The sequence below is a fragment of the Vipera berus genome (assembly GCF_964194415.1).
Source record: "Vipera berus genome assembly, chromosome: 15".
Taxonomy (NCBI): domain Eukaryota; kingdom Metazoa; phylum Chordata; class Lepidosauria; order Squamata; family Viperidae; genus Vipera; species Vipera berus.
This window is the reverse complement of record NC_138218.1, coordinates 8,744,072-8,814,168: the sequence shown is the minus strand read 5'-3', so window position 1 is coordinate 8,814,168 and position 70,097 is coordinate 8,744,072. Positions and strand designations below refer to the sequence as shown.

The following is a 70,097-nucleotide window of genomic DNA, read 5'->3' as shown; positions in this document are numbered from 1 at the left end:
CTAGAACTAAAGAGAAATTTCCTGACAGTGAGAACAATTAAGCTGTGGAACAACCTGCCTCCAGAAGTGGTGAATGCTCCAACACTGGAGGTTTTTAAGAAGAGACTGGACAGCCATTTGCCTGAAATGGTATAAGGTTTCCTGCCTGAGCAGAGGGTTGGACTAGATGACCTCCAAGGTCCCTTCCAACTCTGTTATTCTGTATGGTTATGTCTCCTTTGCTCCATGGTTCGTGTTCCATCTTTCAATATTTCATAAAATGGGACTCTGGTGAAGTTTAGACTAAGGCAGAATGACCCTCGCGATGCCCTCTGATGACCGGCTATTTTTGGGAATTGTGAGGAATACAGAAGGGACCGGGTGGGGGGAAAGTTGGATGAAATATCTTCCATGGGCCCGGTGCCCCTAAATTCAATATCTTTCCCCCCTGCAGGGCTGTTTTTTGTCTTGCCTTGTACGGACAACATCATCAAAGTGGACATGAGGACCATCTCCTTTGATATTCCACCACAGGAAGTAAGTCTTCCCTTCACTTGATCGCTTGGCTTCTCTTCCTCAGTCCCCTCACCACCACCCCTCGCGACCCCATGGACGACGTTCCTCCAGGCCTTCCCGTCCTCCACCATCTTCTGGAGTCCATTTAAGCTCACGCCTCCTGCTTCAGGGACTCCATCCAGCCACCTCATTCTCTGTCGTCCCCTTCTTCTCTTGCCCTCAATCTTTCCCAGCATGAGGCTCTTCTCCAGTGAGTCCTTCCTTCTCATTAGGTGGCCAAAGTATTTTGAGTTTTAGCTTCAGGATCTGGCCTTCTAAAGAGCAGTCAGGGTTGATCTCCTCTAGGACTGACCGGTTTGATCGCCTTGCAGTCCAAGGGACTCGCAGGAGTCTTCTCCAGCACCATAGTTCAAAGGCCTCAATTCCACTCTGTTGTTGTTAACTGCAAAGTCGTGTCTGACCCATCGCGACCCCATGGACAACGTTCCTCCAGGCCTTCCTGTCCTCTACCATCTTCTGGAGTCCATTTAAGCTCATGCCTCATGCTTCAGGGACTCCATCCAGCCACCTCCTTCTCTGTCGTCCCCTTCTTCTCTTGCCCTCAACCTTTCCCAGCATGAGGCTCTTCTCCAGTGAGTCCTTCCTTCTCATTAGGTGGCCAAAGTATATCTGAGTTTCCGCTTCAGGATCTGGCCTTCTAAAGGGCAGTCAGGGTTGATCTCCTCTAGGACCGACCGGTTTGATCTCCTTGCAGTCCAAGAGACTCACAGTCCAAGGGACCCCGAGCATACTGGATAGAAATAGTCTCTACTTCCCATCTCCCACCGGATTCTCCAGCCCACACTGCAGGGGCAAATTTTGCTGTTGAGATGCCAGTTCGATGCACAGCTGCACACGGTGGGGGTTTTCCTGCAGAGTTTCACTTCTTGATCTGCTGGGTGGCTGAGAAAATTGGGGCACTGCAGGAGGAGCTGAGCAGGTTACTGAAATGCAAAGCAACCTCTTTTACCGGTCTACTATAGAGAGCGTCCTCTCGTATGGTATTGTGGTTTGGTATGCTGGTCTGACAGCCGCGGATAGGAAAGTATTACAGAGGGTGGTGAGCACAGCACAAGACATTGTGGGCTGTCCCCTGACACCACTGGATGACCTCGCCAGGGCTCGTTGCCTTGGAAGAGTGAGGAAAATTCTCAGGGATGACTCACACCCTGGACGGTATCTCTTTACTCTCCTACCATCCGGTAGGAGATATAGGAATATAGCCAGCCGTACCAACAGGCTGAAAAATAGCTTTTATCCGTGGGCTGTTAGGCTTTTAAATGGGACATAATCTTATGCAGAATTGACTTGGGAGGCTGGTGTGTGGTGTAGTTGGTTCACATGGTGTGGTAGGATGGAGGGTTTGTTGTCACTGTGTGTTGGGGGGAGAGAGCACAGGGGGAGGCTCAGCTAATCTCAATGTACACATGTTGTACTTTGACAATAAAGGTTTATTATTATTTATTATTAAATGCTTGTGTATTCCTGGTTTATGGAGACCCTTCTTATTTGCTTGCCTCTGAGAAGATTCGGAAGGCCTTCCTCCTCTTCTTTCTTTTCTTCCTCCTCGTCTTCCTCTTCCCCCGACTCCTCCTGGATCAGGTCGAAGGCCGTAGCTGTGAAAAAATGGCCAAATGCCGCTTCCCCTCCCCCAGTGCTGTTGTCTCTTGGAACGGTCGCTAAATGAACGGTTGTAAGTTGAGGGCTCTCTGTATATTGCAAACTGTTTTAGCCTTCGAGGTGAGTTGAGATGCAGGCTCCGAAGGGTGGAAAAAACCCAGCCGAGGGAACTCCTTGCCACTTAAGGGTTAACTTGTGTTTTGCAATGTCATGCCAACCATGTGCCAGGTACACACTAACCCCTGGGAACTCATTCCCCCACAGATACCAGGCACACCCTTGTGACTGCTCCAAACTTCATCAGGAACTTTTTTTTTAATATAAATGTAAAGTGTGGCACGGCACGGGTGCAAATTAGGCAGGTGGCTTTCCTAAGCGGCCCAGGAAACTCTGTAGTTAACTTCTGTGGGTATCGAATCAAACTTTGGGGGCATCTCTGCAATTCGGAAGGCCAAAGGAGAATAAAGGAGAATATTTATTTATTTATTGAACTTATATACCGCCCTTCTCCCATAGGACTCAGGGCGGTTCACAAGGCAATTAAAAATAACACTACAATACAGAAAAGTTAATAACAATTAAAATAATTAAATTATCCTTGAGTAAAATATAAAACCCCTGTAACTCTAATTAAAACCCAATTACAATAAGTTAAAAATTAAAATTCTCAGTCCTGGCCGGAAAGCTCAAAGAGCCAGGTCTTCAGGTCCTGGTGGAACGAATGAAAATCAGGGGCTCAGGGTTGAAATGAGGGGGTCCTTAGTGCTCCTTGAGCTTGGCTGATTTTCTTGCAGACGTTTCATGACCCAACTATCATCAGTGCTAGAGGGGAGTGGGGTTTGGGAGGAGGAGGAGGAGGAGGAGGAGGAGGAGGAGGAGGAGGAGGAGGAGGAGGAGGAGGACTGTGAGGTCCTTGGTGCTCTCTGAGCTTGTTTTCTTGCAAATGTTTTATGACCCAACTAGGGAACATCATCAGTGCTAGAAGGGAGTGGGGTTTGGGAGGAGGAGGAGGAGGAGGAGGAGGAGGAGGAGGAGGAGGAGGAGGAGGAGGAGGAGGAGGAGGACTGTGAGGTCCTTGGTGCTCTCTGAGCTTGTTTTCTTGCAAATGTTTTATGACCCAACTAGGGAACATCATCAGTGCTAGAAGGGAGTGGGGTTTGGGAGGAGGAGGAGGAGGAGGAGGAGGAGGAGGAGGAGGAGGAGGAGGAGGAGGAGGACTGTGAGGTCCTTGGTGCTCTCTGAGCTTGTTTTCTTGCAGATGTTTTATGACCCAACTAGGGAACATCATCAGTGCTAGAAGGGAGTGGGGTTTGGGAGGAGGAGGAGGAGGAGGAGGAGGAGGAGGAGGAGGAGGAGGAGGAGGAGGAGGAGGAGGAGTGTGAGGTCCTTGGTGCTCTCTGAGCTTGTTTTCTTGCAGATGTTTTATGACCCAACTAGGGAACATCATCAGTGCTAGAAGGGAGTGGGGTTTGGGAGGAGGAGGAGGAGGAGGAGGAGGAGGAGGAGGAGGAGGAGGAGGAGGAGGAGGAGGAGGAGGAGGAGGAGGAGGAGGAGGAGGACTGTGAGGTCCTTGGTGCTCTCTGAGCTTGTTTTCTTGCAGATGTTTTATGACCCAACTAGGGAACATCATCAGTGCTAGAAGGGAGTGGGGTTTGCTCTGATTTTATTCACTAGTGGCTTGCTCTAATTGTTGATGGGAATGTGTTTTTTCCCCTCTTGGTATTTCCTTGATTAAGGTATTGTTTTCTGCTTGGTGGTTTGTCTGGTGCTAATCCCTGCTTCTCTGTGTTTCTCTTTCTATGACATCCGTGGTGCTCCTTGAGCTTGGTTGTTTTCTTGTAGACGTTTCTTTACCCATCTAGGTAACGTCTTCTGTGCTAGAAGGCAGTGGGGGTTCAGGGGTTCCCCAAACTCTTGACAAGTGATGGCCCCCAGCTGAAAAGCTCTCAACGAAGAATTATGTAATAGTCTGGAACTCCTTTGATTAATTAGCTGATTTCCCCAAAGCAAGCTCTCCTGTTTGTTTGGAAATAAGCTGCGGTGTCAGCCTTACTAACAGTTTGTAAACAAGCGCTGACTCTCCTGGCCTCCTTCTCTCTCTCGCTCAGATTCTCACCAAGGATTCCGTGACGGTGAACGTGGATGGGGTGGTCTACTACCGGGTGCAGAATGCCACCCTGGCCGTCGCCAACATCACCAACGCAGACTCAGCTACTCGGCTGCTGGCTCAGACGACGCTCAGGAATGTGTTGGGGACCAAAAACCTTTCTCAGATCCTCTCCGACCGGGAGGAAATTGCACACAGCATGCAAGTAAGCAAATTTTGGAGCTCAGACGGAAAGATTTGGCCCACCTAAAAAAACAGGACCGTTGGAAGATGTGGGGATGCCCACATATTGAGATGATATGGGGCTGCTACAGGTAGTTCTCGACTTACGACCACAACGGAGCCCAAAATTTCCCATTGCTAAGCGAGTCTTGCTCCATTTGTATGGCCTTTCTGGCCACAGTGGTTAAGTGGTTCTTAAGTGAGTAACACAGCCGTTCAGTCGATCCGGTTTCCCCACGGGCTGCGGTTTTCAGAAGGCCTCAAAAGGGGAATCCCATGAAACGGAAACCGTCGCAAATACGAGCGAGTTGCCAAGCACCCGGATTTTGATTGTATGGCCACGGGGACGCTGCTGTGGGCATCAGTGTGGAAAAGGTCGTAAGTCAGTTTTGTCAGAGCCGTTGTAACTTTGAGCGGTCACTAAATGAAAGGGAATGAGTTGGAGGACTTACCATCTCCCATCTCCTTCCTTCCCTCCCTCCCTCCGTCCCTCCTGGCTTCCTTCCTTCCTTCCTTCCTTCCTTCCTTCCTTCCTTCCTTCCTTCCTTCCTTCCTTCCTTCCTTCCTCCCTCCCTCCCTCCCTCCCTCCTTCCAACCATTCTTCCTTCCTTCCTTCCTCCCAACCTTCCTTTCTCCCTCCCTCCCTCCCTTCCTTCCTCCCTTCCTCCTTCCAACCATCCTTCCTTCCTTCCTCCTTCCAACCTTCCTTCCTACCTTCCTTCCTTCCAACCATCCTTCCTTCCTTTCTCCCTCCCTCCCTCCCTTCCTTTCCTCCCTCCCTCCCTCCCTCCCTTCCTCCCTCCCTCTTCCTACCTTCCTTCCTTCCAACCATCCTTCCTTCCTTTCTCCCTCCCTTCCTTTCCTCCCTCCCTCCCTCCCTTCCTTCCTCCCTCCCTCCTTCCAACCATTCTTCCTTCCTTCCTTCCTTCCTTCCTTCCTTCCTCCTTCCAACCTTCCTACCTTCCTTCCAACCATCCTTCCTTCCTTTCTCCCTCCCTCCCTCCCTTCCTTTTCTCCCTCCCTCCCTCCCTTCCTTCCCCCCTTCCTCCTTCCAACCATCCTTCCTTCCTTCCTCCTTCCAACCATCCTTCCTTCCTTCCTTCCTTCCTCCCTCCCTCCCTCCCTCCCAGGCCACTTTGGACGACGCCACGGATGACTGGGGCATAAAAGTGGAGCGAGTGGAGATCAAGGACGTCAAGTTACCTGTCCAGCTTCAAAGAGCCATGGCGGCTGAAGCCGAAGCCACTCGGGAAGCCAGGGCCAAGGTGGGTAGTGGTGGATATTGATTGGATTGGATCTGTATCCTTTCAGGGGGAGATGGAACAACTGAAGTTTCACTAGAAGGGATCATGTATATAATGTGTTAATTCATTATTCCGGCCAGCCTTTTCATTCAACTTGAGTAGGATTTTTTTTCCCCTCCTATCCTTCCCCCCCCCCCCCGATTGGTAAACAGGTGCATAATTGAGCGGGGCCGTTGATTACAGGTCTGGAAATGCTATTTTAATAGGACTGGAGCTTCATTTAAATGAGATCCCGTGTCTTAGGACCATCAAAGACTTTCTGTTCCTCATCGGTTGGAACATGCAACGGTTTAGGTTTACTTAATATGTGTGACTGCAGGTGCACAGGAAAACCACAAGGTTAAGCGCCTTAGTGTGCTTGTTGTCGCCACCGCAAAAAAGAGGAAGACAGGAAGCACAAGTGGTGTCCCGCGAGAAAAACAAGCATACTAGCAAGAAAGAGAGTCCTGAAAGCTAAATCTGATCTAGAGGGCCGAAACTTTGGGAAGACAACATGTGAGCACCCCAGACCTACTCTCCCCATACGTGCTATTTTCCTCCATGACATATCCTTCTAAACCTTTAAACCCACCCTTTGCTAATAGGCTAATTGGGGAAAGTAGTCTGGATAGTCAAGAGGAAAAGCCACAAGAATGTAGAGGTTTCTTCATCAAAAGCGTGGAATGTGGGTAGGTGCATTCCACCTTCAATAACAATAACGATAAAGTTGGAAGGGACCTTGGAGGTCACCTAGCCCAACCCCCTGCTCAGGCAGGAAGCTCTATACCATTTCAGACAAGTGGCCAGTCTGTTCTTAAAAACCACTAGTGATGGAACTTCTGGAGGCAAGTCGTTCCACCGATTAATTTTTCCCACTGTCAGGAAATTCCTCCTTAGTTCCAGGTTGCTTCTCTCCTTGATTAGTTTCCATCCGTTGCTTCTCGTTCTGCCTTCAGGAAATGCTTTGGAGAACAGCTTGACTCCCTCTTCTTTGGGGCAGCCCCTCAAATATTGGAAGGCTGCTATCATGTCCCCCCTCGTCCTTCTCTTCATTAGACTAGACCAGGGGTCTTCAAACTCGGCCCTTTTATGACTCATGGACTTCAACTCCCAGAATTCCTCAGCCAGTCTGCCTGGCTGAGGAATTCTGGGAGTTGAAGTCCATGAGTCATAAAAGGGCCGAGTTTGAAGACCTCTGGACTAGACACACCCAATGCCAGCAACCGTTCTTTGTATGTTTTTTTTGGGGGGGGGTTTACCTTCCATGGAGTTAGCGGCCCTGATGTTTTTATTTCCCCCTGCAATTTTCATTTCAGCAGGGAAAGGTACCTGAGGTCCTAAATGTCCATTTGTTGAGGTCGCCAGGTCCCTTTTGCCGAGTCCACCGGCAAGGTTGAGTAAGGTTGATTTTAGACTCCCACTCCATCAATCTCAAACGTGAAGGCTCAATTTCGTTGGGGAGGGCTGAAGCCTCCTTCTGAATGGTTCGTGTGCCACAAGATTCCCCCCCTGTCATTTTTACAGCCCAAGAAACTAGGGGGAGTTCCTACTGAGATGTTTGCCACCCCTCTTGTCCTTCCCTGGGCTCGACTGCCTCTTCTCTGACTGTTGCCCTGGCTGTCTCTCTTCCTCCGTCTCCCAAGGTCTTTTCCGCAAACATCATTCTATCTTGAATCCATTTGTCTTCCGGACACTTTGTTGGATATGGGACTTTTTACTTCATTTTTTTTCCCCTTCCAGGTGATCGCTGCGGAGGGCGAAATGAACGCTTCCCGGGCACTGAAGGAAGCCTCAATTGTCATCATGGAGTCTCCCGCCGCCCTCCAACTTCGTTATCTTCAGACCCTCACCACCATTGCGGCCGAGAAGAATTCCACCATCGTCTTCCCCCTGCCCATAGACATTCTGCAAGGGATTATGACAACGAGGCACTAACGAAGGCAGCCACGTTGGTGAAGGAGAGGACGGGCCTCTCGGTGGGAAGCTAGATTAAAAGCAAAAGTCAGCCTCTGGCTAGGAGAGAAATTGCATCCTTTGTAGAGTTCATAAGTATTTTGCATCAGCTGGATCTTCTCTGTTGTCCGGCCTGGATAAATATAGGCTCCCCATTTTGCTTCTTCCCGTTCTCTTCTTTAAAAGAGAGATTTCTTTTTATTATAAATACCTATATAATTTTTAGTAAAGCTTTTTCCGAAAGGAGGACAAAAATGGATGCGAACTAATATCAAGGAAGAACAGGCAAGAAAGGAGAATAGAAAAAAAAGAAAGAAAAAAAGTTCCCAGTCTTCCTTTACAGCATTTAGGAGTACAATTATAAATTTATCTCTTAGTTGCAAGATAATTCTCTTCTTTCTATATAATCTGGCCTGTCTAATCCTCAAAGCCATCAATTATGTTTCCCCCCCCCCCCCCGCCGGCTTCATGCAAAAAAATCTATATGTAAGAAGTTTAAAGACAGATTTTTGAGTGCCTTGCACCTCTTTGTAGGGAGAGTCATTTTTTTAACAAAAATATTTTCTTTGTTTTCTCTCATGGGAGACAGCTTCCATAGCGGCCTTGTTGCCAGAGATTGTAACAACGCACAGATTGTAGTTATGGAGAGAATATGCTTGTTAGCTACGTATTATGTTACACACAAGGGACTCCTTGCCTTAGTGATCCATGTAACCCAATGCCTCTCTCTTATCAGGTTTTGCTATCTACATTTTTTACATATAGAAAACGGAGAGTTGTTTTTTTTTAAACCATTTTTTTTAAAAAAGATGATGGTATTTCATTTCCTGGTTTTGATTTATTTTATTTTCCCAGAAAAATAAAAACCCGTAAAGATGGGTATCTCGTTCCCAGAAATGACGCTGGCGCCTTTGCATCTTTAGCTGAGCTTAAGTGTATTACTTCCTAAAAGCTAAGAGGCTTGACATTTATTTTAAGACGTCTGTGATCAGCTGCATGGTGATACTGCTAAGCTTGTAAGCCGCCCTGAGTCTTCGGAGAAGGGTGGGATATAAATGGAATTAAAATAAAAAAATAAAAATAAAAAATACAGCTACCTGAAGGGAAGCTTAATTTAACATTTGGGCCTTCCCCATAGACCTGTCTCTCCTACCACGTTCTCGGCAAGTTTAGAATAGTTCATCTGAAAGACCAATAAATAAATGCCAGAGGCTTCCTTTCAAGTACAAGGTTTGTGCTAAATCTTAAGCTTTTTGCTAATATGCCACGTGGATGTTTTAGCCCCTTGTATGTTTGCATTGTGTATTTTGTAAAGTTGGTATCTGGTTGAAATCAGGACTATAGGTAATTGTCACTGAATAGCATTGTGGTTAACTGTAATTATTGTACTGTATTCCGCACTGTGTGTTAAGTTTTAATCACAGGGAAAGAGAACTGTGGTCCGGTAGTTAGAAACATCATAAGCCTGTCCGATGAAAACTTCAGTTGTCTGAACAAATGAGCCTCTGTTGAAATATTGTACCATCTTTCACGTTCTCAGAAATTACAAGTGGGATCCGGCCACTTTAATTTCATGGTCATTTTAACTCAGCTCGCAATTCTAGGATCCAAATGAAGGTATCCTCCCCGCTCCAAATAAAAACCAAAGGCCATTTTCTTTAAGCCCGTTTACCAAAAGTGCTCTTAATAAAATGTACAAAAAAAAAAGAGTCAGTGAAAAACGTGTCTGAATTCTAAAGTGTCCTTGTTTATCAGCTGACGTTCCAATAAATTTTTCTTTTATCATGTTCCTGTGTCTGGAGTCCTTGGCAAACCTTTTGTTGGAAAGAAGACATTTTAAGGCCTTGGCGCTCTCTGAGCTTGGTTGTTTCCTTGCGGAGGTTTCATTCCCCAGATCCTGAAGCCGGGAAGCAAAAGCTTTGATGGCGGGTTTAACTCAGCTTCGTCGCCCACCTCCAGGCTGCAGAAAACATCTGCAGAACATCTGCTAGCCTCGCCCATCGCTGTTCTGCCCTGAGAGACAGCAGAGTCCTTTCCTCCTCCGCTTTCCCTGCCTAGAGATTTCCAAACCTTGTTTTAGGTTTTATCTCCTCCTCGTTATGTCAGGCCAGCCTGGAGATAATTGAATCTCAAGGATGTTTTCAAGTAATTGAATAGAGCTGGGGATATCGGAGCTGCTTTACAGAGGAAAGAAACACTAGAGTGGGGGACCAAGCTTCAGTTTATATTCATTAGATACATGGTTTTGTGTGTGTGTGTGTGTGTGTGTGTGTGTGTGTGTGTGTGTGTGTGTGTTTTGTGAGAAGCTCTGTGGAAGAGTTCTCTCTTGCCCAAAATGTGCAAGCCTTTGGGGTACATTTTGCTCTACAGATCTGCAGGAGGGAGGAAGGGAGGGAGGGAGGAAGGGAGGAAGGAAGGAAGGAAGGAAGGAAGGAAGGAAGGAAGGAAGGAAGATGGGAAGAGAGAGTGAGGAAGAAAGGAAGGAAGACAGGAGAGGAGGGAGGGAAGGAAGGAAGATGGGAAGAGAGAGGGAGGATGGAAAGAAGACAGGAGAGGAGGGAGGGAAGGAAGGAAGGAGATGGGAAGAGAGAGGGAGGAAAGGAAGGAAGGAAGGAAGGAAGGAAGGAAGGAAGGAAGGAAGGAAGGAAGGGAGGGAGGAAGGGAGGATAGGAAGGAAGGAAGGAAGGAAGGGAGGAAGGGAGGAAGGGAGGAAGGGAGGAAGGGAGGAAGGGAGGATAGGAAGGAAGGAAGGAAGGGAGGGAGGGAGGGAGGGAGGGAGGAAGGGAGGGAGGGAGGGAGGGAGATGGGAAGAGAGAGGGAGGATGGAAGGAAGGAAGGGAGGAAGGAAGGGAGGGAGATGGGAAGAGAGAGGGAGGATGGAAGGAAGGAAGGGAGGAAGGAAGGAAGGAAGGAAGGAAGGAAGGAAGGAAGGAAGGAAGGAAGGAAGGAAGGAAGGAAGGAAGGGAGGGAGGGAGATGGGAAGAAAGAGGGAGGGGGGCGGGAGCACATGGAGGCTACTGTCATCCCTGAAGTTGCCAAAGAAGCCCGAGCGAGCCAAGTGCCAGGTGTCGGGAAGGGTCGTGGGGATGCCCCCAGAGGCTTGGCCGAGAGAGCGGAGCGCCCCAGAGGTTGGAATCCGCGCCGCGCGAGCCACGGAGCCGCAGCCGGCAACGGCCGGGGTCCCCGCGCGGGGGGGGGGGGCTCGTTTCGGTTGCTGCCCGTCCCGCCCGCCAACCTGGGAAACGGCGCCCTGGGGCTGACGGGCGGCATGGAAAGGGGCACCCGGAGGAATCCAGACGCTCTGAAACTGGACGGTGAGACCCACCGACCCGCCTCGGGGCTTGGCTGTGCCCCGCGGCCCTTGACTAGCCGGCTCGGTTTCCAAATGGCAGCTGCCCTACCCTGCGGATTGGCGCGGCGAGCTCCTGAGCCAGTGCAGAGCGCCGCCACTCGAGGGGAATCTAAAAGGATAGGGCAATTCTTGAGGGGTAATGAGGAGTGGGCTTTGTCTGCCTTGCAGGCCAGCTCGGCGTGGCCGATTCCATTGGGACCCGGGGTACTGCTGCTAAGCAGACCCTCTGAGCATGCACAGAGGGCACCTGGGAATATAAAAATACATCCAACTTCTTCTTCGCCATCCTTGATGACTTTCTTTCCACCCTTCCTACAGCGGCAGGCACAACGATACTTCTTTAGCTGGTTCTTAGGAATAATCCATCAAGCCTATTTGTTTGATTATGTACTAGCGAGTTAATCAAACTGTTAACTATTTGGTTTCGCCGATTAGGTGCCACCAAGTTTGATGAGTTGGCTATGGGCCAATCACTTTTGATTGATTGATTTCGTACTGTCAAGTCAATCTACCAGTTTTGATTAATGATGGGTCATCAAAGCAATCAAAGTCATTTGTTTGTTTGTTTGATGATTTTTAAGAAGAGACTGGACAGCCATTTGCCTGAAATGGTACAAGGTTTCCTGCCTGAGCAGGGTGTTGGACTAGATGACCCCCAAGATGCCTTCCAACTACTTCTTCTTCTTCTTCTTCTTCTTCTTCTTCTTCTTCTTCTTCTTCTTCTTCTTCTTCTTCTTCTTCTTCTTCTTCTTCTTCTTCTTATTATTATTATTATTATTATTATTATTATTATTATTATTATTATTATTATTATTATTATTATTATACCATTTGATTGATGCTTTGTGTGCTATGCAATCCTATGAGTTTGATTGATCATAAGCTATCAGATCATACTCATTTGATTGATTGTTTAAGGGTTATCATGTCAATCCTATGAGTCTGATTGATTGTGTGCTATCAAATCAATCCTATGAGTTGGATTATGGGCTATCAAATTAATCAAACCATTTGATTGAAGCTTTGGGTGCTATGCAATCAATCACCTGAGTTTGGCTGATAACATGCTATTAAATCAAACTCATTTGATTGATTGTTTGTGGGCTATCAAATCAAACAATTTTGATCAGTTGATTAGCTGCCATCGAGTTGAACAATTTTGGTCAATTATGCGCTATCGAGTGAGGCTCAAATCTTAGTGACAGAATGGGACAATTCAATGGGACAATTCAACAATTTGATTTAATTCTTTTTAAAAAAATACTTTAAAAAAATATTTTATTTTCTCTCATTCACATTTTATTTTTGCCCCTCCTTTCCTTAATTAGTCTTTTCCACCTTTACTTCAGTGCAGTGAGTTGACCAAAAAGAAGTAATAATAATAATAATAATAATAATAATAATAATAATAATAATAATAATAATAATAATAATAATAATAATAATAATAATAAAAGTTGGAAGGGGCCTTGGAGGTCATCTAGTCCAACCCCCTGCTTAGGCAGGAAACCATATACCATTTCAGGCAAATGGCTGTCCAGTCTCTTCTTAGAAACTTCCAGTGGTGGAGCGTTCACCGCTTCTGGAGGCAGGTTGTTCCACTGGTTAATTGTTCTAACTGTCAGGAATTCCTCCTTAGTTCCAGGTTGCTTCTCTCCTTGGTTAGTTTCCATCCGTTGCTTCTTGTCCTGCCTTCAGGAGCTTTGGAGAATAGCTTGACTCCCTCTTCTTTGGGGCAGCCCCTGAGATATTGGAAGACTGCTATCATGTCCCCCCTCGTCCTTCTTTTCATTAAACTAGACATACCCAATTGCTGCAACCGTTCCCTATATGTTTTAGCCTCCAGTCCCCTGATCCTCTTTGTTGCTCTTCTCTGCACTCTTTTTGGAGTCTCAACTTCTTTTTTACAACGTGGTTTATCCTGGAAAGCTGGTGCCCCCCCCTCCACCACTGTAACTGGGAGCTGCTGCAATCCGAATTTGACGCCTCTGTTATCACCCTCTGAAAATAGGTGGCAGGTTGCGATTCTATATTTAAAAAAAAAAACGAGGACTGACATGCACAAGAAGTCACAGCCGACAAAGCCAGGAAGCTGCACAATTCGAGGAGGGGACATTTCAATCAGGGTGTTTCCTGCCCTTGCTGATAAACTCTAGAGGGTGGGGGAAACCCAACAACAATCAGGTTGCTGGGTTTAGCGTGTTGCACAAAACGTAGCCACGGCTAAGGCTATGTTAGCGTGTCACAAGAGCTCAGTGGATTGTGGCTTTTTCCATGAAACGGGATGAAGCAACGCTTGGCATGGAGAGTGGAATGGTGGTGGTGGGGGGGGAGAAACTTTGAAAGCTTGCCAGAACTTTGTAGGCAGGAAATGAATAGTTTTATTTGAGACAGCAAAGGTGAAGAACTGGTTTTCAGTCTCCCTGGGTTAGAAACCAGGAGGACGGGAGTTCTAGTCTTGCCTTTGGGCCAGCCACTTTCTCTCTGCCCTAGGAAGCAGGCAACGGCAAACCACGTCGGAGATCTTGCCGAGTAAACTGCAAGGTCTTGCCTGCGGGAGACAAGGATGGCTCAAAAGCACACACACACACACACACACACACACACACACACACACACAGGGAAGAAAACATGGACGCCTCCATTGCCTTAGCAGCCTGAAGACCAGTAGGACATTGATGTCACAATTCTTTATTTTTCTTTTTAAAATAATATCGCTTCTAATGCGCGTGAGGGACATGCCGTTCTGCCCACCGACTCTTCTCCTTTTTCTTTCAGCTTCCGAGCTAATTCGGGACAGGAAATTCGGCCTCGTTGTTTAAAGAGGCGAAACATGTTTTATGTTCCCAGTGGAGTGGAATTTTCTTTCAAACTGGCCCCGCCTGGCTCAAGAGCAAGCATCTCATTCCTTAGTCTGGTTGAATCTCAGCTGGGGCTGCCTTGCGAGGGTGTTTGAGAGGTCATTTTCTTCATCCTTCTATTTCTCCCGCGTCCAGCTTCGTGTGGCCCGGCCCGTTGGCTCCTGACCGGGGCTTTAAACATGGTGGAAAGCCAGGAATGAACGCTGAGACCTTGCCATCAGGGCGGGCACGTAGATGTTGTTCAAAGCAAAACACAATAGGGATGGTGTTCACGGTTTTAGGTTCGTTTTTTTCTTTCTTTCAGAGAACTTTGAGGAAAACTACGGACCGTGTGAATGGATCCTCATTATCCTAATGTATATTTTTGTAATTTTAACCTTCCCCATAACCATCTGGATGTGCATAGAGGTAATGGCAGAGCCTTGGAATCCTAAGGTTTGATCTATTTTCCTTCCTTCCTTCCTTCCTTCCTTCCTTCCTTCCTTCCTTCCTTCCTTCCTTCCTTCCTTCCTTCCCTCCCTCCCTCCCTCCCTCCCTCCCTCTCTCCCTAACTCTTCCTTCCTTCCTTCCTTCCTTCCTTCCTTCCTTCCTTCCTTCCTTCCTTCCTTCCTTCCTCCCTTCCTTCCTTCTCTGTCTCTCCTTCCTTCCCTCCCTCTCTCCCTAACTCTCCTTCCTTCCTTCCTTCCTTCCTTCCTTCCTTCCTTCCTTCCTTCCTTCCTTCTCTCTCTTTCTTCTTCCTTCCTTCTCCCTCCCTGAGTGAAACTTACAACTTACACAGCAGGCAGGGTCGAACATTATAAAAGCTGCACTAAGAGGGCCAGAAAAGCAGGGAGTGAAACTGTGTATCTTTCCATTGTAGGTTGTTATGCAATATGAACGAGTGGTCATTTTTAGGCTGGGCCATATACGAAAAGGAGGGTCCAAAGGTCCTGGTAAGATACTTCTTCCCCCTCCCCCCCACCCCCCCACCCCCCAAAAAAGAAGTCCTTTAGGTCTGTGATTGTTTGGAAGGAACGTGTTGGATAACAAACTGCAGGGCTTGGCAACTGCCTAGGTTCCAAGTGCGAACAGGATAAGCAAGAAAGTGAAGTGAAAATACCCAGTTTTTTTTTTTTACTGACATGTGGGTGGATGGATAGAGGAATTGACGGATGAATGAATGAGAGAGATGGATGGACGGATGGAAAATTGACGGATGAATGAATGAGAGATGAATGGGAGAGAGAGAGAGAGAGAGATGGATGGAGAGAGATGGATGGATGATAAAGAGAAGTTGATGATGGATGAACGGATGAGATGGAAAGATGGATGAGAGAGATGGATGATAGATGGAGAAAGTGATGGATGAATGGATGAATGGATAATGGATGGATGAGAGGATGGATGGATGGATGGAGAAAGTGATGGATGAATGGGATGAATGGATGGATGAGAGAGATGGATGATGGATGGATGGATAAGAGAGGTGGATGGATGGATGGAGAGAGAAACTAATGGATGAATGAACGCGACACATGGTTGGGTGGAAGGAAGGAAAGAAAGGGATGGGATGCATTTCCCCTGAGGATGAAGATGATTTTGGTCATCGGCGGAGAGAGACTGAGAGAGAGGGCTAATGGCCAGATGACTGCAAAGAAACCTAATTCTCCCCCCCCCCCCCGCACTCCAAACATCCTATCAGAACCGATGAAGCTTTTTGGATGAGAAGCAAAAGATCTTTTTCCTCCTCAAGGGGAACGGGGGGGAAAAAAACATAGACCGGTTGCCTTTTGAAAAAGCCCCTTTGAGGCTTTCTACGTTGTTGCATTGTTGCTGCCATCCCTGCTGCTGCATTATGCCCTGCTCACTTCCCCTGTCTTGTTCTTCCAAACTTCTCTAAAAGATCCCAACTTTTGTTTTCCTGCAGGAGTCTACTTCATTTTGCCTCTCCTGGATTCTGCGGTCAAAGTGGATATGCGGACGATATCGTTCGATATAGCTCCTCAAGAAGTAAGCGCTCTACCGGCAGTCCCCAACGTATGACCACAACAGCCCAAAATTTCTGTTGCTAAGCGAGATGCTTGTCAAGGGAGTTTGCCCCCATTCCCACCGTCGTTAAGTGGAGCAATGCAGCCGTTAAGTTAGCCACACGGCGGTTAAGTGAGCCTGGCTAACCCCATTGACTTTGGCTGTCAGGCGGTTGCAAAAGGGGATATCACGTGACTCCGGGACCCTGCGACCGTCATAAGTGTGAGTCAGTTGCCAAGCTTCTGAATTTCAATCGCGTGATCCCCGGGGATTGTGCAACCATCATAAATAGGAACCAAGAGGCCAAGTTTCCAATTTGGGTCAGGTGGGGATGCTGCAATGGTCGTAAATGTGAAAACCAGTCATATATATACATATTTTTGCTGCTGTTGGAATTTTGGTCGCTAAATGAGTTGCAAGTCGAGGATTGCCTGTACTTTTTTTTAAAAAAGTGCAATTTTCACAGATTTGGGGAAGGCTAGGTTCTTGCTGGCAAAGCAGCACGGGCCTTGCCTTTTGGTGCAAATATGCGTTTGCTTTTGGCTCGCTTTCCGTCGCTCTCCTCTTCTAGATTCTTACCAAAGATTCGGTGACGATCATGGTGGACGGCGTCGTTTATTACCGGGTTTGGAATGCTATTCTTTCCGTCGCCAACGTGCTTTACACGGACCCGGCCACTCGGCTCCTGGCTCAAACCACCTTGAGGAACATCTTGGGGACCAAAGACCTGGCTCAGATTCTCTCCGACCGAGAGGAGATCGCCCAGAGCATGCAGGTTTGAGAAAGCCCCCACTGCGCGGCAGATCAATCCTTTGACTTACTTGCTGAGACAGGTTGGTGGCAGGAATGCAACAGCTGCAAGTCTCAGCTTGCGGGGATCAAACCATGCAAAACGTTTCCCCTGACGCCATGCGTGTCATCACGGGCAAGGGAAGCTATGCTCATAACATGTAACGCCAATCCCCAGTTAAGAAATCCTCTAAAGGTTCTGGCTGGATGTTTTGGGGTTGTTGTTTTTTTTTGTAAAAAATTACTTATTCATTTTCTATGGCCGCTATCCTTCTCAATCAATGACTTTCAGCGGCCGGCTAATTCCCAAATTACCAGGGGTCCTTGACAAAAGATCGCAGCTGAACCCAAAATTGATGCTGTTAATCGAGACGGTTGCTCAGCGAGCTTCGCCCTCACTTTACGACCTTTCTTGTGAATCGCTGCAGCCATTCAGTTAGTCACATGGCTGTTAAGAGAATCTGGCTTCCTCATTGGCCAAGGTCCGGATGGTCAATTGCCAAGTGGCTGAATTTCGGCCACATGTCCACAGGGATGCTGTCATGGTCGTAAGTGTGTGAAAAACACAGGGAACTATCTTCTCTTTCTTTCTTTCTTTCTTTCTTTCTTTCTTTCTTTCTTTCTTTCTTTCTTTCTTTCTTTCTTTCTTTCTTTCTTCTTTCTTTCTTTCTTTCTTTCTTTCTTTCTTTTTTCTTTCAGATCACTCTGGACAAGGCCACAGATGACTGGGGCATAAAAGTGGAGCTTGTGGAGATCAAGGATGTCAAGTTACCCTACCAGCTTCAAAGAGCCATGGCGGCTGAAGCCGAAGCTGCTCGGGAAGCCAGGGCCAAGGTGGGATACGATGCTTATTTGCTTTTTTGGGGTGGGTCTAGAAATGGGGGCCAGCTGGGTGACTTTGGGCCCATCACTAGGAGATGGTGAGTTCTAGTCCCCTCTTAGACGTGAAAGCCGGCTGGGTGACTTTAGGCCAATCACCAGAAGATGGTGAGTTCTAGTCCCACCGTAGGCATGAAAGCCAGCTGGGTGACTCTGGGCCAATCACCAGGAGATGGTGAGTTCTAGTCCTGCCTTAGGCATGAAAGCCAGCTGGGTGACTTTGTGCCGTGGGCTCTTTTTCCGCTCAACCACAAGTTTGTTCTCATGTGGGGGGGGAAAAAAGACAGGAAGAAGGATTTAAGACACGTTTGCCACCTTACTTCTTATAAGCAGTAATAAAAGTGGGATAAAAATCAAATAAACAAATGCCTCCTAGGGGATCCAGATGTTGATCTCTCCCACCTGCAAAGCGGTGCTCAGATTTGGGAGAACAGAAGGAAGAGGGGGCAAGAATTCAGATTCAAAATTTGGGCTGAATAAGGGGGTGGGTTTTCGCTCAACCACCCATCGGGACTCAGGCATCCGGGCTGGGTGGTGGCGGCGAACCCAGCCAACTGTGGCTGGTTCAACAAAGCGGTTAGGGCAGGGGTAGGCAACCTGGGCTCTTTTATGACTCATGGACTTCAACTCCCAGAATTCCTGAGTCAGCTGACTCAGGAATTCTGGGAGTTGAAGTCCATGAGTCATAAAAGAGCCCAGGTTGCCTACCCCTGGGTTCGGGAAACCAGGGCCACAAACCTCACCCAACCTGCTTTTTCATTTGGCCTCCTGCCTTCCAGGTGATCGCGGCGGAGGGTGAAATGAACGCCTCGCGGGCTCTGCAGAGGGCCGCAGCCATCATCTGCGAGAACCCAGCGGCGCTGCAGCTTCGCTACCTGCAAACTCTGACCACCATTGCCGCGGAGAAGAACTCCACCATCATCTTCCCTCTTCCTTTGGATATATTGCACAGTTTTACCCCTCTGAAGCAGTAGTTGGGATGAGGAGGAAAAAAGAGAGAGAAAGAGGCCACTGCGTTGCTTTCCTTCTCCGAGCCCTTGGAATAAAAGCGTGTGTGCGTGTTACACAGAGGTGCCTGTGCCACAGCAGTCCCCGGCTTTGCGGCTCGGTGGCCTGGCTGGGGTTGGGGGAGAGAGGGGAAGCAAGCCGCATGAGTCACGGGGTGGTGCGCCCGGGCTCAGCTCCACTTGCACAAGCCTTGGGAGGCTCGCGCACGTATGCACGCACAACTCAACTTTGGTAAATCAAGCTACTCATGGGTACGCCGGCCCACCATTGTGCGGCCTGGTTCAGAATAAGCCACGGTGCAGAGATTGGGGACCCCTGTCGTACAAGATCTATTTATTTTCCACTCTTGCCCGAAGGCGACTCAACTTTCCACGCAGAGAAGCACTTGACTCAACAACAGAAAAAGCCACCACTTTGGACACCCAGCTTTTCTTCCTTCCCTGCCTCCGTTCGGTTGGTGCTTGCATCAAATGCAGCTGTAGTCCTCAACGGACGACCACAATTGACCCCGGAATTTAGGTTGCTAAGTGAGACATTTGCTAAGCGATGTTTGCCCCATTTTACGACTTCCCTCGCTACGTTTGCTAAGGGAATCGCTGCGGTTGTTAAATTGGTAAGTCGATCCGGCTTTCCCGCTTTGACACCGCTTGTCCGAAGGTCGCAAAAATATGATCACCTGAAGGCAGGAGAAGAAGCCACGGATGGCAACTAACCAAGGAGAGAAGCAACCTGGAACTAAGGAGAAACTTCCTGACAGTGAGAACAACTAACCAGTGGAACAACCTGCCTCCAGAAGTGGTGAATGCTCCAACACTGGAGGTTTTTAAGAAGAGACTGGACAGCCATTTGCCTGAAATAGTATAGGGTTTCCTGCCTGAGCAGGGGGTTGGACTAGATGACCTCCAAGGCCCCTTCCAACTCTGTTATTATTCTGTTAAAAAGAGGTCCTTCACAGTACCTCAACCCCCGGGTCACCACAGAAGTCTCAATCAACAATGTTGATGCCACGACTTAAGCGATGGGAAGCCACCGTTCCTGGATTCCCATGCTAAGCCTAAATAACGAACCGGAGACTGGCTTAGCGCCAGCACCGCCCTATTCCTAATCCCGGTTTGTGACACTCTTCCATAAAGACATATACTGGTTTTTCCAGAATGGCACCCTTGGCGTGCAATTTACCAGTTGCTCACTTGTGCCAGGGCACCACTGGGGACTCCTGAGTCTGCTGCCAAACACCACGGGGTTGAGCAATCCTTGGTGCTCTCTCTGAACTTGGTTGCTTTCTTGCAGATGTTTCATGACCCAGCTAGGTAACGTCATCAGTGCTGGAAGGGAAATGCGGTTGGCTTCCAGCACTGACGAGGTGACCTAGTTGGGTCATGAAATAGCTGCAAGAAAACCATCAAGCTCAGAGAGCACTAGGGACCCCACAATCCTCCTCATCCTCCTCCTCCTCCTCCTCCTCCTCCTCCTCCTCCTCCTCCTCCTCCTCCTCCATCATTCCACAAACTCCCTTCTAGCACTGATGATGTTACCTAGTTTGGGTCATGGAACATCTGCAAGAAAACCCCCAAACTCAGAGGGCACCAAGGACCCCACAATCCTCCTCCTCCTCCTCCTCCTCCTCCTCCTCTCCACAAATCCCTTTCCCTTTCGAACACTGAAGAGGTTCCCTAGCTGGCTAATGAAACGTCTGCAAGAAAACAAGCCAGCTCAGCCACAGCCAAGGATCCCGCAGTTCAACCCCGAGCTACAATTATTCTCTCCGCCGCGGGGTTTCACCTCACTTCGGCCGCTCGCCAAAGCGGGGAATGGGATATGGGCGTCGGGCGCGCTTGGAGAGCCCTCCGCGCGTAAAGGCGCAGGCTGAAGCCGGCTGGGGGAAGAGAGAGGCGAGGAACGCCAAGACCTCGAGCGTTGGCGACCCAGCAACCGCCGCCCACGGCGCCTCCACAGCCGGGGAGGGGCTGCCAGAAGGGACGGGCCACGGGTGGGCTTTCCTTGAGCGCCTCCGGAGCGACCCGAGCGAGGCCAAGCATGTCGGTGCCTCTGAAGAAGCCAGAGGAATCGCTGGGCTCCGACACGTTGCAAGGCAAGGACCAAGGAGAGCGGCGGGGCAGAAACTCATTCCGAGGGCGGGGTGGGGGTGGGGAAAGATCTATTACTTTTGCACAAAGGCGGCGGCGGAGGGGGGAACAGCAACCCAACTCAGGGAGCACCAAGGACACCCACCCTCCCCAGTCCTCCGCCTTTTCCTCTATTCCACAAATCTAATTCCCTTCCAGCGCTGATCATGTGACCTAGTTGGGTCGTGAAACGTCTGCAAGAAACCCACCCGAGATTTTTTGTAAGGTAAGGTCTGAGGGGTTTTTGGTGCTCTCTGAGCTTGGTTGTTTCCTTACAGATGTTTCATTACCCAACTGGGTGACATCATCACTACTAGAAGGGAGTGGGTTGTGTGGTGAGGAGGAGGAGGAGGAGGAGGAGGAGGAGGAGGAGGAGGACTACGGGTCCCTCTCGTACTCTCTGAGCTTAGTTATTTACTTACAGACGTTTTATTAACCAACTAGGTAACACCATCAGTGCTGGAAGAGAATGCAACAACGCCACTCCCTCCCAGCATTGGTGATGTTTATTTTATTTATTTTTTATTTATTTTAATTCCATTTATATCCCGCCCTTCTCCGAAGACTCAGGGCGGCTTACAAGCTTAGCAGTAGCCTTCATTCTATGTATATGCCTGCTTATTAGGGCTTTCACACACACCCCAAGCGGCATTATTACAAAGTCAGCTTAATTGCCCCCCAACAATCTGGGTCCTCATTTTACCTACCTCGGAAGGATGGAAGGCTGAGTCAACCTTGAGCCTGGTGGGACTCGAACCTGCACTAATTGCAGGCAGCTGGTGTTACTTAAGGAGGCATTAGCCCACTGCTCCACCAAGGCTCTTGTTACCTAGTTGGGTCATGAAACGTCTGCAAGAAACCCACCCAACTCAGAAAGCACCAAAGACCCTACAGTCCTCTTCCTCTTCCACTCAATAAACCCCACTCCCTTCTAAGCACTGATGATGTTACCAAGTTTGGGCCACGAAACGTCTGCAAGGAAACAAGCCAGCTCAGAGAGCACCAAGCGCCCTTCAGGGTTTTGCCAAGGTGACGGTTGCATCCAGATTGCAAAAAACGACCGTTTTCTTTTCTCTTCCCCCTTTCTTCCACCCCCCCACCCCCACCCCCCCCATCTCCGCAAAGATCCAGAAGATAATTTGGCTCGGGGAGAATTGTTCCTGCTGGTCTTGTCAGTTCTATGCCTCCTCATGACTTTTCCCGTTTCGGTCTGCTTCTGCTTACAGGTAAAATCAAATTAATAAAACCTGGACGCCCTTGGCATTGGTAAACTCTGCGTCAGTCAAATTTCAAAAAGTTCACGCTTTTCACATCCCATTTGCAAAGGTTAACCTGTTTTAACAGTCTCTCTCTCTCTCTCTCTCTCTCTCTCTCTCTCTCTCTCTCTCTCTCTCTCTCTCTCTCTCTCTCTCTCTCTCTCTCTCTCTCTCTCTCTCTCTCTCTTTCTTTCTCTCATATGTTTGGAATGTTACAAATGGAGTACAAAATTAGGCTGAAACCTGCAATGGGATTCCTTGTTTCAGGTTGTTAACGAATATGAAGAACCGGTCATCATGAGGTTCGGACACGTACGGAAAAATATCGCAAAGGGGCCAGGTGAGTAGTTCGTACGAAGCCCTTGGACTAAATTCTCAGAGTTAATCCTTCTTCCCCACCCCATTTTTGGGGGGGCCATGGTGTGGGTAGTTTCATTTTTTTAAATTTTATTTTAGAATGCCTCTCTTTTTTTTTAACATCATTTTTTTTTCCTGAGGGTGGGTGAAATCAGCAACATTCCACGATTTCGGTGACTTTAAGAGAGGTGGACTTCAGCTCCCCAAATTCCCCAGCCAGCCTGTGGAATTGTGGGAGTTGAAGTCCACCTACCTTAAAGTGGCTAAGACTGAGAGGCCCTATATAAGTTGCTCGTGTTTTCCAGTCTGCAAAATTCCAGTTGACGGAGCTAACGAAAAGGACGAGGCACCTGAGATATGTTTCCTTCACCACCTGGTTGATTTGTATTGTGGGTTTGAAGTGGATGCGTAGTTTTTATTTTGATGGCGATGTCATTTCTTTTCCCCAAAGGGGTTTATTTCATTCTGCCCTGCATAGACAGTCTTACCAAAGTCGACATGAGGACAAAAGCGCTTGAATTGCCCTTCCAGGAAGTGAGTGTTTCTTTTTGCTCTTTGGTTGTGAGCATCAAATGTTATAGTCTCTCTCTCTCTCTCTCTCATCTGTCATCTATCTGTCGATCATATCGATCATCTATCTATCTATCTATCTATCTATCTATCTATCTATCTATCTATCTATCTAATCTCTCTATATATCTACCATCTATCTATCTACTCTGTATCTATCTACTCTGTATCTATCTACTCTGTATCTATCTATCTATCTATCTATCTATCTATCTATCTATCTATCTATCTATCTATCTATCATCTCTATCATCTATCATCATCTCTGTCTTATCTATCATCTTTCTATATATATCTCATCTGCCTCTCTCTATATATTATCTATTTACCATCTGTCTGTCTATCTTTATCTATCTATCTTCTATCCTCTATCATTATATATATATATATCTATATCTACCATCTATCTATCTATCTACTCTCTCTCTAATCTCTTATCATCTATCATCTCTCTCATCTATCATCTTTATATATATATATATATATATATATATATATATATATATATATATATATATATATATATATATATATATATATATATATATATATACTGTCTGTCTGTCTGTCTATCTATCTATCTATCTATCTATCTATCTATCTATCTATCTATCTATCTATCCATCCATCCATCCATCCATCCATCCATCAGGAGGTCCTGTGTTCCGTCTTGAGTTTCTTCCAGATTCGCTCCCTGTCCCTTCCCTTAAAAGACAGCAACTGTTCTTTTAAAGCTGATTCAAGACTAACTGGCCGAAAATCTAATCATTGTTAAACAGATTACGTATGCTGGTCCAGCTGACTCGAGTTTAACTGCCTGGAAATCTAATAATCCTTAAGCCGATTATGTTTGCTGCTGTTGAGTTTCTCCAACGATGTCTTTCCATCATCTTCTCTCCTTTGTGTTTCTCTTCTTTTTTTTTCATTCAGTGATATCTGCCTCTCCTTTTATAAGCAGCAAGCTCGTCCTTGAGCAAAGTTCTGTTTAAGGCTGACCTTTCGATTTTGGGAGCACGGCTGAAATGTCTGGGAAAGTGAAACGAAGGCGGAACCCAATGCGTCCTGCGGTTATTTGGTTTTAGAAATTGTCCTCTGTGATTTCTAAACTAGTACGTGTGAACCAGGCTGTCCTGGCTTATTTAAACCAGGGTTAAGGCAAGCCCGGAGTCATTATTTCTTCCCACGGAACTCAGGACTGCCCCCGACCTTCGCTCATTTCACCGGGACTTGAAAGCATGGTTCTTCGAGCTGTTTGGGCCAGACTGAGGGGTTTTAACTAATTTAATTTAATTGGGTTTTAGTTTAACTTCAGGGACTGTAATTTAATCATAGTTTTAACTGATTTTAATTTTGTATGCTATGTATTTTAATTTTCCCTGTAAACCGCCCTGAGTCCTACGGGAATAGGGTGGTATATAAATTTAAATAATAAAATAAAAATAAAATAAATAAATAAAATTATTTGAGATGGGCAGCGGCACAAAGGGGATAAATAAAATCAAATGTGATCAGCATGATGGGCCAAAATAGAGATGAAAGTTGCTGCTTTTTTTTTTTTTAGACAGAAGTGGGAGGGAAAATGAAAAAGCATAGGTCTTTGTCTTGGCTAATAGCTTCAGAGATCTGTAGGACCATCAAAAGAATGATTGTCACATTGTCCCCAAAATCAAATTACACGTAGGCCTTGACTTGCGACAAAAGTGGAGCCCAGAATTTGCCTTGCTAAGGGAGAAATTTGTTGAGTTCAGCCCATTTTACAACGGTTGTTAAGTGAATCACTGCAGTCGTTATCAACACGGTGGTTAACTGGATCTGACCCTCCCCCCCCCTTGACTTTGCTTGTCAGAAGGTCGCAGAAGGTGAGCCAGTTGCCAAGCCTCAGAATTTCGATGTGGGGACGCTTCCAACGGTTGTTCAATGTGAGAAACGGTCCTAAGTCCTTTTTCTCAGCGCCGTTGTAACTTCGAACCGTCACTAAATGAACGGAAGTAAGGCGAGGACCGCCTACCCTCACAAATCCATCTCAGAGCAATGAGTAATTAAGATGATGGCGAGATGATTAAATAAAGGCGATCTTCCTCCGTTCCCATCTCTCCTTGCAGATTTTTACTAAAGACCCCCTGATTATTGATGTCGATGGGGTGATTTATTACCGCATCCAAGATGCCTTTCTGTCTGTAACCAAAGTCTCCGATCCAGATGCTGCCACCAGCCTTCTAGCCAAAGCCATCATGAAGAACACGCTGGGGGCCCAAACCCTCTCCCACCTCATCTCCAACCGAGAAAAAATTGCCAAAGAGATCCAGGTACACCCGCCAGGGCCAAAGCGCACAGAACAACACGTGGAGTTACTTCGGAGTGTCCCAAAGGTGCTTTTTGCACGAGGCAACTGGACTTTTCTGTTTTACTTTGAAGATGTTTCACATCTCATCTGAGAAGCTTCTTCAGCTCTGGCTGGGCGGCGGGGAAATGGAAGGATCTATACTCCTTGCAGACCGCTGGTCATTTGCACTCTTTTAGAGTCATTGAGGCCACTTGGACGTTTGTCTGTGACACATTAGGACGCAGATAAATTAGGACACATTAGGATGCAGATAAGCCTCCAAGTGGCTTCAACGACTCTCTAAAAGAAGGCAAATGACCAGCTGTCTGCAAGGAGTATAAATCCTTCCCTTCCCCACCATCCAGTCAGAGCTGAAGAAGCTTCTTGGATGAGAAGCAAAACGTCTTCAAAGAAAAACAAGAAAGTCCAGTTGCCTCATGAAAAAAAACAAAAAACAAAACCCACCTTTGGGATAATATGACCTGGGTGACTGAGAATCTCCATAGATATTTACTTTGGAGTAGTTTCTTTATTGCTGTTCTCCTACAGACCAAAATCTTGCCACGGGTATAACTACAGATATACTCTCCGCTCAGGAGAGTCCGTCTTTGCCCTCTGCCTGTCCAGCAGACCTTCCAACGCTTTGTTCTTTTGGGAAAGAGCCCCCTTCCTTTTGGTGACTCCAGAGTAGGGCCCAACACGTCATCTCGGCAAAATTTTCAGGACCCCCTGAGCTGGCAACCCTGCCAGATCGAATCTGAGTTGGGCAAGCCAAATATGGAGCTTCTTCCTTCAGGCCCAGCTTTTGTCAAAAGCGTTAAGTCCCAAGCCAAAAGAATGTAGGACTGTTGGGATTGGGAACGGAGGAGAAGTCTATAAAAAGATAAGGTGGAGATGTAGAACTTGTTTTCCTCCCATCCCAGAGTGGCGTTTGGTCAAGGTGACTCCTAAGAGCTAACAGGATAACAGAGTTGGAAGGGACCTTGGAGGTCTTCTAGTCCAACCCCCTGCTCAGGCAGGAGAACCTATACCATTTCAGACAAATGTTTGTCTACTCTCTTCTTATAAACTTCCAGTGTTGGAGCATCCACAACGTCTGGAGAAAAGCCGTTCCACTGATGAACTATTCTCACTGTTAGGAAATTCCTCCTTAATTCTAGGTTGCTTCTCTCCTTGATGAGTTTCCATTCTTGCTTCTTGTCCTGCCTTCGTGTGCTTTGGAGAATAGGTTGACCCACCCACCCTCCTCTTCTTTGTGGCAGCCCCTCAAATATTGGAAAGCTGCTCTGCTGTCACCTATAGTCCACATCTCTCTGTCCTGTTGTTCACCAGGTCCTGCTGGACAACATCACAGCTGACTGGGGTGTCAAGGTGGAGCATGTGGAGATCAAGAATGTGAAGACACAAGTAAATGTAAGAGGGTCAGTGTGCAGATGTTGGGTTTATTCTTCACTCTTGACCTATAATGCTCTTGGTTTGGTTTCTGTCCTCCACACCTAGCAACTGTACGGATTTCTATCTCAATACGCCGGGCAGATGTAGTCAACTGTAACTTAGCTAAGTAGAAGGGGGTCCTCATTTAGGGACCATTCCAGTTACCACGGGGATGGGAAAATCACTCTGTGACCAATCCTCACAGTGGTCTCCTTCCTTCTAGGTTGTCTCCCCAAGGAGTGTGACACCACAACCGGGGCCACTGAAAGAAGTTTCCATCTTCCTTCAAGATTCTCCACTCTCCATCCAACTCCGTTGCTTGAAGGCAGACGGTGCTCATCCTAAGCCGCACACCTCCACTATTATCTTTAGTTAACCAAGCTAAGCAGACAGGTGTTGAGAAGGAAGCCATCCACAGAGGCTGCTTCTCCGGGATGCAGGCTGCTTTGCCAAGAAGCCAGGGTCCTCCAGATCCCCAGGAAGATATGGGGCTAGATGCATTTGTTGGTTGGTTTTTAAGGTTTGACGTTGTTTCTATTGTTCTCCCTTCCCCACAACTCCAATAAAATTTAAAGACAGGGATCACCTTGGCAGCTGGTCCCCTGCGGTGGTGAGTTCAGAGCATATGGATGCTTGAGGTGGCTCCTGGAAGGGAACTTGTTAGCAAAAAGATGGGTTTGGGAACCAGGGTTTCTTCATGGCTTAGTGAATAGACTGGCATGGGTTCGTACAACCGGATGGGGCAACAATTGCACAACTTCTTTGGAGGGGCACTCTGATTGAAGTACCTCCAGAATTGGTGGGTGCTCCATCACTGGAGCTTTTCAAGAAGAGACTGGATATCTAGTTGTCCAGAATGGTATAGAGTCTTCTGCTTGAGCAGGGGGCTGGACTAGAAGACCTCCAACTAGGTCCCTTCCAACCCTATGATTCTATGTTCTCTTTTGGCCAACATCCATGTTTCTTAGCCTGAGATGGGAAGGGGGAAGGCCTTTTGGAGACCAAGATGTGAAGCCCAAGACTTAGAACATAGAATAATAGTATGGAAAGGGACCTTGGGGGTCTTCTAGTCCGATCCCTTGCTCGATCAGGAGAACCTAGACCATCTCAGACAAATGATGGTCCAGTCTCTTTCGGAAAGCCTCCAGTGATGGAGCACCTGCAATTTTTGAAGGCAAACCATTCCATTGCTTGGTTGCTCTCACGATTATTAGATGATGTCTCCTTGGTTCTAGATTGCTCCTCTCCTTGCTCAGTTTCCATCCATTGTTTCTTGTTTCTTGTCCTGCCTTTTGGTGCTTTGGAAAAGGGTTTGTAGGCACCCCTCAAATATTAGAACACTGCTTCTTTTCATTAGACTGGACATACCCCATCCCCAACTCCAGAAGATGGTAGAGGACAGGAAGGCCTGGAGGAACGTTGTCCATGGGGTCGCGATGGGTCGGACACGACTTTGCAGCTAACAACAACAACCCAATTCCTATAACCGTTTTTCGTATGATTAGGGGGGCTGGAGGCTCTTCCAAAGCACCCCAAAACTGGCAAGCCTTTTACTGATTCTATACAAGCTTTATTAAGGGCCTTTTTTTTTCTCTCTTCAAAGCAGCAGCAAGGGATCAAAACAATACAGTTCGTGGACTCGTCTCCTCTACTGATCAGCTTCTTGAGCTATTGGTTAATTTTAATTATTGTTATTATTACTTTTAAAAAGTGCCTGTAGGAGATGGAAGGAGACTCTTGAAGGCCACACGCTTTTTCTCCTTCCCGATTATAATAATAATAATAATAATAATTAAAAAAAGGAGAGATTCCTCTCTTCACACAGCCAGCTCTGCCAAGGCCCTCTCTAAAGGATCCACGTTCCAGTAATCATCCTCCCAGCCCAGGAACCAGCCGGTAAAGGTAGGCGGTTCAAATCCTTGTCGGATGAGGGTGATGGGTGTCCGCCGATCGCGGTTGGCAGGGTCAGTCTCAATGTATCTCCGTGCTGTAAAAGACGCAACCAGGAGAAAAGCAGCACAGGAATCATCAGTACTGAAAGAGTGGCAAATATCTGCAGCTCAGGTGGAGGGTTCTCCAAGTTTGTGGGTTGGTTTCCGAACGTTTCCTGATCAGGCTAGTAGCATCTTCGGCGGAGTTTGGGGGGATGTCGGTGTCGGTGTTCTTCTGTTTATAAGGGCTGCAGGTGTGGGTGTGTGAAACTGTGGTGGGGTTCAGCCTGACCTGATATAACCTCCCCATCACAAGGCCCCCGTCACACCTGACCCATCACAAGACCCTCACTCGACACCCCCCACACACACACCTGAAGCCCTGATAAGCAGAAGAACATGAACATTGACATCTCCTAAACTCCACTGAAGATGTTGCCTAGCCTGGTAATGAAACCAACCCAGCAGCTCGGAGAATGCTGAGATGCTGAGCTGCCAACAAGAGCTGGAATATATAAAAGATTGAGGAGTGATCAACTCACCTGATGTTTGGGATTCTGTCTTCTCCTCTTCATGGGCATCTTTCCCAACCCACACAAAGACCTTTGAAGAAAAAGCCAAATTAACTTCCTCACTTCGTGTGTCATGGCCACCAGGGATGTTCACTTCTCCACATGCATCAACTCCACCTTATTCTGCCCATCAAGGTAGGCATGATGGGAAGGGTTCAAGAAAAGAGTGCTGGACAACACTTTCAGGACCTTGGAGAGTCCCACATTTTCTCTTCTGATTAGTAGTAGAAGGAGCAAATCTTAGGTTAGGATCTAGGGCAGGGGTCTTCCAACTTGGCCCTTTTATGACTTGTGGACTTCAACTCCCAGAATTCCTCAGCCAACGTGCCTGGCTGAGGAATTCTGGGAGTTGAAGTCCACAAGTTTAGAGCTGCCCTTTAATTGAGCTCTGATAGGACTGCACTAAATTTCAGTTTAGTCCTGGCAAAGAATGGACTTAAGTTAATGTTTTTCAACTTGAACAACTTGAAGATGGCTGGACTTCAACTCCCAGAATTCCTCAGCCAGCTGTGCTGGCTGGGGAATTCTGGGAGTTGAAGTCCACCCTTCTTCAAGTCATTAAGGTTGAGAATCACTGTCCTATTTGAGTCTATTTATTGTGCTGTTGAAGAACTTCGTAAATGATTATGAGTTTTAGAGACCCGTCTGTAATTAATTTTTTAAAAACCAACAACAAATCAATTGTACACTTAAAAACAGAAACAGACATTTATCGGCTGTTGGGTTACCAAGATTTTATTTTTTTAAAAAAATAAATGTTTAATGAAAATGGTATTATTATTTTTTCTCTGATTGCTGGTTCGACCTTTGACAGATCTAGAAAAAAGTCTAGCTCTTTTTCTCAGGGCTAACAGCCCCTTAGGAAAAGGCAAGCAAACTCAATCAAGGCACCATCACGGCCCTTTGATGTGATACAGATGATTATTTACCGTACAGAGCAGAGATAATTCCATTTATTAATGAGTTGAGGTACTTACCTGGTCCCAGGTGTCTAAAAGCATTACGTCATCTGTTGCCAAGTCTTCTTGAGTCAACTCTCCGGGTACTTCTTCAATCTAAGAAGTTTGAAATGGAAAATGTCTTTAAAACAATAAGGTTAAGGCGATTTAGTTCTCTGACATGAACTAGATAGCTGAAAATTGGGTCCATCTCTGAATTCTCAAAAGTTTTCACTGATTTATATTGATTATCAACTATCAATTATTATTATTATTATCATCATTATTTATTGATTATTTTAAATCTATTGGCCATCCAGCTCCAGTGGACACAGAGAAGCCTCTGTCCAATTCAACATGTCGTCTCCTTTAATGACCAAATGCTTCTGAGAAAGGGGCCGCCATTATTTAAAGACTCATTTTTTTAAAAAAAAAATGGAGCTAGTACTGATATTCCTTGCCTTACGACCACCATTGAGCCCCCCCCAATTTTTTATTGCTAAGCGAGACAGTTGTTAAATGAGTTTTGCCCCCTTTTACAACCTTTCTTGCTTACAGTTGTTACAGGAATCATGGGGATTGTTGAGTTAGCCCAGGGGTCTTCAAATCTTGGCCCTTTGATGACTTGTGGACTTCAACTCCCAGAATTCCTCAGCCAGGCACGCCTGGCTGAGAAATTCTGCCGGTTGAAGTCCACAAGTCATCAAAGGGCCAAGTTTGAAGACCCCTGAGTTAGCCCCATGGGTGTTAAGCTATGTTGTTGACTGGTTGTTAAGGATGTGTGTTAACCTGCCAACCAAGCTAGGCTTCAGCTACTCACAGTGAAGCGTCCACTCTTGTTGGAGCAGGCAAAGAGGCGAGGGGGGTGAGCATCCATCTTTTTATCCTTCAGCCGTGGGGAGGTGCGGTATGCAGCCCTTCCGCCGAGAGCTTCCCAGAAACTTTCTGCAAAAGAGACCCGGAGCCTGAGGGAAGCTTCCTGGTCAATGCTTCCTTTCGTGGTATTGAGGACAACTCAAGAGAAAGGTGGACTTGGGGTAAAAGATCAGCGTCAACCAACGTGTGTGGAATTGGAGGCAGGTGGAATTGGAGTCTTGTAGGCAATGCAAACATCATGCAGTAGGAAAACGTCTACGTAGAGTCTCAGTCATCCATGTCAGGGTTGTCCCAAAGGTGTTTTTGAATAGGCAGTTGGACTTCCTTTATTTTTCTTTGAGGACATTTCACTTCTCATCCGAGGAGCTTCTGCAATTCTCTTGGATGAGAAGCGAGGTGTCTTCAAGGAAAAAAACAAAGGAAGTCCCAGTCGCCTCTTCAAAAAGCACCTTTGGGACATACGGTAGGAAACAGGCCAGCTTTTAAAGTGGTCTTAAAGTGGACAGAAAATGTTGGGGTTCCCCAAGAGCCAATGGGATCCAACTCAACATAGCACAGCATAAAGATGATGACCTTTCCCCAGCATCATGTTTTAAGCTGTAGTTTGTTAACAAGCCCCAGGGACCTGGTTTGTCCTTTCCTCCCTTCCCCCCCCCGCCCATTGGAAGTGGATTCACAACATTATGCTGAACCAGAACTGAAAAAATCCACCTTCTCTTTAGCCTGAGGTGTAAACCCGACTTTTAATTTCAGACATGCATTTCAAACCTGGCTCTCGGCCTTCAGCAACCTGAGTTGCCTGCACTCCTAAAATTTTCAATAGCTCCTGAGCTGCTGATTTTTCGGTGTTGCTGGCTCCCTGGCCCACCCAGACATAAGCAGTAGTTGGGGTCTTCAAGACAAAGACGTCATTGGAATTCAGTTCTTTAGCAGCCGGGCTGATCTGTAAAAATATGAAGAGGACGCTGTGTCAGCTGACACTTACTCTTGCTTGTGCTTTGCAGCGATGTGGCGACAGACTGCCATCAACTGTGGGAAGGCAGAATGAAGGGGGGAAAGCGAAAGTAACTTCTGTAGGTCCTCGAGAGGCTGCCTCAAGGTCACTCAGCTGGAAGGAGGCAGTTACCTACCAAACTGCGCTTGGAGTGACTGTTATGAAAACATTCTGCATGAACCTGATTCGTGACACTGGGATGGGCAATGAGCTATAGTTAAGGGAGGGAAAAGTAGAACATAGGGATTTTGCCATGCGATTCTCAGCCCTGGCTTTGCACTACTGCAACACATTTGATCTTTAATAAACTTTACCTTTCTCAACAAATGGAGCTGGGGTTCGTTTCTATTTAGAGGTGTAAGTAATGGCAGATCTGACACATATCCTGGGATTAACTCCTACCAAGACTCAGAGGCAAGGTGGGTGCCATTTGGGCTCAGTTTTATTGGTCACTGGTCTTTCTTGTACCCAAATTCCATATTTTAAGTCATGTACCTCAATGGCCCGGGTTGCCCCAGATGTGCTGGAACGGACTTGGAAGAGACGTGTTGGCGCCGGGCTGGTCTGACCACCTTCTCTGGAGGTGCCACCTTGGAATATGATCAGTGGTTTCCCATTAAAGATGCTCATGAGGTGAGGGGGCTCTTTGCCCTGGATCACTCGTTTCTACCAAAGAAGAAGAAAAAAATAAATAACAGGGTCAGTCTGCAAGATAAGAAAGGTTTGGGGATCAGGAGGTCATGAAAACAGTGGAAATGCACGTTTATCAAACGGAGGAAGGATCTGAGAGGTCCTTGGTTGCTCTCTGAGCTTGGTGGTTACCTGCACAGCTGTGCCTCCCAGCTGTTCGTCCAGCTGGACAGTAAGAAAAGCCGAGGTGGTGATCTCATCTTGAGTGGAATCCGCACCCTGCCTGGGAAGAAGAAGAAGAAAGAAGACTTGCAAATGGGTAAATGTTTACGGAGATTCTCCATCGTCAAGGCTGTTGTCCCAAAGACACTTTTCCCAAAGGCAACTGGATGTTCTCGTCCTCGTTTTTCCTTGGAAAACGTTTCCCTTCTCATCCGAGAAACTTCTCGGATGAGAACCGAAGGAGCTTCTTGGATGAGAAGAGAAACGTTTTCAAGGAAGAAACAACAACAACAACAACAACAACCCAAGGAAGTCAAATTGTCTTTTGGAAAAGCATGGGTAAGAGGGTGACTTTCTTACAAAACGGGTCTGAGTAATTCTAATTCTTGCTCTGAAGGCGATAAAGGTTAGCTAGTCCGTGCGGGTCACTAAAATCGTGTTTGCATGTGTGCTTTTTTAAATTTTTCTTCCTTGAGCTGGTGAGACACGCTCCTAAACGAAGCCTCAACGTTACAACACCGACCGTCTTTTTTTATTATTATTATTATTATCATCCTTTTCTAAGAATTTTTTTTATTTTTTAAAGAAGGGCTGCTGCAGAGGCATTTTTGGAAATAAAGCCGGCCAATTTTACTCTTTCATTAGCAGCGAGGGGGGGGGGAAAGGGAACCGGGCAAGAGTCCAGGGACCTATAAGTGTGTCCTGAAACGGGGAAAAAAAATTGGTCAAGATGAGCTGGGAAGCTTTGTTACTCTCCCTTGGCCGTACTTCAAGTATAAGCTTGTCTTACCAGGTATAAATGATCTTTCCCTGCTTGCTCCCGTGCCTGTAATTGTACAAGATGATATAACTGTCTCCGCCGTAGAACTGGCCGTACGTTGCAGGATCTACAGGAACTTTAGCAGAGCCTTCTACTCTCCAGATCTGCAGAAAGAGGAGAAAGGGACAAGAACAAGGCCAGGTTAGCTGGAGAAGCAGAAAATGGAGAAAACGGCGGCCGGGGGTGGGGGGTAGGGGGGTAAGAGAGCTGTTGTTGTGTGTTTTGTAAGCCTGTTGACAAGCAGCACACACCCTTTGGAGGTTTTGTTTCAGGAAAGCAAGTGCCAGTTCAACAAACCAGAACTTTTGGAGTGAATGAGGAAGGAAGCTGGCTGCTTCTCCTCTGTGGTGTCTCCTCTGAGTTTCGAACAGTTACTGAATGAGAAAAGCGGGGGTGGGCAGAACTGCATTTCTTTTTTTTCCCCCATTGTTCAGATAGCTCATGTATTTATCTGTTAGCTTTCTCGGCTGCTTTTTGGGCAGGAACCGAAGGCAGCAGATCTAATGGTCCATTCTTCTTCCCCCACATGAGGTGCATTTGTCTGAGAGACAGGGACAGACAGAAAGGGAAAGAGAGAAAGAGAAAGAAAGACAGAGACAAAGAAAGAAAAAGACATAGAAAGAGACAGAGAGACGAAGAAAGAAAGAAAGAAAGAAAGAAAGAAAGAAAGAAAGAAAGAAAGAAAGAAAGAAAGAAAAGAGGCAGAGGCAGAGAAAGAGACAGACAGAGACAGAGAGAAAGAGAAAGAGAAAAAGAGAAAGAGAAAGAGAAAAAGAGAGAGAGAGAAAGAGAAAAAGAGAGAGAGAGAGAGAGAGACAGACAGACAGACAGAGAGAAAGAGAGAAAGAGAAAGAGAAAGAGAAAAAGAGAGAAAGAGAAAGAGAAAAAAAGAGAGAGAGAGACAGAGACAGACAGACAGAAAGAGAAAGAGAGAAAGAGAAAAAGAGAGAGAGGCAGAGAAAGAGACAGACAGACAGAGACAGAGAGAAAGAGAGAGAAAGAGAGAAAGAGAAAAAGAGAGAGAGGCAGAGAAAGAGACAGACAGACAGAGACAGAGAGAAAGAGAAAGAGAGAGAGAGAAAGAGACAGAGACAGACAGACAGAGAAAGAGAGAGAGAGAGAAAGAGAGAAAAAGAGAGAGAGAGAGAGACAGACAGCATTGGCCAAAGTCTTCCAGGAAGCTTCCATGGTTGAGGAGGGACAGGAATCTGAACTTCCCAGATGGACGTCCAACGCCATCACTGTGTCCCACCGCCTAGTCCTGAGTATTAAACCCCAGTCATTTCCGCTTCTGAACCTTACTGAAGTAGCTCCAGCAGAGATATAAATGGAGGGAAATAATTGCATGGAATCAGCTGCTTTTCAAATGTGCAGGGTCTAAGGCCTTTCCCTACTCTGCCCTCACCGCGAAGTTTGGTTCATACTCTTAATACGCTGCCCCATAGTGTCGCCTGGTGGAGAAACTCAGAAGCTAAGGATGACTCCTCGGACGGTTCTACTAAGGGGCTAGCCTAGCCTGACTTGGAATTCTGGGAAATGTAGTTCCAGTGCACCTAATTGGGAACTGTAAGCCCCTCTCTCTCTTTTCCTGTCGTGGCCAACTTATGAGCGTCCTGCATCTCAGTGAACAGCTTGATGTTAGGGGTCCTTGGTGCTCTCTGAGCTTGGCGGTTTTCTTGCAGACGTTTCATGACCCAAACTAGGTAACATCATCAGTGCTCATGAGAAGTGATGATGTTCCCTAGTTTGGGTCATGGAACGTCTGCAAGAAAACCGCCCAGCTCAGAGAGCACCGAGGACCCCACAGTTCAATCCTCACCCACAGATATTCTCTTTTATAGGCTGGTGTTAGATTGAGCAGAACGCGCGCATCGAACTGAGCCATAATGCAGCTTGTTTGGCTTTTGCGCGTTCTGCAAACTCGCCCATTGTAGTCCCGAAGGCACTTTTCAAAAAGGCAAGTAGACTTCCTTGGTTGTTTTTTTTTTCCTTGAAAAGGTTTCGCTTCTCATCCAAGAAGCTTCTTCAGTTCGCAGTTCAGCTTACGGTGAACCGAAGAAGCTCCTTGAACGAGAAGCGAAATGTTTTTAAATGTTTGAGCAAGTCTGGTTGCCTTTTGAAAAAGCACCTTTGGGACAACCGTGGACAGTCTGGAGAGTTGAGAATCTCCGTAGACGTTGGTCCATTGTGCTTTGCAAACCTGGATAGACGTAGATCATGGCGTCCGTCCATCCAACTGGCTTGTTAAATTTCCTGCTTTTATTATTTTTGCCTACTTCTGTTTTTATTTTTTGGGTTCCTGAGAGCCAGGCTCTTGACCGATACGCCCAACTCTTTAGCCCAAAGCGTAGCTATTCCGCTCCGCCAGCCTCCTAGATTTCCTTACTTGTTTTTCCCCTGTGCCATCATCTTCCATCCCGTGTTGGGCTGCCATTGTTGGGGAGGTGTGCAGTGTGGCCGCATCGAAAGGTATTTGCTCAATTTTGGCCACCTGGCCAGAGACATAGGCCACTCCCAGCCCTTCCGTCTGGTCTCTGTCGCGCCAGTTCTTGAAGAATTGCTTGAACAGAGGGGTCTCCCCACCCTCCGGGAGGACTTGGACCTGAAAGGAAAGAAGACCCTAAGCGTCAAGGGTTTGCTCTCATTTGATAGACAAGTGACTTGCATTGCCCCTGTTGGTGGGACCGTCCTGATGATGTTACCTAGCTGGGTAATGAAATGTCTGCAAGAGGGCGCCAAGGAGGGCTACAAATATTCTCTTCTGTTGTTGTTAGCTGCGAAGTCGTGTCCGACCCATCGTGACCCGATGGACAATGTTCCTCCAGGCCTTCCTGTCCTCTACCACCTTCTGGAGTCCATTTAGGCTCACGCCTCCTGCTTCAGTGACTCCATCCAGCCACCTCCTCCTCTGTCGTCCCCTTCTTCTCTTGCCCTCAACCTTTCCCAACATGAGGCTCTTCTCCAGTGAGTCCTTCCTTCTCATTAGGTGGCCAAAGTATTTGAGTTTCAACTTCAGGATCTGGCCTTCTAAAGAGCAGTCAGGGTTGATCTCCTCTAGGACTGACCGGTTTGATCGCCTTGCAGTCCAAGGGACTCGCAGGAGTCTTCTCCAGCACCAGAGTTCAAAGGCCTCAATTCTTTGGTGCTCGGCCTTTCTTATGGTCCAACTATAGGTAAGCTAAACCCTTGACTTTTGACACCCCGTGACTCTATGCCTACCTCCAACAATATGGAAGATGTTTTGTCATTGCCAACTTCTGACATTTGATTTACTTCTCAGTCTAGCCTCTAAATTCTGGAATTCCCTGCTGGCGTAGGAGATGACCAGGCTAAGCCATCAGTCTCAAGTCCCTTCGTGTCCACGAGAGTCCAGCCCTCCTTGAATTCCTTTGACTCTTGTCCACCGCCAATTTGCTTGGACCGTTAGTAGCTCAGATTCTTGTAGAGAGCTTAAGCTTGCGATAAGCCTTTATACCCATTTGAACTGTTTGGATTTTCTGATTTCTCTGGGGGTCGCTGGATAGTTGGATTCACACACAGGATCCGAAGAGGCAAGCATTTCCCCCCCCCCCAACAGTTTTCCATAGATCCTAAATTTCACTTTCCCATGGAAGGTGAGCTATAGATAATTTCCCTTCCATCGGCTTACCTGTGTATGTCTTGGATAATTCATCTTGCTGATAAACTCAGAAGCAGTTTTAAGAGCAGCTTTCCTTTCTTCCGTGTTGGCATTTCTCCCTGTTATTAAGAAGGGAGGAAACAAGAGATAGGCATTTTTTTATCCAGGCGCATGCTTATGCCGCAAAGGTTTTGCTGCCAAATGGGAAGTTTTATCTCTCCGGGTGAGAATCCTCAAGGACATCTGGAGAGCTCAAATCCAGATGTAGCTCTCCCACACCAGAGTTAAAACATGGGTCCACTGCCAGCTCTTAAGTTAGCTCAAATCATTCTGTGATTATTATTTTTTTAAAAAAGACATGTTTATTTATTCTTTTATTACCAAAGATAAAATACAAAACAAAAGAAGGGGGTGGTGGAAAAACAGACTAACAAACATCCAACACTAAGAACAAAAAGAAAAAAAGAATGTGTGTTCAAAAAAAAAAGAGAGAGAAACCCCCAAATATTAAATATATCTAATGTTAAACACGAGAAAAAATCCACACTGGCTGAATGCTGAAAGATACATCAAAAATCTAACTTATTCCCTTCCCCTTACAGAACAGAACAAAACAGAACAGAACAAGAGAGTTGGAAGGGACTGTGGAGGTCTTCTAGTCCAATAGTACATAACGGGTCTACAAATAGTTAATAATAATAATAATAAGTTGGAAGGGACCTTGGAGGTCATCTAGTCCAACCCCCTGCTAAGGCAGGAAACCCTATACCATTTCAGACAAATGGCTGTCCAGTCTCTTCTTAAAAACTTCCAGTGTTATACCGTGATTTACTCAAACACGCGAATAACTTAATTCTTTCTTGGCTTTTATCTAAGGTTGATGGGCTGCCACTAAGAAGGCCCAGAGTTAGAATTTGTCTAAAGAAAAGTGGGATGTTTTATTTTAAGGAGAGGTAAAGAGTTGATCAGCTACATTCTTCGTAGGCTTTCCATCGTAGAGTATTGACTAACCATCAGTGTCCAGGTATATGCAACATCCCAAGCTTTAAACCCAAGTTTATAAACTGAATTATCTGGGTTTATGACGCGGTGGGCTTCCTTATCCTACACTACAGGCCCGCTCTCACAACCCTTTGTTTAGCGGCGAATTGTCGTACACCCTTCCCTTGCCTTCAGAAGTTGTGAATGCTCCAACATTGGAGGCTTTTAAGAAGAGACTGGACAGCCATTTGTCTGAAATGGTATAGGATCTCCTGTCTGAGCAGAGGGGTTGGTCTAGAAGACCTCCAAGGTCCCTCCCGATTCTGTTATTCTGAGAGATGTGACAGTGAGGACAATTAGCCAATGGAATGGCTTGCCTCCAGAAGTTGTGGGTGCTCCATCACCGGAGGTTTTTAAGAAGAGACTGGACAGCCGTTTGTTTGGAATGGTATGGGGGTCTCCTGCCTGAGCAGGGGGTTGGACTAGAAGACCTCCAGGGATCCCTTCCAGCTCTATTCTGATCGATGGATTGATCGATACACGATTGGCTTTCATTTCCGGATGTACCTTTCCAGACAAAAATTTTGCCATCTGTGCCGTGGTCCAGAATGAAGCAATCGTCGGAAAGCAGGGCTGTCTGGGAGAAGGGGTTTTCATCGGCCACCAAGGAAACAGCCATGTTCCCTGCCCCGTTGGAGACCTGTAACCAAACACATTGGTGCTTTTTATCCACTTGGAAACCAAAAGTGAACACACACACACGCACACACACACTCTCCAATTTTCAAGTTTCCAATGTATGGGCTTTTCAAGTGACTCTGAGGCATTCTTTACCTTAAAAGTCCTTTATTAGCCTAATACAAATGCTTGGTCGAAGGAAGCTGGAATCTGAAATCTCCGCCCCCTTGCACAATATATTAAAACACAATTCTCCACCTTTCTAATTTTTTCATTAATCATATTCTCCAATTAATTTAAAGAATCAGTTTCCCTTCCCTTAAGGACCACCGAAGCCTTATCTTCTTTAGAGAGACAAATGGCCTTGAAGGTGCATTCCTACTCTTCCCTCCTCCCAACTTTAAACTAAAGCAATACACAAGTCTTAAAGCAATACACAAGTTTAACATATGAAATAGCTACTTCTTCATCTCTTGTCAAGCAAGAACATTCCAGCTGTGGAACCTGTCCCCCGGGCACGCCAGCAAGCAGAGATAACATAATCCGCGGGGAGAAATGGCATCAGCGGAGATTAATGGCCTGAAAAGTACATTTTGCATTTGCTCTGTCCACCGTTCAGTTTTTTTTTTTTGGCCTGCAGCCCTCGGATGCAAATGTGGCCCTCAGCCGGACCAAAACAAGCCAGATTCCTGACCTCGGAACAGCCCGAAGGATGTTTGCAGACTTTCACAGCCCACCTCCTGAGGCCCCCCCCACGTCACGGTGCACCCTCTGCTTTGCTTTAATACCTTGTAGAGTTTAGCCAGCCTCCTGTTGGTCACGTCAGCTTGGGTGTCATCGGTTGTAGCTGCTGGCAGGGTAGGTTTGGGTCCCAAGACCTGAAAAACACAGGTATGTCAGTCCTTCCAAGTTATCATTGTCTGTTGTCTTCATAACTTCAGAGGTTATGCCTCCAGAAGTCATGAATGCTCCATTACTGGAGGTTCTTAAGAAGAGATTGGACAACCATTTGTCTGAAATTATATAGGGTTTCCTGCCTGAGCAGGGGGTTGGGCTAGAAGACCTCCAAGGGCCCTTCCAACTCTGCTATTCTGTTCTGTTCTGTTACATTCTACTGTACCTATTCTATTCTATTCTTCTATTTCTAATTTTAGTTCTAATTCTAATTCTATTTTCTATTCTATTCTATTCTTTTCTATTCTGTTCCATTCCACTATACTTATTCTATTCTTCTATTTCCTATTCTATTCTATTCTATTCTATTCTATTCTATTCTATTCTATTCTATTCTATTCTATTTTCCAGTATTCTATTCTATTCCATTCCATTCCATTCCATTCCATCTAATTCTAATTCTAATTCTAATTCTAATTCTAATTCTAATTCTAATTCTAATTCTAATTCTATTCTATTTTCCAGTATTCTATTCTATTCTATTCTATTCTATTCTATTCTATTCTATTCTATTCTATTCTATTCTATTCTATTCTATTCTATTCTATTCTATTCTATTCTTAGAAACGTTGCTGCCCAGATACTTCCCAAGAGCAAACAAGTTGTGCATGGAAAAATAACGACCAATTAAGATTGCTCCGGGGACTTCTCCGTCAACCCAGTGGCCAGACCGATAGCAGTTATAAAGAGGAAAAGAAAGAGAAAGGAAAGTAGGATCCAACAAAATCTATGAAGAGGAGATGAAATCATCACCAGTTGTAGGAAAGCTCAAGATGATAAGGAACGAATTCTGGAGAAAGGCTTAGAAGGGGATTCAGGTGCGCAATGAATGAAGACCTGGATCATCTCGTCGCGTTCAACCCCATCATCTTCGACTATGACTCTGGCTCGCCCACTTCGCTCGTTGTCCCGGATGCCCTTGGCGACTTGGGTGGCTTTCAGTTTTTCAAACCGGTTGGCATCAGAGCCGCACCATTGGTGAATGTTCTACAGGAGATGAGACAGACACAGGGTCAGCGGGGGGAAAATACAAGGCCAGCGCTAAAGGGATGTGTGCGTCTGTGTGTGTGCTTGTGTACACAAAAGCACTGCAAACTGGATGTCTCATGGCAAACAAGCTGATTCGGGTTCTTGACCCTTTCATTCACCTGTGGGTCAAAGACCAGAATAATGGTTTGCCCAGCAACATAGTCGCTTGCTACTTGATGGCGTAATATTTCAAATCTATCTGGAAAAGCCAGATTTTTTTTTCTCCCTTTGTTAACGAAAGCGTGGTATATTCACCATGCGCCTAACAAAAGACTGCGAGTTTTCCTTTCTGTGACTTTCTTAAAATACTTTTTATGGCTTCCGCACAGCCTGTGAAGGGCCACGTCTTCGAAGCAACGAGGTGTAGCTTTCGTCCCCAGGTGCCCAAATCCTGTTACGAATGACTCTATGGAGCGCTTACGTTGCCCAGATCCAGGATGAAGCAGTCACCACTGTTGAAGCTGTCCCAGCTGACGGGCACCTCCGTCGCCCGTACGGTTCTCCTGCCTTTGACCTGGAAGAGTCTCTGGACCGTGACTTCATTGGGCACCACGTGTCGGAAGCCCGAGGCTACACCACCGGCCTAGAACAGAAACAAGACGACCCTCCATCAAGGTGACCCTCAATGCATCTTAAGTTCAGATATACAGGAAGGACTTGGCTTATCGGAAACATCTGGAGGAAAGAGCCTTGGTGGAGCAGTGGGCTAATGCCTCCTTAAGTAACACCAGCTGCCTGCAATTAGTGCAGGTTCGCATCCCACCAGGCTCAAGGTTGACTCAGCCTTCCATCCTTCCGAGGTAGGTAAAATGAGGACCCAGATTGTTGGGGGCAATTAAGCTGACTTTGTAATAATGCCGCTTGGGGGTGTGTGTGAAAGCCCTAATAAGCAGGCATATACATAGAATGAAGGCTACTGCTAAGCTTGTAAGCCGCCCTGAGTCTTCGGAGAAGGGCGGGATATAAATGGAATTAAAATAAAAAAATTTAAAAAATGAGATTTCTATCTGGGACCAAAGAGAACTGCGTTGTCCTGAGGGCAGGAGAAGAAGCAACGGATGGAAACTCGTCAAGGAGAGAAGCAACCTGGAACTAAGGAGAAACTTCCTGACAGTTAGAACGATTAACCAGTGGAACCACCTGCCTCCAGAAGCTGTGAATGTCCCAACACTGGAAGGTTTAAAGAAGAGATTGGACGGCCATTTGTCTGTAATGGGATAGGGTTTCCTGCCTGAGCAGGGGGTTGGACTAGATGACCTCCAAGGTCCCTTCCAACTCTGTTGTTCTGTTCTATTCTTAATCGGTTCCCCTCTGGATCAGGGCTCTTTGCTAACAGGGTTCTGAGCACCACTCAATAACGTTCTCCAGCAGGCACCTACTTTGTACTTCAGTCCTGATTTGAAGTATCCTAAGAAAGTGGACGACTCGTGTCCTTGCACTTCCCGGTGTTGGATCGCCCTTCCCCCGAGATAGTCATCCAGCTGTACTGTGAAAATGGCGGCAGATCCGCTTTCATCCTGGCTGCACTCGTTGCCTGGAAAACAGGAAAAAAGAAAATGAACCAAAGAGTTGGAAAGAGGGCAAGAGGGCTCAGCTAGTCAGGTGTTAGGCCAACTCCCAGAATCCTTCAGCCACCACGTGTGGACAAACTCCCAGCATTCGTCAGCCACTGTGTGTGGTCTTCAACTCCCAGAATTCCTCAGTCACCATGCGCCAGGCCCCAAACTGAAAAACGACACGTGGCGATTCTTCCAAGCTGAATTCTTTATCATTTCATCTCCATAGAAATATACAGCCACATGCAAGGCAATGCACAGGCTTCCTCCCCCATGACTAGAAACTTAAGTATTTTTTTAAAAAAAAAAAACCTGAGAGAATCTTAGACTGAATCTTAAAACTCTGACATGACTTGGAGAGTGATCTCTGACACATTTAATTTATTTACTTATTGATTATTCAAACTGATGTAGCTGCCCCACCCCTCGCACACGCATACCCTCAAAGTGTGTGTGTTGTGACTCACTGACTGACTCTGGACGGCTTGCAAACAATCGAAGCCAATGTAAAAACAGCAAAAAATACGTTTTTAAAAAAGCATTTTTTTAAAAAAAAACATAAAATACCTAACAGCCAATTAGGATCAGCTTGGAGAGTTGAGTCCCATAAAGCTCTCCTTACCTAGCCAAAAGTGAAGGTCGTATTGCAGATTCCCGTTACGTTGCCGGATTGTGTTGAGGATCACGTAAGCATCCCCCATGAAAAAATCGCCATAGAGGTTTCTCGGCACCGGGACCAAATCAAACTTCTCAATCCTCCAGATCTGAAGGCCCGGCTGCTTGCCAGCGTTCAGGAACTCGGCGTGTTCCACCATGCTCACCGGCTGGGAGAAGAGAAAGGCGGGGGGGTGGGGGTGGAATTCATGGATTAGCACATTTGACTCGCTCACTTTCTTCCGCTGCTTGCAAAGCAGAAGGTACCATCTAATTTCCAGAGAACCAGTCCTCAAAATCCAAAAAGCAGCTCCTTTTAAGCAATGAATTTGACCTCAGGAATGAAGGCAAATATACGTGTCCCAGAATAATGTCGTAGGATCCAATCTGAATTGGTCACCAGGACCACGGTTTTTCCCCCCTCCCCAAGCTTTTGGACTCTGCTAGAACTCATGCTCAGGGAACTTCTCAATCTCTAAAATGCATTCAGTTTGGCAGCTATTAAGATTGTTGGCTAAGCAGGGACAAAAATAGCCAGAGAAAAGATCGAAACCTGGTAAATGGGCCTCTTGTCAGGCAACAGGAGTGCTGATTTACCACCAGCTTACCCTGGACTTAGGAGGGTGCAACTGAAGCTGCCTTAATAACAGCACCTTTCCTTATTGGGGGCTGGGGGTGGGTGGGAAGAAAGTTTAATTCCATTATACCCAAAGCAGTTTTTCCAAAAGGCAACTAGACTTTGTTTTTCCTTGAAGATGTTTCGCTTCTCATCAAAGAAGCTTCTTCAGTTCTGACTTGGGGGAGGATATGACAACTTCTACCTCCTGTTTACAACCCAGTCCTTTCAGCACTTCCAAGAAGATTCCACACCCATTTGCCCTATTCAGGTGACCTCGGGGGCACAGATAAACCTCCAATGACTCTCAGAAAGAGCGCCAGTGACCAGATGACTGAAAGGAACGTAAATCCTTCCATTCTCCACCATTCATGCAGAACCGAGGAAGCTTCTTGGATGAGAAGCGAAACGCCTTCAAGGAAAAAGGGAAGTCCAGTTGCCTTTTGAATAAAGCACAGCCGTGACCTGGATGACTGAAGAGTCTCCATAGACATGGAGGCATACACAGTCATCTCTTGAGCTGGGGGGAAGAAAATCACGGCTGCTAATCAAGCGGCAAACCGGTTCAGTGCTCCCAAACCAAATCCCCAAAATGGCCTCTTTTCCCCCCCTAATCCATTAACAGGATGAGCTTTCCAAGATTTCAGCCTGCCTTTTGGCCAGTCCTCCCTCCAGATTCCAGGCCTTAGGAACACAGGACTTTGTGCAAGCTAGAGATAAGCGCTAAAGACCAGCCCTCCCTCACTTTGGGCTCCTGCCCTGCTAAAATAAAGATATAAGCTGGTTTTGTTGCAGGAAACCTTCAGTCACTTCCTGCCAAAAACCCAATTCTCCATATCTGAACGCTACTTTATTGAATGCACGTGACTCAGAGTCTCGTTTTTTGCTGTGTCGCTTAGGTTACTCAAGGAAATGCAGAAGAAAAACAGGCCTCAATGCCATCCTGTCACCGTCCTAGAAAGAGTGGACAGGTTTCTGCCGATGATGTTTCTCAGGACTTCGGCAACCTTCTCAGAGAAGGGAAACAGGGTGGACTAACCAAACCAGTTTGGTTGCGATATGAATAATAAACACTTGAGAGAGAGAGAGAGAGAGAGAGAGAGAGAGAGAGAGAGAGAGAGAGAAAGTTTTGGTTTCAATAGAGAGATTCATCCTTGGAGAGTTTGTTTTGCCTCAAGAAATGTGTAGAAAATGACAAACACATTTCTCCTCCAGTGGCTTTGCAGCTGCATCGGTCTATAGCAGTTCGATAATTGGAGAATAAAGGTAGTGCTCACACAGGACATTCATTCTTTTATTACATTTATGTGCCACCCATCCCATTATCAAGTGACCCTGGGCATCTCTCTCTCTCTCTCTCGCCCCCTCTTTCTCTCTGATATTTATCTGTTATCTCTTTATCTCTATCATCCATCTTTCTTTCTTTCTTTCTTTCTATCTATCATCTATCTATCTATCTATCTATCTATCTATCTATCTATCTATCATCTATCTATCTATCTATCTATCTATCTATCTATCTATCTTTATCTCTCTATATATATCTCTATAGGGACGCGGTGGCTCAGTGGGTTAGTACGCTGAGCTTGTCGATCAGAAGATCGGCAGTTTGGCGGGTCGAATCCCAAGTGCCGCGTAACAGAGTGAGCACCTGTTACTCGTCCCAGCTTCTGCCAACCTAGCAGTTCGAAAGCATGTAAAAAAAATGCAAGTAGAAAAATAGGGACCACTCTGGTGGGAAGGTAACAGCGTTCCGTGCGCCTTTGGCGTCTAGTCATGCCAGCCACATGACCACGGAGACGTCCTCGGACAAGCGCTGGCTCTCCGGCTTTGAAATGGAGATGAGCACCGGCCCCTAGAGTCGGAAACGACTAGCACGCATGTGCGGGGGAACCTTTACCTTTACCTTTACCTTTTATATCTCTATCTATCTATCATCTATCTATCATCTATCTATCATCTATCTAACTATCTATCTATCTATCTATCTATCTATCTATCATCTATCTATCTATCTTCTGTCTCTCTCCCTCTCTCCCTCCCTCCCTCCCTCCCTATCTATATTCTGTCTCTATATCTATCTCTATCCCTACCTACCTACCTATCAATCTATATTCTGTCTCTCTCTCTCTCTATCTTCTGTCTGTCTCTGTCTCTCTCTTTATCTCTATCTCTACCTATCTACCTATCTCTCTATTTCTCTATCTTCTGTCTCTCTCTCTTTATATCTATCTATCTATCTATCTATCTATCTATCTATCTATCTATCTATCTATCTATTTATCATCTATCTATCTATCTATCTATCTATCTATCTATCTATCTATCTATCTATCTATCTATCTATCTATCTATCTATCACATCTACCTATAAACACTCATGGCATGTTTCTGATTCTTCACCTGACTTGGCAAAAACTTGACAAATATAAGCCTTTGAAATACAAGTTCAGAGCTGGCTAGTCCGTCTCCTAATCCCAAAATTTTCCTGCCGGTCTTACTGCAAGCTATGGAGCCAGTCCGAGCTCCTGAGTGTAAAAAAATCCTTGTCACTCACCCCAGCCAAGAGCACGACAACCAGCAAGATAAGAGGGGAGAATCTTCCCAAGGCCATCGCGATCCACTGTCTCAGCTTTCCGCTGAGTTAAAACTTCCAGAGACTATGGGATTCCTCCCAACCCCGGGCCCTGCGCTGAAGCTCGAACAAGCCCGCTTCTTCTTCTGAGTCTGCCTTAGAACCGAGAGGCCGAGGGAATCCAGGACTTTGCTTTTTATCTCCTCTGTGTGTGCAAAGCTTGGGCTGGATCCCACCCTGGGCACGCCCGACTCCAGCTGAAGTGCACAGCTGGATACGCCTCTGTGTACGGAACAAAGAATCAAGGTGCAGTAAAAGGGCAACCCCCTGGAGGCTATCAAGGCAGAAAGCCAACTGGTGCTTATGACTCTCAGGCTGAAATTCATGGGAAGAGATGGGAGTTGCCAACAAGTTATGTAAGGCCAGGAGGAGGCCTTTGATTGTTGTGGGGAAAATACAGCGAGTCCTTGAATTACAGCTGCTTTCTTTAGTGACCATTTGAAATTATGACAGGACTGGGTAAAAAACGGGGACTGGAGGCTGTTTTTCACACTTAGCTTCCCCAGGGTGACGTGATCCAAAAAGCAGATGATGGGCAACTGACTCTTATTTATGACGGTCCCAGGGTCCCAGAGGGCCAGGTGATCCCCTCTGGCGACCGTCCGACAAGCAAAGCCGATGGGGAAGGCAGATATACGGAAGATCCTGGGTTGCCAACTTCAGTTCATAAAATGGGGCAAAACTCACTGAAGGAACGTCTCACTTAAGGACGGAAATTTTGAGCTCCGTTTTAGGTCGTAAGACGAGGTCTCTCCCCGTAGGAGGAGGGATGGTGCGTTGGATAAATTCACCGCCTTGGGTTAGTTGTAAAAACAGTAAGGGCAGGATGCAAATAATAATTTATTTATTTTATTTTATTTATTTTAATTCCATTTATATCCCGCCCTTCTCCGAAGACTCAGGGCGGCTTACAAGCTTAGCAGTAGCCTTCATTCTATGTATATGCCTGCTTATTAGGGCTTTCACACACACCCCAAGCGGCATTATTACAAAGTCAGCTTAATTGCCCCCAACAATCTGGGTCCTCATTTTACCTACCTGGGAAGGATGGAAGGCTGAGTCAACCTTGTGCCTGGTGGGACTCGAACCTGCACTAATGGCAGGCAGCTGGTGTTATTTAAGGAGGCATTAGCCCACTGCTCCACCAAGGCTCATCAATAATAATAATAATAAATAAAAATTGGACCTCCGAACGCCCCCCAAATGTTAGACTGTTGGGTTTCGGCAACGTAAACAATTTGTTTGTCTGGATCAGAACCAGAATCCAGATTTGAGCTTCCTTTTTTTTCCCCCTCCTCTAGGGGATAGGGGTAGAACACTGTGCTTGTTTTGCTCCGTCGCTTTCCTCCAATTTAAGGAAAGTACGACGTGTTTTTCAGAAAGAAGCTACTCCGTCTCTTCCCCACAGGAACTCGCTTTCCGAACCAAAAAGCAAAACAATTTTGCTTGAATGTCCTCAGATCTTTGTTTTCAGGTCATGGCCTGAATCTGGCTAAGCCTCTGCGCCAGTCCTTTCCCATAGATGGTACCGGGAGGGCTATTGTCCCAGGGTCCAACCCATGGGAGAAAATAAAATTATTTACCAGCACCTGCAATGACAGGAAGAAAACAAACAAAAAAACAACAACAACAGAAAAAGCCCTTCGTGCACGGTGGAAAGTTAGCCCAAACCCAAAGTGTCCTATTTATCCAAGAGGTTTGGGAAGTCTTCTTTGTCTCCTATTTAGTTGCGTCCCAGAGGTTGCCTGGACAAGTCTCTGCATTTTTCAGAAGTCCTTTGCCGTTGCCTCTTTCCTAGGGCTGGGAGGAACTGACTGGCCAAAGATCACCTGGCTGGCTTTCATGGCGAAGGCAAGACTAGTATTCACCATCTCCTATTGATGGGTCCAAAGTCACCCAGCTGGCTTTCATGCCTAAGGCGGGACTAGAACTCACTGTCTCCTGGTGATCCCAAAGTCACCCAGGAGGCTTTCATGGCTAAGATGGAACTAGAACTCACCGACTCCTAATGACTGGCCCAAAGTCACCCAACTGGATTTCATGCCTAAGGCAGGACTAGAACTCACCGTCTCCTGGTGATTGGCCCAGAGTCACCCAGCTGGCTTTCATGCCTAAGGCGGGACTAGAACTCACAGTCTCCTGGTTTCTACCTTGATGCCTTAGCCACTACACCAAACTGGCTGTCTTGGAGGACATCCATGCTCATATAAATGTCAATCAAATATTTATTTTAAAAAACACAAACCTGACTCATGCCTTTAGCACTAACTCATTAATTACTTGTGGCACAATTTGGCTAGGTGCCGTGGAACATTTTCAAATATTCCAACAGCTCAGCTTAGAAAGAAGAAAGCCAGTTTGGGAAATACGGATCTTGAGGAGAACATTCCCACCAATGCTTTTGTCAAGTGGGTCAGATCCTTTCCAGGTAGTTCAATTCTTTTCTGCTACTATGATCAAATGAGGTATTGTAGCTATATGGTCCTACAGTCCCAAGGCTCACCTACAACACACACAGCAGGATCCACACACACCCAGACATGGGCCTGGAATACCAAATCCAAGCTTTTTCTTGCCATTTCACCAGAAGACCCAAAAGTGCTTTTTCAAAAGGCAACTGGACTTGAAGGCTTTTCGCTTCTCATCCAAGAAGCTTCTTCAGTTCTAACACCAGCCTTTTTGAAGACCTGATGTCCCCTTGAATGGTTTGGGACAGAATTCTTGACCATGCCAGCTGGGGAATTCAGAAAATTGCATCCCAACCCATCCGGCTGAGGGAAAATTGCTATTCCGATGCTAAAAAGGGATTATTTTTTTATTTTGCCATTCCAATGCTAAAATATGTTTGAAACAAGTTTAAAGGCATCCAGAGACCCAAAATTGCTACCTAGAATAACCACTGCAGGGCTGTTACAGACAGATATCTTCTAGGAGATGTTTGAACTGTAAAGGTAAAGGTGAAGGTTCCCCCGCACATGCGTGCTAGTCATTTCCGACTCTAGGGGCCGGTGCTCATCTCTGTTTCAAAGCCGAAGAGCCAGCGCTTGTCCGAGGACGTCTCCGTGGTCATGTGGCCGGCATGACTAGATGCCAAAGGTGCACGGAACGCTGTTACCTTCCCACCAGAGTGGTCCCTATTTTTCTACTTGCATTTTTACGTGCATTCGAACTGCTAGGTTGGCAGAAGCTGGGACGAGTAACAGGCGCTCACTCTGTTACGCGGCACTTGGGATTCGACCCGCCAAACTGCCGACCTTCTGATCGACAAGCTCAGCATCCTAACCCACTGAGCCACCACGTACAGTTTGAACTGTACAGGAACTTAAAAAAAACACATTAAAGTTAATAAGTGGATCTATGCATGGCTTCAAAAGATGCAAGCAAATAAAACTTGCAAGCACAAAGCCACGGGTTCCAAAACCAGAGGACTAAATTCCAGCAATTTCGCTTCAGGGTTCCCGCCTCTTCTCAAATTTTCTGAAGCTTGGCAGTCAAAAGTAGAAACCTCACATTGATTGGGATGGTTCAGACCTAAGCTACTGAAGCCAGTGATTCAATTTTGCATTGAATCAGCAGAGGGCACACGAACACCACTTTTTTTTTTTAAAAAAAGCAAAAAAGTCTTGACAGACAGACCAGGAAATAAAATCCAAAATTGGTAGGAAGGCAAGGCCTTTACCTTAAAGAAATAATTACATTATGTTTCTTGCGTTCTCTAATAAGATTTCAGGATAGATTATATGGGTCGTTGGGAAAGGGTAAATCTCCTTTTCCTTGATATTTTGAACACCTGATATATATAAAGCACAAATGCTTTGATAATGGTACTTAGTTCGGGTTATGAAATGTCTGCAAGGAAACAAGCTCAGAGAGCAGCAAGTCTTTTTCTTCCTCCTCCTCCTCCTCCTCCTCCTCCTCCTCCTCCTCCTCCTCCTCCTCCTCCTCCTCCTCTACAAATATTCTCCTTTATTGCTTTTGGCTGTCCGATGACTGAAAGTGGCAAGCTCAGACAAGAGCCTTGGTGGAGCAAAAGAGCCTTGGTGGAGCAGTGGGCTAATGCCTCGTTAAGTAACACCAGCTGCCTGCAATTAGTGCAGATTCAAGTCCCACCAGGCTCAAGGTTGACTCAGCCTTCCATCCTTCCCAGGTAGGTAAAATGAGGACCCAGATTGTTGGGGGGCAATTAAGCTGACTTTGTAATAATGCCGCTTGTGTGTGTGTGTGTGAAAGCCCTAATAAGCAGGCATATACATAGAATGAAGGCTACTGCTAAGCTTGTAAGCCGCCCTGGGTCTTCGGAGAAGGGCGGGATATAAATGGAATCAAAATAAATAAAAAAATAAAATAAGCTAGTTAGCAAAAAAATAATATCGGCCCTTGTCAATAGTCCAGTCTTAACACAATGCAGTGATTCATTTCTGATTCAGGCATGCTAATTCCCCATCAGTTTGCTGGGTTTGCTGAGTATGTATAATTCCAATGCAAAGTCTCCTTTGATTTGTGCTTACAACCCTAGAACGTTACGCATTTTTCCTAATCTCGTTTCTCCCTTGTTTTCTCGAGTTTCCAGCTGAATCTTGCAGCCCTTCAGACGTCCTGGAGATCTCTCATCCAAGAACTACAGGCAGGACTCTCGTTTGGCTTTTCCCAAAGCAGCCAAAGTCTATTCCCTCTCACGCATACAAAGTCTGTATCCCTCATACGAAAAAGAGGTTGAGACTCCGGAAAGAGCGCAGAGAAGACCCACGAAGATGACTAAGGGGCTGGAGGATAAAAGCAAGGATGAACGGTTGTAGGGATTGAGTATGTCGAGTGTTACGAAGGGAAGACATGAGCTCTTCCAATATTTGAGGGGCTGCCAAAAAGAAGACCTGACTGCTCTTTAGAAGGCCAGATCCTGAAGCAGAAACTCAAATACTTTGGCCACCTAATGAGAAGGAAGGACTCACTGGAGAAGAGCCTAATGCTGGGAAAGGTTGAGGGCAAGAGAAGAAGGGGACGACAGAGAAGGAGGTGGCTGGATGGAGTCACCGAAGCAGGAGGCGTGAGCTTAAATGGACTCCAGAAGATGGTAGAGGACAGGAAGGCCCGGAGGAACATTGTCCAGAGGGTCGCGATGGGTCAGACACGACTTTGCAGTTAACAACAACAGAGTGGAATTGAGGCCTTTGAACTATGGTGCTGGAGAAGACTCCTGCGAGTCCCTTGGACTGCAAGGCGATCAAACCGGTCAGTCCTAGAGGAGATCAACCCTGACTGCTCTTTAGAAGGCCAGATCCTGAAGCGGAAACTCAAATCCTTTGGCCACCTAATGAGAAGGAAGGACTCACTGGAGAAGAGCCTCATGCTGGGAAAGATTGAGGGCAAGAGAAGAAGGGGACGACAGAGAAGGAGGTGGCTGGATGGAGTCACAGAAGCAGGAGGCGTGAGCTTAAATGGACTCCAGAAGATGGTAGAGGACAGGAAGGCCTGGAGGAACGTTGTCCATAGGGTCGCGATGGGTCGGACACGACTTCGCAGCTAACAACAACAACAACAAAAAGAAGAGGGGGGGTCAACCTATTTTTCCAAAGCACCTGAAGGGCAGGACAAGAAGCAACGGATGGAAACTCATCAAGGAGAGAAGCAACCTGGAATTAAGGAGAAATTTCTTGACTGTGAGAACAATTAACCAGTGGAACGGCTTGCCACCGGAGGTTGTGGGTGCTCCATCACTGGAGGTTTCCAAGAAGAAACTGGACAACCATTTGTCTGGAACGGTATCAGGTCTCCTGCTTGAGCAGGACGTTGGACTAGATGACCTCCAAGGTCCCTTCCAGCTCTGTTTTGACTGTTGCATTTTTGCCTTGTGTAGCCTGTCGCCTGCACCCAATGCATATCTCCTGTTGACTTCCAGGGGATGAAGCTTCTTCTGTTCTATGTTCTCTGTTCAGTGCAGATCAGATCTTCTCTTTTTCTCCTGCTAAAAGCGCCCAGGAATGTGGTTGAGTCAACTAAATTGTGTGCCTCCAAACTGTGGTTTGATCCAATTTACAGATCACGGCCTAAACAAACATTCTGCCCAGCCACAAAAGAGTAATTTCTCCAGGCGCGCCCTTCTCCCAATCCTGGCCCGGCTTGGTGCCTGCTGAGTCAGAAGTAAGCCCACCCTCTGAGTAAACCATCGCACTCTTCAATTAAACACAATGCTCATATCTGACTACATTTATGGATTACATTTCTTCTCCTCTGTATTGTTCCCCCTCCCTTTGGGGGTCAAATTCAGTAGCGCTTTGACAGCAGAGGAAAAAAAATAAATAAATACACCCAAGAGGTAAGGAGAACAGAAGAGCAGAGTTGGAAGGGAGCCCGGAGGTCTTCTAGTCCAACCCCCAGCTCAAGCAGAAGACTGTGTAGACCATTTCGGACAAATAAGGCCGTTCTTTCCTTTCCTTCTGGAAAGCTTGCATAGAGCACCCAGGACAAATTAGCAGTTACAGATTAGAGCTGACCCAGGTTAAAGCTCTCTGATCTGGGAAAGAGCCCAGTCCTCATGAGGTTCTCCAGATTCCGCTTGAAGGTCTCCAGAAGACCCACCGAGGATGGGCAGCTTCTCCAGTTGAGAAGCCTCTCCTGAAATGCAGCGAAAAATCTGCCCTCCCGTAACTTAAATCCTACGTATGTGTTCTCGTTCTATGGAGTTAAGAGTTCTCAAAAGACTAGTTATGCGTAGGAGTCATCTACAGGTGTGCCAGCCGGGCTTAGCAAGCACGGAGGAATGTCCTCAAGCTCTGCTAGGAAGGGAAACTTTGCAAAGGTCGTGGGTCCTTTGAGGAATCGTGAAATCCAGCTGTGAAAGGCTGAGGCTTGACTGGGATAGAGTGATCAGAAAAGGGAAGAGAAGGCAATGCTGCGTTCCCGGGGATAACGGGAACTGCCTTCTAATGGAATTCAAATCTAAGTCAATTATCCTGGAAGTTTTTAAGAAGAGACTGGGCAACCGTTTGTCTGAAATGGTGTAGGGTTTCCTGCCCTGAGCAAGGGGTTGGACTAGAAGACGTCCAAGGTCCCTTCCAACTCATTCTATTCTATTCTATTCTATTCTATTCTATTCTATTCTATTCTATTCTATTCTATTCTATTCTATTCTATTACATTCCACTCCACTCCACTCCACTCCACTCTAATTTCTATTCTATTCTATTCTATTCTATTCTATTCTATTCTATTCTATTCTATTCTATTCTATTCTATTCTATTCTATTCTATTCCATTCCATTCCATTCCATTCCATTCCATTCCAAGGAAAAAGCTCCTAGCTCAAGGAATGACCAACTGCTTCAAGGACGTGTTGATTTTGTTGCATGTTTTCACCTGTGGCTATGAGCGTCGCATTCCCGGTGTGGGAAAAATCAGTCCTTAGATGCAGGAAATTGCCTAATGCACACCAAATCAAGGTTGATATGTAGAGATATAAGGCCACCTTCTGTTATTGCATTAGAACAACTGAACTCTTGGAAAATAACAACAACAATACTCGTAAGTCGAGGACTGCCTGTATTTTGAAACGGGAGGACGGCAACCTTTTCAAACGGGGAACATCTGGCGACCCATTCTCCATTCCATCCCTGCAGCCTTTGGAGCTGGAATTAACAGCTGGAATAGATTTTTTTTCTTCTCTTTCCTTTGGTTTCCTCCCCTCCTCCCCCTTCTCTTAGTCCGGTGGAAAAATCCACAATCGTTTGTTGAGATGGTGCCACTGGGGCTTGCTGACAAGCTCCTAATATGGGCAAGACGCAGCCTTGTGCTCCCCTGCCCGAAGGGCTGGAAGAATCTCATGGCAGATGCTGACGTGGTTGCGGTTTTAGAGCTGAAGAATCGGCCTGGCCTTTTCCCGTGAAGAAAGTTTGGGAAGTGGCATTTCGGTAACCAGGCAGTCGGATGTGGAGCAGAAAAAGGCCCTGAGGTTGCTGCGATAAAACAAACGGCGGTGGAGCAGCCCGTTGGATCGTCAAGAGCGACAGAGTTGGCCAGAGTTGGCTTCCGCCACCGCTAATTTTTCCTTCCTTTCCATCAGATTTTGATGGGGCAAGAAATGTTTCTGCCTCGCTGTCGCCTTCCACCTCTGTTGGATCTGAGCAGATCTCTGAGTTGTGTTTGTGTCCTTTCAGGGTCTCCATTCCTATAAAAGCAGGAGTGTCTTCCGATCAGCCCCTTGCAATCTTCCTCAAACAATCCCTCATCTTGACTCGGGGAGGCATCTCATCCGAAATGCGGCTGTATTACACGCTCATTCCTCCTCCTTCTCTTCCTCCTCTTCCTCCTTCTCTTCTTCTTCCTTCTCTTCCACTTTCTCTTCTTCCTCTTCCTCCTCCTTTTCTTCCTCCTCTTCCTCTTCCTCCTTCTCGTCTTCCTCCTCTTCATGTTCTTCCTCCTCCTCTTCCTTCTCCCATATTTCTTCTCCTTCTCCTTTTTCCTCCTCCTCCTCCTCCTCCTCCTCTTATATATTAACTTTTGCTATCATGAAACTCTCCTGTATAATTACTATTTTTTGCCCAAAGCCTTGCCCAGCTGCCTGTATATAATCACTGATACGGCCTAGTTCATAATAGCTGTTTTTATTTTCTTTGTTGTTTTGCAAGTACACAGAATGCTTCTGTCTAGGAGACAAATTCCTTGTGTGTCTAGCTACACACTTGGCCAAATAAAGTATTCTATTCCATTCCATTCCATTCCATTCCATATTTTCTATTCCTTAATTCTATTCTATTCTATTCTATTCTATTCTATTCTATTCTATTCTATTCTATTCATTTCATATTCTATTTCTATTCTATTCTATTCTATTCTATTCTATTCTATTCTACTCTATTCTACTCTACTCTACTCTACTCTACTCTACTCTACTCTACTCTACTCTACTCCTATTCTATTCTATTCTATTCTATTCTGTTCTGTTCTGTTCTATACTATTCTATTATTATTATTTGATTAACTAGATTATTGGATTAATCAGTGGATTTTCCTGGATTTGCACAATGGCTTTGGATTATAACATACTCCAGTGGTCTAAATTCACACAAAATTAACACATCAGGGCTAACACTAAGCAAATCTAGCATGGTGTGGGAATGCATCTGCTGGGTACCTTTAACTGAGCTGATCAATTTTGCAATCATGCCCACAGGTTACTAGTCCATAGTGTTTCTTCTCTCCTGCTTGTGGGGGTGAATCCAAACCTCCGCGTGCCCGTGTGGACGTGATCTGGATGCTCTCTGAGCTTGGTTGACTTTTCCAGAGAGGAAACGGTGAAATCTAAGCTTGCCTGCTTGATCAAGGCAACGGAACGTCCTTTGAGGCTACAGCTAAAAAGCTGGTTTGATTCACCAAGGCACCATGCATGTGTGAGACCAAGTAGGACAGAGGAAACAGTGTGGACTGGTAACTTGTAAGGGCAATTGCAAAAAGGGATTACTAGACCAACTCAATTTAAATTGATTTATCTTTGGATACAATGACATTTAATCGTATTACTTTAATCTGGGCTAGATAACAGGTCGCTCTCTATATGCTGGACTGCATCCTGTAATCCGATGACGCTGCAACCGTCATAAATACGAGTCAGTTGCCCAGCATCTGAATTTTGATCACATGACCACAGGAGGGGCCCCTGCTGCGACGGTCGTTAAGTGTGAAAAACGATCCTAAGTCCCCCCCCGTCTTTTTCCCCCCGTGCTGTTGTAACTTCAGTCGCTAAATAAACTCTTGTAAGTTGAGAACTGCTCCACGCGGATCTTGCTAAATAACGGCTGCCGTGTGAACCGATAATGACGAACGTTCTCGGTGCTTTTCCTAGCTTGCTAATTTTGTGAAATCGACAAACAGGGCTTTTCGAGAAGCCTCGCCCGAGAGCTGCGGACGTTTATAGTGCCGATGGGGAAAAAGCACCAGAGCTGATAACGCTTAAAAAAAAAAAGATGGACGGAAAACAATGACGGAGACCTAGTTTGAAGTCTCCAACCTCCGGCCCCATGTGGAGGAAGCACAGCCACTCCTGGAAGAGTCTGAAGGGTTGTGTTGGGAGAAGGATTAGACGGCCAAGGGGAGAGTTTTTAGAAAACTGCATCAATAAAATAAAATGAAATAAGGAAGTGTAGCGTTTCGAACTCAGACGCTCCCGGAGTTATCTGCGAGAGGATGTGGTGAGAACCACACGGCTGCTTTGGAAACGGTCGCGAACAACAGACCCTTGTTACGAAGACGGTGCGAGCTTCCACAGAAAGAGGAAGAACGTCGGGAAGAGCAGGCCCTTGAAAGGCACAAACAGGGTTGACTGTCGCCTGGATATTTTTCACCTTTTGAGCTGTCGGCTTTGGGCGACCGGTAAAACGAAGGCAATTCTTCCGCTTCAGGTTTACCCATTCAGCCTTCAGGCCCCGTTTCCCATAAGCAGTGGGTCGTTCCGTGCCAGATGGACCCCTGCTGAAAATCGTCCACGACTCATCCTCAACTTAAGTTTGAGGGAACATCTAGAGAACATCTACGCAACGCTTGGTCCGATTTGGAGGTCCACCATGGATCCTTGGTCCACTTGATATGGAATTTATTTCATTATCAGATTTCTTTGCCGCCCATCTCGCTTTGAGGGCAGCTCATACATCATTACTCTCCTTGGTGTGTGAAGTTCTCTTCAAAACCAGCTTTTGAAGCTATCAGATCGTCAGGAAGCGAGAGCCAAGCAAGAAGTCAACAGAAACGGGCAAACAACTGTTCAAAGAGAATGTGCTCTTGACGTTTTGTCCCTGGCAAGTGAATTGTTGGTCAGAAAGCTTCAGAATTCCCCTAAAGGGCCATCTGAAAAGCAAAACTTTGGGTGCTCGGTGCAACAAGCACATCTGCAACCCGCATGATCGACAACCCTAGTGACTTTCATTAGTGAAGTTGGTGGAACTCATCCCATGTGTAGGGGGGGGAAAAGAGACCAAAGAGCTAGAATTCTCACAAACTGTGAGAACAATCAAGCAGTGGAACAGAAGTTGCCTTCAGAAGTTGTGGGAGCTTCATCACTGTAGGCTTTCAAGAGACTGGACTGCCATTTGTCAGAAGTGGTTGTAGGGCAGGGGTCTTCCAACTTGGCCCTTTTATGACTTGTGGACTTCAACTCCCAGAATTCCTCAGCCAGGCACGCTGGCTGAGGAATTCTGGAAGTTGAAGTCCACAAGTCATAAAAGGGCCAAGTTGGAAGACCCCTGAGGTAGGGTCTCCTGCTTGGGTGGTGGGTTGGGTTGGACTAGACGACTTGCAAGGTCCCTTCCAACTCTGTAATTCTAATTCTACTCTACTCTACTCTACTCTACTCTACTCTACTCGTCTAGTCTAGTCTAGTCTAGTCGTCTCGTCTCGTCTCGTCTCGTCTCGTCTAGTCTAGTCTATAAAACTGGGGCCAGAATGGAAGAAGAGACAAAGATTTGGGTTCAGGTTTTCCTTAAGCCATGGATCCATGGGGTGACCTCCACTAAGCATCTGACAAATAAGAACACCTCCCAGGGTGTGTGTGTGTGTGTGTATGTGTATGTGTGTGTGTGTTTTTAGGCAGGGTAGAATTTATGGACCTCACAAACCCACGTGCCCACAAGGCAGATTATTTAATCAATACATTGAGATCTCAAGACATGTCAACATCAGTTGAGAAAGAGAGAGGTCACTTTCTCGGACATTTGCCCTCTTGGTTTTTTTTCCCTAAAAATTTTCCCACCCTCTTCCCAAGGAAGATACCTCAATTCATGCAGAGGAGGCAGGTTGCGAAAAAGAAAGAGGAACTTAGATGACCACCGAGAAGAGAAGAAATACATACTAGAGGAAAGGGGGGAAAGGACGTCGGGAGAAGGCGGGAAGAAGTACCCATGGTTAGCAAAGTTGGATGGGCTCATAACATCCAGAGAGAGAGAGAGAGAGAGAGGAAAAAAAGGCATGTTAACATTCCAAGCAATTGATTGAAATCATATCTTAGCTTCCTACCTTGGCGTCTTTCACACAAGTCATCCCCATAACTTTATTTTTTTAACACACTCTCCCTAGGAAACATTTTAAATAGGGTTTAGATGGCTGCATTTCAAGGCACAGCAACAACAATAACACAAGCAGTTGTCTTCACTTTTTTTTTTAAAGAAAAAAGAGAGATTTTTTTTTCTTCCCTCCCCCCCCCCACACTTTGGAACACACGATCTGAAAAGAAGAGGCGGTGAAGGAAAGTGGGGGGGGGGAGAGAATCGCTTTCCATAACATCTGGAAAGGGGGAGGGAATAAAATGACAGTAAACACAGCTTTAAATCAAAAAGTCCATTCACACTGCTGGTATTCATGAAGTCTGAAGTCTATTTTTACCAGCTTTGGGCAAAATGCCCGTGGCATAGTGGCATAAGGGAGGGGGAAAAAAAGCTTTGACAGTCAACACCCCATCAGCTTCAGCTGGTCCAGAAAGGAAAAATACTAAAAAATACTGCATTTTTTTAACGAGATTATTGCAACTTTCTCTTTCCACTAAATGCTTTTGTCTCTTTTTTCCTCCCCATCTCTCAATCTCTCTCTGTCTTTCATCTCTATTATCTATCTATCATCTATCCATCTATCCATCCATCCATCCACCCATCCATCTCTGTCTATTATCTATCTATCTATCTATCTATCTATCTATCTATCTATCTATCTATCTATCTATCTATCTATCTATCTACCTACCTACCTACCTACCTATCCATCCATCCATCCATCCATCCATCCATCCATCTATCTTTGTCTGTCTGTCTGTCTATCTATCTATCTATCTATCTATCTATCTATCTATCTATCTATCTATCTATCTATCTATCTATCTCTATCATCTAACTCATCTATTATCTATCTGTCTGTCTGTCAGCCTGTCCATCCCTCCACCCCTCCATCTATCATCTGTCTGAGCCACCCACCAAACTCAGAGAGCACCAAGGACCCCACAGTCCTCCTCCTCCTTCTCCTCTTCCTCCTCCTCCTCCTCAAACCCTACTCCCTCCTAGCATTACCTATTTTGGATAATGAAACATCTGCAAGAAAACAACTCAGCTCAGAGCACCAAGGGCCCCACATTAGTCCTCCTCCTCCTCCTCCTCCTCCTCCTCCTCCTCCTCCTCCTCCTCCTCTCCACAAACCCCACTCCTTCTAGCCCTGATAATGTCACCTAGTTTGAGTAATGAAACGTCTGCAAGAAACCCAACAAAGCTCAAAGAGCATCATGGCCTCCTTGCAAGGTTAACTGTGGGGAGGAAAGGGCGCCATGCCATTATTTGTAAGAAGGGGGATGAAGACCCCTTGTTTTGTTTTTCTCTCCACATCCTCCCAGGCCATTTCAAATATCCTCCTTTATCAATTATCCTCGGGCCCACAGAATCTCCTTCCTCCCACCCCATTCATTCCTCCCTCTTTGTGACTTGGGCTTTCCTTAGAAGTTCCAAAACTTCCAGTGCATTCCAGAGAGGACTTGGCTATGGGACTTGTGTGACTTGTCGACTTAATAGAGCAAATTTTGAAAAATCACAACCCATTCAACGGGCGTGCATGTGTATTGTGAGCAAGGAGATGATTCATGCTGCTTTCCCCCCCCCCCCTTCCTCTTCGGATTTAAGCTGAGGAACATTCACAGCTGCTCCTTTGGAGAGCCGCCAAGGAGGAAAGGGCCTGCAGGCACCGAAGGAGAGCTCAGATTAGACTCATTTCCACTTTTCCAACTGAAACCAATTTGGCCTCGGCAAATTTGGAGTTCTAACAGGATTCCATGAATTCCACTTCCTTTCCGGAGGGAAAACCCACGGGGTAAAGAGAACCCCCGTTGTAGATTTGCTTTTCAAAAAAAAATGAAAAAAAACAAAAACAAAATGTAGTTCCCCTTTCTTTAAATCAGGCGTCTTCAAACGTGGCCCTTTTATGACTTGTGGACTTCAACTCCCAGAATTCCTCAGCCAGGCACGCTGGTTGAAGAATTCTGGGAGCTGAAGTCCACAAGTCATAAAAGGGCCAAGTTTGAAGACCCCTGCTTTAAATCATCTGCTTGGGCCTTCAAGTGGACAATCTAAATGATTGTCTAGATGTTTTCTAGTTTTGGTAATGAAACATCTGCATGGAAACAAGCAAGCTCAGAGCGCCTCCAAGGACCCCACAGTCCTCCTCCTCCTCCCCTCTCCTCCTCCTCTTCTCTACAAGCCCCACTCCCTTCTAGCATGGATGATGTTTCCTAGTTGGGTCATGCAATGTCTGCAAGAAAACAACCACGCTCAGAGAGCACCAAGGACCTCACAGTTCTCCTCCTCCTCCTCCTCCTCCTCCTCCTCCTCCTCCTCCATTCTGCTATTTAGATGGGCAATGAAACATCTGCAAGAAAGCCACCCAGCTCCGAGAGCACCAAGGACCTCGTCGTTCGACCCCGAGCTACAAATATTCTATTCTATTGCATCTTATTCGATATATATCCACTGTCTAATGTGCCTTCTTGGGTAAACTGAATTCTCGTTTTAAAATTTATAGCCATGTTTTCCTGTTGCAGCCTGGTGTACACCAAGAGAGGCGGGACTGGGTGTGTGAATCTGTCGATCTGAGATTTGGGGGAATCGACTATCGACACCCTTGTGAATCTGCTCTGCCCAAAACAGCCTTATGACTCACACTGGGGTGATCCTCCCTTTACCCTGTTTCCTGGTCTGCTCCAGTTCGCCAACTAATCTCAGCTCCCAAAGACTTGCTGCACGCAACAGCTGTATTCAGACAAGACAGCTGTATTCACACGCATTAAACCCGAACCTAGCCAAGGGCTTTTCACAAGACCCTGATTTTAGTTGCATGGTTTGATTTTTTTATTTTTTTATTATTTTTTAGGTGCTCCCGTGTGTTGGGCTAACCCAGAGAATGGGTTAATCTAGTAAGCCAGTTCCTATTGTAAAAAGTGAAGTGATGAGTGATGACAGATCTCTGGTTAACAGTGTGTCTGTTTTAGCCAATCCAGAGCAGGCTCATTGCTGCAACAACCGCATTTGCTTTGCCAAAAATCCAATCTTCAAATCATGCTATAAAAAGAATCTCGTCTAAAGCCGCAGGAATGCAGTGGATTAGTATACAGAAAGAACTGAACTAAATCAGCCACTGGGCTGACTTGGTGTAATTATTATATTCTTCAGAGCCACCAAGCAGGGAAATTGTGATTTTTTTAAGGCAAAGGATTTTTAAAATATTCTTATGTCCCAATCTTTCTAAAATGATTCAAAAGACAAAAGAGAGGCAGTTTGGACTAGCAGTGAAGGCACGAGACTAGAAACCAGGAGACGGTGAGTTCTAGTCCTGCCTTAGGCATGAAAGCCAGCTGGGTGACTTTGGGCTGATCACCAGGAGACGGTGAGTTCTAGTCCAGCCTTAGGCATGAAAGCCAACTGGGTGACTTTGGGCTGATCACCAGAAGACGGTGAGTTCTAGTCCCGCCTTAGGCATGAAAGCCAACTGGGTGACTTTGGGCTGATCACCAGAAGACGGTGAGTTCTAGTCCCGCCTTAGGCATGAAAGCCAACTGGGTGACTTTGGGCCGATCACCAGGAGACGGTGAGTTCTAGTCCCGCCTTAGGCATGAAAGCCAGCTGGGTGACTTTGGGCTGATCACCAGGAGACGGTGAGTTCTAGTCCCATCTTAGGCATGAAAGCCAACTGGGTGACTTTGGGCCGATCACCAGGAGATGGTGAGTTCTAGTCCCGCCTTAGGCATGAAAGCCAGCTGGGTGACTTTGGGCCGATCACCAGGAGATGGTGAGTTCTAGTCCTGCCTTAGGCATGAAAGCCAGCTGGGTGACTTTGGGCCGATCACCAGGAGACGGTGAGTTCTAGTCCCGCCTTAGGCATGAAAGCCAGCTGGGCGACTTTGGGCCAGGCCCTCTCTCTCAGCTCAACCCCCTTGCAGTGTTTTTGTGGGGAAAATAGGAGGAAGAAAGTATATTAATTACATTCACTTCCTTGAAATATTAGATATGCTTGCAGCCTTTATAAAAATAATAATAATAAAGAAGGGAAAGAAGCAATAAAGGTTACGTTTACTATGCTGAACAGCTTACTCGTTAGTCAGTTTCATGACTTTGCCCCATGCAACAGTGTGCCTACACTGAACACTTCTGTCTTTTTATTTTTATTTTTTGCAAGCAACAGAGTAGCCGCTACGTTTGTATACACTACGACAGAGAGACGGAGAATTAAATTCAGCCACAATAACCTTAGCATCCTTCAACTCAAGCCAGAGTTAATTCTCCTGAATTCTGCCCTCTCAAGAGGTGTTTGGCTACGCGGATTGTTTTCCGCAAGCTAGAGGTTTGCATATTGTTTCTGCAGAAAGCAGAGGATCCAGCGCAGAGATGCTTTTGGTCATTTAGTGACACCGTAAAACCCTGCGGCTATTATTAAAAAAAAAAAAAGAGAGAGAGAGAGAGAGAGAGATTTTTCCTGATTGCCAAAGAGTGTCAGTTTCACTCCCGGCAGCGAAACAAACCTTGCAAAGGGCTTTAGCAAAACTTGTGCTGCCTCTTCCACAAAGATTTCACAACTGCTATTTTTTAAAAAACAAAAACAAAACCCTTCTCCGAAACATTTCAGGTGAGACGTTCCCTGGAGTGTTGCAGTTTTACAGTCCAAATTCAGGATCTGATGAGTATTATTAATTCTTTGGATTGAAGAGGAGGTTTGTATGTCTTTTTTAAAGTTTTTTTTTTCCCCTTGAAGCTGAAAACTCTCAGGGGTCCAGAACACCTAGGCAACGGCTGGACCCCTGAGTGTTTTCAGCTTCAGGAAAAAAAAAGTTAAAAAAAGACATATTGGAAGAATACAGGGGTTTTTTTTCTCATAGAATGCCCAGAATGGAGTTCCGGCACTATATATAACTTTGTTATATATATCTAACTTTGGCTCCTGGTCTTAGCCTAGCTCCTGAAATTGTCCTGAAGGAAAGTGAGCATCTCTCAATCTTTGGCTGACAGATAAAACACCTTGAGGTTTATTTGTGGGTCACCGTAACAAATTCCTGACCCAGCTTCATGGGCCTCTGAAGCAAGTGGCAGAGAGTGCCTGGTGGAAGACAGGGGCTGGAATCGCCCCTTCCCCTTTTTAAAATCCAAAACTTTGGGGAGATTGCCCACTGGAGGGAGGGAGGGAGGAGAAGAGAAAGAGGGAGGGAGGAAGAGAGGGAGGGAGGAGGGAGGGAGGGAGGAGAGGAGGGAGGGAGGAGAGAGAAGAGAAAGAGGAAGGGAGGAAGGAAGGAGGGAGGGAGGGAGGGAGGGAGGAGAAGAGAAAGAGGGAGGAAGGGAGGGAGGGAGGGAGGAGGGAGGAGAAGAGGGAGGGAGGAGAGAGAAGAGAAAGAGGAAGGGAGGAAGGAAGGAAGGAGGGAGGGAGGGAGGGAGGAGAAGAGAAAGAGGGAGGGAGGGAGGGAGGGAGGAGAAGAGACAGAGGAAGGGAGGAAGGAAGGAAGGAGGGAGGGAGGAGAGAGAAGAGAAAGAGGAAGGGAGGAAGGAAGGAAGGAAGGAGGGAGGGAGGAGAAGAGAAAGAGGGAGGGAGGAAGGGAGGGAGGAGGGAGGGAGGGAGGAGAAGAGGGAGGGAGGAAGGGAGGGAGGAGAGAGAAGAGAAAGAGGAAGGGAGGAAGGAAGGAAGGAGGGAGGGAGGGAGGAGAAGAGAAAGAGGGAGGGATGAAGGGAGGGGGGAGGAGAAGAGAAAGAGGAAGGGAGGAAGGGAGGAAGGAGGGAGGGAGGGAGGAGAAGAGAAAGAGGGAGGGAGGAAGGGAGGGAGGGAGAAGAGAGAAGAGAAAGAGGAAGGGAGGAAGGAAGGAAGGAAGGAGGGAGGGAGGGAGGGAGGGAGGAGAACGGAAAGAGGAAGGGAGGGAAGCAGGAAGTTAAGGAAGGATGGAAGGAATTCCCCTCGTCCCAGACAAAGTAGCCCTGCGCTCCACCGACGCACACACACCCCCCACACCAAACTTCCCAGCCTCCAACACCGGGCGTTGCGCTGAGAACCGGCCAGGCGCCCGAGCGCACCTTTTCAGCCCGAGGTCCCACTTGCCGCCGGCTTCCTGGCGCCCCACGGATCGCCCCACCAATGCCACACCTCTTCAACCCCCCCCTCCCCAAATCTCTCCATCTAGCCCGCCCCGCTTCCCCTCCTTTGCCCGGGACCCCTCGCTGGCTTGGACCAGGACCCCCCTCCCCAGCCGTATCCAAAGCGCAGCGCCCCAGCGGATGTGGGGGGGGTCTCCCCTTCCCCGTTGGGTCTACCCCCCCCCCAGCACGCCCGGGATCCTACCTAGCTGGGCAGTGGATGAATCCAAGAGCGCTCTGCAGAAGCTCGGGCGGCGGAGACGGCGGAGAAAGGGAGAAAGATCCGGCTGGGCTGGGAGGGGTCGGGTCGAGCCCCCCCCCCGCCCCGCTTCTCCTCCGCCTCCGCCGCCGCCCTGCGCTCCGCCCAGCGCTCCGCAAGGCTGCGGGCCAGGCAGAGGCGGCTCCGGAGAGGAGTTGGGTAGGGCTGGCCGGCCGGCCGGCTCCGTCGCAAAGCGGGCTTGTTGGTGCGTAAAGCTGGGACATAGGGAAGGGTTGCAGGAATTGGGGATGTGTAGTTTAATGAAGAGAAGGGTGAGGGGTGACATGATAGCAGTCTTCCAGTATCTCAGGGGCTGCCCCCAAAGAAGAGGGAGTCAAGCTATTCTCCAAAGCGCCCGAAAGCAGGACAAGAAGCAACGGATGGAAACTAGTCAAGGAGAGAAGCAACCTGGAACTAAGGAGAAACTTCCTGACAGTCAGAACAACTAACCAGTGGAATAACCTGCCTCCAGAAGCGGTGAATGCTCCAACACTGGAGGTTTTTAAGAAGAGACTGGACAGCCATTTGCCTGAAATGGCATAAGGTTTCCTGCCTGAGCAGGGGGTTGGACTAGATGACCTCCAAGGTCCCTTCCAACATTATTATTATTATTATTAACAACCTGCCTCCAGAAGCGGTGAATGCTCCAACACTGGAGGTTTTTAAGAAGAGACTGGACAGCCATTTGCCTGAAATGGCATAAGGTTTCCTGCCTGAGCAGGGGGTTGGACTAGATGACCTCCAAGGTCCCTTCCAACATCATTATTATTATTAACAACCTGCCTCCAGAAGCGGTGAATGCTCCAACACTGGAGGTTTTAAAGAAGAGATTGGACAGCCATTTGCCTGAAATGGTATAAGGTTTCCTGCCTGAGCAGGGGGTTGGACTAGATGACCTCCAAGGTCCCTTCCAACTTTATATATTATTATTATTAAAATCCAGCCGGGAAGCAACCTGGAGGCCAGAAGAAATGTCCTGAGAGTGGGAACAATTGAACCAGTGGAACGCCTCGCCTCCAGAAGCCCTGGCTGCTCCATCGCTGGACGGGGCCCGCTTGTCTGAAACGCAGAGGTTTCCTGCTTGAGCAGGGGGCTGGACTAGATGGCCTCCAAGGTCCCTCCCAACTCTGTTCTTCTTCTGGATGTTGCCCTGCGCACGCCAAGAACCCCATAGTTTGCGCCTGAGCTGCATGCAACTTATCTGACCAAGCCCGCTTGGCGCCCCCGCCCCCCCGTTGACTCCTTGCTTGGATCCTGGGGTAGACTGCCCCTGCAAGCGGAGATTTCCTTCAGCTGCCCTGCCTCTTTCTGGAAAAGCCAGAAGGCAGTTGCTACCCATGTGGCTGTGTTTAGGTCAGCAGAAAAAGTATCCGTGCGTTTATAAACGTGATGCCAACCGAAGCATGCGTCCTAAGCAAAAAATCCAATGTACACTTTGCTTAACCAGTCTTTTCTGGCATTATACCTAATTTTTTTTTTAAAGTTCAGGTTTAAAATCTACGTGCCCTCCCAACATCTTTTCTAGCCAAGCATGTATCTTTTTCCAATTTTGTTTTATTTTTAAATGCTTCCCTTTTATTTAGGGTAAACTTCAGAATGTCGGGGGAAGAACTGGACAGAGTTGGGCAAGGGTGAGTCAACTTCTCCAAAGGAGGAAGCAAAAGAAAGGGGATCATTCCACCCTAAGAATGATGGAAAAGCAGACGAATGTTCTCACAAAGGAGGAACATTTTCTGCCGGTAGGCATAACGGGGTTCTCCAAAGTTGATCGCCCTTTCCATGACTACCTTCTTCGTTAGATCTACCGCACCCGGCGTTTTATACATGGCCGTTTTGGGCTGCAGTCGCTGGGAAATTTTAATTAAATTTTAATTAATTTAATTTAATTTTAATTGGGGATGGAACATCGTGCAAGACATCTATCAATGGGGTGATTAAGACCTGGATGCCAATCAAGTATTGAGAAGGTGATGGTGCCTAATGCCATTAAACCAGTGTTTTAGCCCTTGGCCAGTTTAATATGTGTGGACTTCAACTCCCAAAATTCCATAGCCGGCGTGCAGAGAATTCTGGGAGTTGGGGGGGGGTGTCCGTGCATCTTAAAGTTGCCCAGGTTGAGAAATACTGCATTAAATTCATTCGCCTCCCTGATGTTGCTATTCAACATCTGGCTTCAGATAGATCGACCTACCACTTGTCCTTACAACGGCAAAGTTACAATGGCACTGCAGAAAGTGATTTATGACCGGACCTCGCACTTATGACCCTTGCAGAATAGAATAGAATAGAATAGAATAGAATAGAATAGAATAGAATAGAATAGAATAGAATAGAATAGAATAGAATAGAATAGAATAGAATAGAATAGAATAGAATAGAATAGAATAGAATGACAGAGTTGGAAGGGACCTTGGAGGTCTTCTAGTCCAACCCCTGCTTAGGCAGGAAACCCTATACTATTTCAGACAAATGGCTGTCCAGTCTCTTCTTAAAAACTTCCAGTGTTGGAGCATTCACCACTTCTGGAGGCAAGGAGTTCCACTGGTTAATTCTTCTCACAGTCAGGAAATTTCTCCTTAGTTCTAGGTTGCTTCTCTCCTTGATTAATTGGTATCCCCAAAAACTGCATTTCCCAGCATTCGTTGGAGGGGTGCCCTCCACAAGTCTATTCCAACATAGCCTAGGTCTACAGTAGGGGTCTTCAAACCTGGCCCTTTGATGACTTGTGCACTTCAACTCCCAGCATTCCTCAGCCAGCGTGCCTGGCTGGGGAATTTTGGGAGCTGAAGTCCACAAATCATCAAAGGGCCTGGCTTGAAGACCCTTGGCCTAGGTCTACAGCCTAGCTGTCCAGCTTTTATTTTTAATTTCCTTCCCCAATGTACCTTTACTGTTCTTACTGAGGGCCGAAGAACGGGCCCAATTCCTGCAACCATTCTTCATTTCACTTAAATGCCAGGGAAGTTAGTTCCATTTGACAAGTGAAAATCCTCACGTGATTTGCCCAGAGCAGTAGGCAGAGGACTCTGTAGAACATTGTTCCTTCTCTAAAAGTCTTTGTGCACGTATAGTTCCACTAATAAGAAGAATCTTTTGGGGAACACAATAGCTTTATTTGTCGAACGCTTTCCGAGAAAACACCAGTCTCCCTCTGATCCAGAAAGCACGCATGGAAAATTGTACTGGTGTTGACTCCAAGGAGCCATAGAAACTGCGGCTGTTCTGTTTGCCTGAAAAATACCCTTTTTGGGAATCGTTTGAGAAGTCAACTTATCAGATGAACACGGAACGTATTTGTCATTGCAGGTAGATCTCAACTTAAAAGTTGACTTTTAACTGGGTTTTTTTGGTTTACTCTTGCGACTAGTGCAAGCACCCCCGTGATCGCCTGACCAAAATCCAGACGCTTGGCCGCTGACTCGTATTTATGACGGTCGCAGTGGCAGTGGCAAGATCAGCTCGTAAAATAAACTTTTTATGTATTAAACTTAGGAATCATGCAATGATTTTTTTTATGTAGCCCCTGAAACTTCCCCCAAACCTTGACCATGGAGCGGGCCAGTAAGTTTGCAGGCAGAAATTCAACTAGTGAAGGAATTCCCTGTTGAATGCAAGGCGAAGGGGTGGGGCTAAGACAGTGGGCGGAGCCAGAATGACAGCTCCTCGACTTTTTTTAAATGATAATTTTTTTGTGTGTTACACCCGCCCATTGTGGGCAGCTGGCTCCTCCCCTTGGTCCTCTCCTATCTGCGCATGCTTGTTTTGATTCTCATGGGCGTTTGCCTCCCACTGAATTCAATCCAATCATATCAAGGCATTTGTGGGCTGCAACCAATAAAAGATTATTTTGCACAAGTGCGTAATATTCTTTCAATCAGTTAAAACTTTTTATTTTATTCTCTTTTTAAAGGCTTCGCGTGTTTTCGGCCTTCCTTTCCCAAGCATGGAGCAATGCTGCCATCTCGTGGCCAAAGAAAAGTGTTGCACTTGCCTCTATTTTTCGTTTCTTTTTTCGTTTTGTTTTTTTTTTGCCCCCGAAAGCCCGGAGGTCGGATTCACACGAGCCTCCTCGCTTTGTGACTGATTCACACGTGTATGGCGGTTTGGCACAGTGCATCCAACTGGCTACTAAATCATGCAGAAGGCTAGGCTCCAGCCAAGGAGTTTTATTATTCTTTTATTGACCGACATTTTATTATATCGTCCCCCAAGGGGACTCCTGCTTTATGTGGCTCTGAGTTCGAATCCTGATCCCGTCCTTGACGAGATCAGCTCTTGGACTCCAACTCCCAGAATTCCTCAGCCAGGCACGGTGCTGGCTGAAGAATTCTGGGAGTTGAAGTCCACAAGTCATAAAAGGGCCAAGTTTGAAGACCCTCGTTTTAAATAAACGCTTTATGTGTTGACCTTATGAATAATACAATGACTTAAGGAGAGGGCTAGTAAACTTGCAGGCAGAAATTCAAATAGTGAAGGAATTCCCTGTTGAATGCAAGCCGAAGGGGAGGGACTAAGCGAGTGGGCGGAGCCAGAACGACCGCGGATGGAGCCCCTCGACTTTTTTTAAAAAAAAATATTTTTGGGTCTGTGTGTTACACCCGCTCACTTCCGGGGTCTGGCTCCTCCCCTTTGTCCTGTCCTATCTGCGCATGCCTGTTTTGATTCGCAATGGAATCTATCTCCCGCTGAATTCAATGCAATCACATCAGGGCATTTGTGTGTTGCAACAAATAAAAGATCATTGTGCACAAGTGGGTAATATTCTTTTAATCAGTTAAAACTTTTTATTTTATTCTCTTGTGAAAAGGGGAACGCGTGTTTTCGGCCTTCCTTTCCCAAGCATGGAGCAATGCTGCCATCTCGTGGCCAAATAAAAGTGGTGCACTTGCTTCTATTTTTCGTTTCTTTTTTCGGGTTTTTTTTTGCCTCCGAAAGCCCGGAGGTCGCATTCACACGAGCCTCCTCGCTTTGTGACTGATTCACACGTGTATGGCGGTTTGGCACAGTGCATCGAACTGGCTGCTAACCCATGCGGAAGGCTAGGGTCCAGGCAAAGGAATTTTATTATTCTTTTATTAATAGATATTATGTTATTTCTTCTCACCAGGGCGCCTGTTTTACGTGGCTCTGAGTTCGAATCCTGATCACGTCCTTGACGAGATCAGCTCATGAAATAAACGTTTATGTGTTAGCCTTGTGAATAATAAAGTGATTTTTTTTTAACGTACACCCGGCGACACCCCGAAAACCTTGACTAAGGAGTGGGCTAGTGAACTTGCAGGCAGAAATTCAACTAGTGAAGGAATTCCCTGTTGAATGCAAGCCGAAGGGGTGGG

The 70,097-nt window shown here is 46.5% G+C and overlaps 3 protein-coding genes across 6 annotated transcripts in view; 2 read left to right on the top strand and 1 right to left on the bottom strand.

The window, feature by feature from the left end:
• Positions 1-9,506, top strand: part of LOC308674945 (stomatin) — an 18,655-nt gene extending 9,149 nt beyond the window's left edge. For all 3 annotated transcript variants that reach the window (XM_081339842.1, XM_081339841.1, XM_081339843.1), the window contains 4 exons: positions 434-516; positions 4,263-4,466; positions 5,614-5,748; positions 7,507-9,506. In XM_081339842.1, coding sequence (XP_081195968.1) covers positions 434-516; positions 4,263-4,466; positions 5,614-5,748; positions 7,507-7,701 — 617 coding nt within the window. In that variant the 3' untranslated portion in view covers positions 7,702-9,506. The remainder of the gene's footprint in view (positions 1-433; positions 517-4,262; positions 4,467-5,613; positions 5,749-7,506) is intronic.
• A 1,220-nt stretch (positions 9,507-10,726) lies between these two features.
• On the top strand, positions 10,727-18,581 carry LOC308674759 (stomatin-like; the record flags this gene model as incomplete). The annotated part of the gene is made up of 8 exons (XM_081339490.1): positions 10,727-11,033; positions 11,240-11,275; positions 14,237-14,340; positions 14,792-14,864; positions 15,839-15,921; positions 16,511-16,714; positions 17,428-17,562; positions 18,387-18,581. 8 exons carry the CDS (start codon positions 10,727-10,729, stop codon positions 18,579-18,581), a joined length of 1,137 nt encoding a protein of 378 aa, XP_081195616.1.
• Positions 18,582-28,229: 9,648 nt separating this feature from the next.
• GSN (gelsolin) lies at positions 28,230-64,887 on the bottom strand. Of its 2 annotated transcripts, none has more exons than XM_081339808.1 (17): positions 64,708-64,887; positions 43,104-43,305; positions 42,305-42,459; positions 41,347-41,508; positions 40,734-40,883; positions 39,731-39,820; positions 38,832-38,964; positions 37,314-37,402; positions 36,051-36,266; positions 33,635-33,768; positions 32,815-32,905; positions 32,488-32,658; positions 31,767-31,941; positions 30,943-31,067; positions 30,162-30,239; positions 29,155-29,215; positions 28,230-28,668 (listed from the first exon to the last, which is right to left on the bottom strand). In XM_081339808.1, exons 2-17 carry the CDS (start codon positions 43,294-43,296, stop codon positions 28,499-28,501), a joined length of 2,193 nt encoding a protein of 730 aa, XP_081195934.1. In that variant the 5' UTR covers positions 43,297-43,305; positions 64,708-64,887; the 3' UTR covers positions 28,230-28,498. The 2 variants fall into 2 exon arrangements, with proteins under 2 accessions (XP_081195934.1, XP_081195933.1); XM_081339807.1 differs by lacking the exon at positions 64,708-64,887 and adding an exon at positions 46,309-46,504.
• Positions 64,888-70,097: the final 5,210 nt, after the last annotated feature.

Bases quoted from the DNA above. Each gene is read 5' to 3' on its own strand.
- GSN (XM_081339807.1), bottom strand. From the start codon at position 46,365: ATGGCCTTGGGAAGATTCTCCCCTCTTATCTTGCTGGTTGTCGTGCTC. The intron at 30,240-30,942 runs GTGAGTAGCTGA...CAAACTTCTTAG, and splicing joins ACAAGAGTGGACGCTTCACT to ATTGAAGAAGTACCCGGAGA. The intron at 29,216-30,161 runs GTAAGTACCTCA...TTTTCTTCAAAG, and splicing joins TTTTAGACACCTGGGACCAG to GTCTTTGTGTGGGTTGGGAA.